Here is a 72,089-nt window from a genome sequence, read left to right as displayed (position 1 = left end):
CTTGCGTAAGGGGAAAACGCTTGCTTGTCTCTGGATTTTCTACCAACTTCGCTGCTGGTTCCTGGGGCTGCCATACATAACTGAAAGGAGGAGCCCCCTGACCCCTGCTTAGGACACAGGACTGTGTCCTGTTAGGCCCAAGACCCATGAGGCTGGCCCCATTACTCCCCCAGAGGACCAGTTGAAGGAAGCCCTAGACTTTTCTTCACCCAATAACACAGTCACAAAGGAGAACTGGCACAGAGAGCCAGGAGGTCCAGCCTTTTGAGAACTGCACCACTTTGGAGGTGAGGATGATTGCTCCGACTGCCACTTGTAGATAGAGCTCATGCCCAGGAGTAAAATCAGCCCAGGCATGTCCAAATCAGCCCGGGGCGGGAGGGGTAAATATGGTATTGTAAAATCTGGTGACCTCTCACCTATTTCGCCTTTCCTAGAGCACATGGGCCTCAGTTGCTATTTCGATTGAATTTCCTCTGAGTGGCCCAGGACCTGGGGATGGCAAAAAGAAGCTGTGAAATCCAATTGGGGAGAGGGTGTGTGTGGTTTCCACACCCCCTCCTCGTTGTTCCACTCGCCTGGGGATTCCATGGGAGGATTTATGGTGAAGAGGGTTGGGACCTTTCCCAGACTCCCATGTTTTCCTTGTGTGCGAGGAAGCACCTTGCCTCTTCCCAGAGATAATGAAGGATGTGGGGAGTGCCGTTACCGTCCCCCCAAAGAAGGCAGAAAGGGCCCAGGACACCATCCCTGGGACCCGCTGTGTACAAGGAGGCTGGTGGTAGTACCCCCTCACGTTGTCTGCTCTACCTGCTCACTGTGCCCATGCTTGGGGGATCAGAAGACAGACACAGAAGACCACCTCTCCTGTCCAGAATGGGCATACACAAAGAAAGGCTGCCGGCTCACACAGCAGCTCTCAGTGTGGGGAGCTGGAGAGGGCAGCTAGGGGTGAGCTCTCCGATCTGCTCTCCAAAGGAAGAAGTCCCTGACGTGCTTGGGTGGGACGGGGCACCCCACTCAAAAATGGAAAATGAAGCAGGAATTCACTTGTGAACAACCAAACCCAGGAAAATATGAAGTTTGGCTCTCCAAGCAAAGTAGGGAAGGCGCTACTATGAAATTCACCATTTCTGCCAGAATCATCGCATTATACTTTGCGGTGCCTTTTATTTAAAAAGTAATTCCACCGGTATCTCAGCCTGTGGTTGTCCCAGGACTATGGGACTACCACCAAATGTTCAGTGTAATATGATCTTACTCTTCCAATCATCTTCCAGGTCCTCATGCCACGTTGGTGGGGACTCCAAAATCATCACCTTCCCTGCTTTCTCTTGCATATTGAAGCTTTATTCTGGGTAGAGGTTTTGCTCTACATCTAGGAGTAGTTTGCTCTCTAGTTGACTTGTGTATGGAAACATTTCAGAAGGCTGATTGTATAGTCACAATGCTTTTTCACCCTGCTGTTTCACTCTGATGCCCTCTAGGGGTGGTCCTGACCAATACAGTTTAATGCCAAATCTATTAAAAGATGCACAAATTCCTGATAAATGTTTTAGTGGATTTTCATGATGATAGCATATGTTTTATTTATATATCATTCTCACTCTTATGACAATGATTCATGCCAAAGCAATATAGCTATTACACAGTGACTGTTGAAACTCCCTTGATATGTTTGGGTGATCACTAAGGGGCCACCAGTGATTACACAATGTCATATATGGTATGTTCTTTCTGGTGATGCATATTTGTAAATTACTGCTTAGTATTTACTAGTGTCTAAAGAAAAAGTACTGATTGGACAATCATGTATTGATTGTTATCATTGTGTGCCATAGATTGGTGATTACTATTCCACACCACCTCCCTAGAGTAGGACTTATACTGCTCCGCCTTGCTACCCTATGACAGTCAAGTGCTACAACAGGGTGCCGCGCTGCAACGCGCCGCACGAGCCGAACACTCGGCTTGGGCCGCGGCGCGCGGCGGTGGGACTTGCCGCACCCCCACCCTCTCCTGTGTTACTCGAGGCCCCAAATTAGGCATGGACCTCGCTTCTATTCTGGCGCGGCACGCCCCCATTGATTATTAGCATTTCCCCCATTACCTTCTATTGTGTTCCTTTTCTCTTTCTGTCGCCCTCGTTTTTTCTCCCTTTTTTATGTTTTTTTCTTTTTCCCATCATTCCCCTCTCTTCCCAGCATACCTTGGTTCCCTACTCACTATGGTGCCTTGTCTATTGCCTTCTGTGTATTGGTCCCTATCCAATATGTTGTCCTTTTACTTTATGCCGGTCGTTTCCTGTTCTGTGGGTATTTAAGGGCTGTGATTCTTTTTCTTCTTGCACTGCAACACTTCCTTTTGGATGGTGGTCTTCGCTCCTTCTCCTTTGCATTAGATACTGATTCTGCTTTTTGTTCCAGTTTTTTTCCTGTTCATGTTTGGCCTCATGTTCTGAAATCATTGATCTTTTTGCTCTTATTTCAGGCGGTCCTTTTTGATTTTTTCCCCCCTTTTTAGTTTTTTTTTCCCTCTTGCACTCCTTCTGACGGACACGGACTGCCCTTGGCATTCCCATCGCCTGCAGCACCATGGCTACCAGAAAGAGCCACCCCTATCTGGGCCAAGGCAGAACCTACAAGAACAAGAACCTCGTCACACGCTCAGCGGACTCCAGGCACAAGCAACGAGTAAGTCGTGACACAGGGAGGTTGGTTCCCACTGAGAACAAATTAAGAACCATTAGTTGTGCTGACAACACAACTAACACAACTAACAACCCAATTTCCAACAGAAAGTCAATGATCCTGGTTCTGAGGACTATGAGAGGACTGAGATTAGCAAGGGTCATTGAGTGTTAATTGCTGACCAGTTAGCAGGGAGTCACTTTCTGGGAATTGACAGGAAGAGCCGGCAAAACAAGGGGCAGGTTATGCACTACCTAGGGGCTGAAGGACTGACGACGAGAACATTTCCCAGAACAATGAGAAAGTTTGGATTTAGGCCCTCATTATGACATTGGTGGTAAATCCTGCTTACCGCCATGCTGGCAGCTGCAAACTTACTGCCGTTGTGGCGGATATCCGTTCACCATATTATGACACTCACACACCAATCCAACAGAAATCAAACACATACACAAATCCTCCAGACCAAAGGTCAGTGCAAAAGTGGCGGTCCCAAAATCCATACGTTATGCCAACAAATCAATACCCACGACATTAGACCCATGAATCTCCACAGCGGACATTCAACGGCGGTAAACTATTGGCAGTACATACCGCTGCACTCAGAATGAAACCCACATACAAAACACCACCACGTTGGCCAATACTAAAAACACATATCTGACACACATACATACCCCACACCCACACACCTACAGCACTATAAAACACACACACACACAGTACCCACAACCCCTTACAAACAACAATTGCTGTCAGGAGACTGAGGAGAAGAGTACAGACACAACTAGACATACACACCACTTACACCCTTATACCCCTCACACACTCCACATCACACACCATACCACATTACCCAACACACCCTCACCAACACACATCACACAACACCCATGGCGCCACTTTTCACTGAGGAGGAGTTAACGTCATGGTGGAGGAAATTGTCAGGACAGAGCCACAGCTCTTTGGAGCACAGGTACAGCAAATATCCATTGCAAGGAAGATGGAGCTATGGCGGAAAATTGTGGACAGGGTCAACGCCTTGGGACAGCACCCAAGAACAAGGGACGTCATCAGGAATAGGGGGAACAACCTACAGTGGAAGGTACATTCCATACAGCAGCGAACCATCTCACCATACAGAGGATTGGTGGTGGACCCCCACCTCCTCAACCACAGCTCACAGCATGGGAGGAGCAGGTACTTGCAATACTGTATTCTGAGGGACTCGCTGGAGTAGCCGGAGGACTGGACACTGGTAAGTCAACATTTACTAATCATCACCCCCCCATACCTGCATGCCATCACACCCCCTCACCCTCACTCCCATCACTCCACTACATCCCACAACCTGCATCTACACGTATGACTAACCACAGTGCCAAGCCCTACATGCAATACCAATGCATGGACTCCCCTCTGAGACCTGCATGGACAGCCATCACTAAAGCAAGCACAGCATATGGAAACTAACAATCCCACAATACATCACCATACACAAACAAAAACTGGCAGGCTAACACCAATCATAGAGGGGAAGCTAGGGAAGTACAAATGTCATACACTTGAAGCATAATACATCACTTACATCCCCACAGATACCCCAGCCAATGTCAGTGGAGCGGAGGTGCCACCACTATCCAGTCCCCCAACAGAAGAGGCCCCTAGTGATGACAGTAACTCTGGACTTCAGGATCTTGAGGACCTACCTGGCCCATCAGGGACCACTGGACAGTCAGTCACCCAAGCCCACTCACAGACCTCCACAGAGACTCCCCCGTCAGGAAGCAACACCACAGCACCCACCCAGCATACACACACCTCCGTCCCCAGGACACATCAACCAGCAGTGTGCCCTCCTGTACAGGGACCCAGGCCACACCTCACCCCCAGGACAATCAGGGACATGGGGTCAGTAGCAGTGGGCACACCATTCAGGGGACAGAGGCACAGGCCAACAGGGACACTGGGAGGACTGCTGTGTGCCGGGGGAGGACAGGACCTGAGAACCAACTCTCCAGGAGGCACTCTCCAAGATCCTGGGAGCGTACCAACATTCCCAGGATATGATGGGCCAGATCCTTGAGAACGTGCAGGAGCACAGGTGGCTGCAGGAGGGACAGTATCAGGGGAGCGGGGCGAACTTGCAGGCCATTAACAACACCCTGATCTCCATAGCAGGGCTACTTGCAGACATGATACACCAAAATACACTGTTCCAAAGAGAAAGACGGAAAATGAAGTCCTAATTCTAGGAGCAAGAATCCTCACACAACCCAAGCTTCATCATCGGAAATGCTCCCCGTCAGACTGGCGCTGCAATGTCTGACAGGCACCCCCTGCAGGGGGGCTCTTTGCCAGAGATCTTTACTCGATGATGCCAAGACCCCAAAAAGTGAGTTTGGAAGGAAAAAAGGGAGAAGATGATAGAAAAAAGAGTTCAAATTGGCTCAGGACCCAAACCTAGGGGTAATCATTTATTCAACCAAAGAGGGTGAAGTTCAAGATTAAAACTGATGAGGAGAGTGAAATGAATGTAATGGTCAAAACACTCTCAACCACATATATGATGGAGTAAGGATGGTGGGGAATTACCAGACCATCCCTGAAACTAGGGTCAACATTTTTCGCGTCTTTAATGGTCCAGGTGGATCCAGCGATGTTTCTTCAGGACCAGGTGGAATTAAACTTCTCCTTCTCTACAAATGTAAAAATGCATATGGACTGAGACTGTCAATTGTCAGTGCTACTGTCACTTACACTAATGTGTGGTTTGTACGTCCCATTCCTAATTCTCGCCCTGCAATCAGAAGGACAGGTGACAAGACAATAATGTAGTTAAAACAAATTGGCCACAGAGAACATCGTAATCGGTGAAAAACACGCTGTGATGGTGCAGGTGGTAGCACACGTGTGCATGCAAAATTGTTGAATAGCTTACCCCCTCATTAAAGGAACGAGGGACAGTGGGGCCCAATGACCGGGCATGAACTATCTAGTCATTAATTGAACACAAAAATGGCTGTTAGTAGAGGTAAACAAAGTCAAATGCCCCCAGACAGTCTCACAGTAAAAGTACCAACCTTTTGCTCCCTGCAATGTTACCCCTAATTTGTTGGGTGCTTTAATTCTGGGTGAGCTCTCTCAAAAAGCACCCCCTTTTTTGAAGAAGACCCTTTTCTTTCTTTTTTCTTGGTGTACATTTCGTCATATGTAGCCCCTTTCAATCGCTTTTCGATCGCAAGTGATTTTGAGGCTTAGTCCTCTTTTTGTTTTGACTTTTTTCCGTACGACCGCAACATACCGCGGAAGTTGTGTCAGTGTTGCTTAGCAACACTCGCGTCACGTCGATGCACCCGCTTCCGGCAAGCAGGTTTTTCTTCCCCGCTTGCTGCGCTCTCACCATTCCTTCGGGAGCGCCGCTCGGTGTAGATGGCCGGGAGCGGATCAAGTGAGTTTCCCCCAGCAATGCTGACATATACTTTTCTGTCATCTGGCCGGTATCGGCATTTACGGGCGCTGGATTGCAGCTCCCTTTTCCCTTTCGGTAATTTATCCAACGTGATAACAGGCGGTACCTGTGACCTTTTGCCCTCGCTATGTTAGTGTGTAGTACTTTGGACAGTATAACTTTGTTGACGGTATTGTTGTCACTCTCTCTTTAGACTTCACAATTGTGTGATTATGTTATCAACATTAGACAATACTGCATACCAGAGAGGCCTATTTTAAATTCTTATCTCTCATTATGATTGGCCTGGCGACTCTGCATTTACTGGTTAGAATAGTGTTTTTTGGATTCAAGCTTTACATTGTTGCAAGAGGCTAATTTTCCAAAATGTGGGCACTTTTACTGTGAGACTGTCTGGGGGCATTTGACCGTGTTTACCTCTACTAACAGCCATTTTTGTGTTCAATTAATGACTAGATAGTTCATGCCCGGTCATTAGGCCCCCCCTGTCCCATGAAGCACGTTCCTTTAATGAGGGGGTAAGCTATTCAACAATTTTGCATGTACAGGTGTGCTACCACCTGCACCATCACAGCATGTTTTTCACCCATTACGATGTTCTCACGATGTTTGTTTTAACTACATTATTTTCTTGTCACCTGTCCTTTTGATTGCAGGGCGATAATTAGGAATAGGACGTCCAAACCACACATTAGTGTAATTGACAGTAGCACTGACAATTGACAGTCTCAGTCCATATGCATTTTTACATTTGTAGAGAAGGAGAAGTTTAATTCCACCTGGTCCTGAAGAAGCGTCGCTGGATCCACCTGGACCATTAAAGACGCAAAACATGTTGACCCTAGTTTCAGGGACGGTCTGGTAATTCCAGACCATCCTTACTCCATCATATGTGGTTGAGAGTGTTTTGACCATAACATTCATTATCCTCATCAGTTTTAATCTTGGCCTTCACCCTCTTTGGTTGAATAAATGATTACCCCTAGGTTTGGGTCCTGAGCCAATTTTAACTCTTTTTTATATCATCTTCTCCCTTTTTTCCTTCCAAACTCACTTTTTGGGGTCTTGGCATCATCGACTAAAGATCTCTGGCAAAGAGCCCCCCTGCAGGGGGTGCCCGTCAGACATTGCAGCGCCAGTCTGACAAGGAGCATTTCCGATGATGAAGCATGATACCCAGTTGGGTGTGTGAGGATTCTTGCTCCTAGAATTAGGACTTCCTTTTCCGTCTTTTTCTTTGGAACAGTGTATTTTGGTGTATCGTGTATTCAATCAGGGAGGTTATACACTGGACCATTATTCCTCCCTATCCCTCTTTTTGTTGATGTACTTGCAGACATGGCCAACATCATGAGGAAGGCGACAGCACACCAGCGGGCCCCTACCTCTAGCCAGTCAACTAAACAGCCCTCCGCTTCCACTGCCACTAGTGGCCAGGTGGCCCTGCCACAGGACCCATAGGCCACCAGCACCCCTCCCCCTGCAGAAGGTGAACCACCCCAGAAACGTTCCCTGCTACCCAGACATAAGCCAGAGACACTTGCCAAGACCACTGCCAGGAAATGAGACTCTCCTGATTGTCCCCCTTGTGGTCCACTCAGTCACCTCGTCCATCTTGAACTGCCATTGCACCCCTTCCTATGTCCCCCTTGGACACTGCAAATGTGCTACAAACAGACTGGAACAATACCCAGTATTTTCCTCCATCATCACCCCATTCCATTGCACTTTCCCTTCGATATCTTAGTGCTATAATAAACACCCTTGGACAACAAACTTTGACTACTAGTATTTCATGTATTGCAAATTTGTATTCACTACACCCATTGCAAATGAACTGTACATAGTGAGAGCATAAAATGAATAGCCTGTTGCTGGCTTTTGTGAACACATCAGGACATTGTTGTCATATCACCAACATCTGTAAAATGGCAATCCATAGGTGACAGTAAGCAGAGGAAACAAGGGGGTAATGCCAGCATGCCAATGCCACACAGAATACAACAATAGTCATATAAATGTGAAGTTTCACTGTCTCACCTGTGTGTCATTGGAAGTACTGACGGATCACTAATGTTCTGTTTTCCACATCCTCATCCTCTGCCTCCTCGTCCTCACTATCCGCAGGGTCCACTGCTGCCACAGGGGCATCTCCAGTCTCCTCCTCCTGCAGAAAAGGTACATGGCATCTGAGGGCCAGGTTGTGCAACATGCAGCATGCCACTACTATCTGGTAGACCTTCTCGGGTGAGTAGCACAGGGATCCACCTGTCAGATGGAGGCACCTGAGCCTGGCCTTCAGGAGACCGAAGGTTCTCTCAATTATCCTTCTGGTTCGCTCATGTGCCTCATCATAAAGTTCTTCAGCCCTTGTCCCGGCATTCCTCACAGGGGTCAGTAGCCACAATAGGTTTGAGTAACCAGAGTCACCTGCAAATATTGAGGGACAACATTTAGTCACACACTACCCTATTTGGCCAACAGCATAGGCACACACCAACATACACTGAGTGGGGACCAAGGCTCACCTATAAACCACACCCTGTGCCTCTGTAATTGGACCATCACATTTGGGATGCTGCTATTCCTCAGGACAAAGGCTTCATGCACTGACCCAGGATACTTTGCTTTGACGTGGGAGACGTACTGGTCCGCCAGGCACACCACCTGCATATTCATCGGGTGTAAACTCTTATGATTCCTGGACACCTGTTGATTCTGCCATGGGGACAAACTCAATATGTGTACTGTCAATTGCCCCAATTATATTGGGGATATGTCCCTTTGCATAAAATCCGGCCTTCACAATGGCCAAATCTTCCACCTGGGGGAAAGCAATGTAGCTGCACATGTGTTTTATCAGGGCGGGCAAGACTCTTGCCAGCACTATGGAGAACATTGGCTGTGACATTCCTGCTGCCAAGCCCACTGTCACTTGGAAAGAACCAGTTGCCAGGAAATGGAGCACTGATAGAACTTGCACAAGAGGGGGGATCCCTGTGGGATGATGGATATCTGATACCAGGTCAGGCTCCAACTGGGCACACAGGTCTGTGATTGTGGCCCTGTCCAGTCTATAGGTGAGTATTATGTGCCTGTCCTCCAGTGTAGCTAAGTCCACCAAGGGTCTCTACACGGGGGTATGTCTCCACCTCCTATTCATCCACAGCAGTAGGTATCTAAGGGACACAAGAGTGAATAGGCTTTCACAACTTGAACAACTATACCACAGCAATAGTCCACATCATGCAATTATGTTTTGGGACAGTGGAATTTAAAAGTATGTGCCTATTTATCCTGTGACGCAGCAATTATCGATAGGCCTGTTCCCCCCCCTGAAATGGTGACAGCCTGTCCTGTGTGGAGGGACAAGTGGAAGTGCGGTAACTCCACTGACGTTGTAAGCCCTGGCGGTAGTGAACCGCTATGCAATTCCTCATTAGATAATATTTGGCCCTATGGGGTACAGTGGCCAATGGGGATGTACGCCGGCGGTGACGAAATACAACGCCATGGACGTCACCGCTATTTTCTATCTGAATCCTCACTTGTTTACTGACCTTCCACAGAAGAAGACCTACACTGCATGTGCTGCTGTGACCTGTGTCTGGAACCTATCATGGCATGTGTGATCGGTGAGAGGGCCCCAGCCTTCACTTCTGAGGAGTTGGCGTGACTGGTGGATTGGGTCCTACCCCAGTACAGACTGCTGTATGGGCCTCCAGACCAACAGGTGAGTACACTGTGGGCATGATTCATGTGGCACGAATGCATGGAGATGTGTGTGAAGGCATCATGGAAGGGTGGGTGGGGGGTGGGAGGATTTTCTGGTATACATGTTGTGAGCTGGCCTATGTGTGTTGCAATGGTGATGGGATCGGGTATGGTGGGCCATGTGTCTGACAGGCTGGACTGTTAGTTTAATGGAGTTCTCCTGTCTATATTACCTCTGCAGTTCAGCGCCCATCAATGGCATGCCATCACCAAGGAGGTGCAGACTGTGAGGGTCTATGGCAGGTGGAGCACCCACTGTCACAATCGGTGGGAGGACATGAGATGCTGGCCATGGAAGACCGCAGAGGCTGTGCTGGAGATTGCCCCCCAAACGAGGATGGGGTGGCCGTTGGACCCTGCCCCTCCTGATGGCCTGTATACTGGCGGTGGCCTACCCTGAGGTGGATGGGCGCTTCAGGGCATCACAGCAGTCACAAGGGGGTGAGTACAGTGGGTATCATTACAACTTATGGTTGGTGGGGTGGTATCTGGGTGGTGGTTGTGTGGTAGTGGATGCAGGCAAGGCCAGACATAGCAGCATACGCTCTATGAAGGATAATGGTTGTATGGCAAATACAGGTAACCTAGCTTGTTAATATTGTAATATTGTATTGTATTGTATCGTATTTATATAGCGCTTACTGCCCCTGACAAGGCGTCGAAGTGCTTTTCGGTGAGTAGCACGGTACTCTGGAACCCAACAAGAATTAGTGATGGATTAGTATCGGGAAATAATGAGTACAGTTTTAGTATTATTATGAGTTAATTTGAGCCACGGATATGAGAGTTTGTTAGTTAGATTGACTGGAGTGATGGAGGGGTAAAGGAGGAAAGAAATCCAGAAGTGTTAATTGGGAGTATTTCCTTAATATACTCAACCCAAAGGCTTGGGATGAGTAAAGGGGGATGGAGGAGGGAAGAGTATGTGGAAGGGTTAGGGAGAGCATAGTAGCAGGGTGAGATAAATGCGGGAGAATTTAGTAGGGTTGTGTGGGAGGTCACGGTAGTAGAGTGAGGTTTGGGGAGTTAGATGTGGAAGCGGAGGGAAGAGCTTAGGCAGAGTTATTTAGGAGATGAAATCAGTAGAAAGGATTTGGGATGAGTCAGAGTGAGAATGGAGGATAGTTTGATAGAGACATGACATATGATGATGGGTAGATAAGTGTGATAAGATGAGAGCAGGAATTCATAGATATCTAGTATAACAACCCACCCAGGAGCCATGCAATGACCCACGAACATGCCAAGCACAGAAACAACATACACACATACATACATATATATATATATATATATATATATATATATATATACATACACACACACACACACATGAATACACACACATATGCACATACAATACATAATTAGAACCATGGGTAAAATATACTTAGTCAAACTGGTTTAAAGAGTGTGTGTGTATTTTATTGTTATGACATAGTTGTGATACATATTTTCTATAGAAACTATACATAACTAGAAATATACACATAATCTGGAAAAAATATTTATCAACATAGGCGTATGCAATTCATAGTTGTTTGAATATGGTGGTTATGAAGGAAAGAGCCAACTCTTGAGTAGTTTTCTGAAGACAAGAAAGTTATCTGTGGCACTTATAGTTGGGGCCAATGAATTCCATAGTTTGGCTGCTTGAACGGAGAAGGATGTACCACCTATAGTCTTTTTCTTGTATGCTGGTGTTCTAAGGCGGGGTGCCAATCTTGAGTGGAGGTTTCTTTGTTGGATGTATTTGGTTATTTTGTTTCTGATAAAAAGCGGTCCTGTTCCATCTATAGCTTTGTGGGTGATACAAAGCAGCTTGAAAGTGCATCTTCTGGCAACGGGTAACCAGTGTAGTGCTCTCAAGGCAGGGTAGATGTGGGCTTGCGGCTTTACATGTAATAGTAGCCTGACTGCGGAATTCTGGATACGTTGTAGTTTTTTCATCACAGATAGAGATGATCCATGGTAGAGGCCATTGGCATAATCCAGTGTGGATAGTACAAGCGAGATAGTAGCTTGAACCTCGCGTGGAAATCCGAGGTGGGGGAAGATGCATTGTAAAGTCTTCAAGGTGATAAAGCTTGTTTGTGCTAATTTGTCCACTTGGGCATTCATAGTTAACTTGGAATCCTTGGTGATTCCTAGGTTTTTAACTTCCTTGGATAATTGAGGAGGTGGTCCGAGATCGTCAGGCCAGACGCACAGAGGGTCATAACTTTTCCAGTCACAACATATGAGTATTTATGTTTTGGAGGTATTTAGTTTGAGATGGCTCCAGGTCATCCACTGATCAACGGCTCTGAGGCAATTGAAGATTTGTGAGTTTTCAATGTTTTTGGGACATTCTAATTTAAGTAGTATTTGTGTGTCATCTGCATAGTTGTAGAATGTGAGATGGAAATCATTGATCAGTTCTGGTAAAGATATCATGTAGATGTCGAAAAGCAAAGGTGAGATGATTGACCCTTGTGGGACCCCTGCTTTTGTGAGGTAGGGTTCGGATGAGAAGGGGGGTGAGTGGATGATATTCGATCTTTTTTGAAGATAGGAAGTAATCCAGTCGAGAGCAATCCCTTGTATGCCGGGTTCGTAGAGTCTTTGAATTAGGGTGTCATGATCAACCGTATCAAAGGCAGCTGAGATGTCCAAGAGAAGTAGTGCAGCAACTCCATTTCGGTCGACTGTGTTTTTAAGATCATCCCAGATTGCTATGAGTGCCGATTCAGTGCTTCTTCCTGGGCGGAACCCAGTTTGGAAGTCTGAAAGTATAGAATTGTCTTCAATAAATTGTGACATCTGGGCGAAAGCTGCTCTTTCTATCAATTTGCCCAGGAAAGGTCCATTTGTGATTGGTCTGTAGTTGTTGGGGTCTTGCAGGTCTAGGTTTGTTTTCTTTAATAAAGGTCGTATGTATGCCTTTTTCAGGTCTACAGGAAAAGTTCCTGAAGTTAAAGAGTTGTTGATGATTCTTCTTACAGGTGTGGCAGCAGAAGTAGATAGAAGAATGTTCTTGAAGATTTGTGGTGGGCAAGGGTCAGAAGGGCAACCAGAAGGTCTGCTTGCTTTGACCAAATCCATAAATTCATCCTGGGATATGTGTTTGAAGGACTGTAGAGGTTGGGTTGGTTTATTCTTAGAGGGTATTTTAGGAGAGGGGTTGGTGCTGATGGTTTTCTTCTGTTTTAAATAGGAGTCCAATGTGTCTGCCTTGGTTGTGTAGTGAGTTGCCAATTTGTTTGTGAAATCTTGAGTAGTGGAATGACTTCCTTCCATGCATGTAGGTTTTCAAAATTCATTGAGAATTGTATACAATTCGTTGGTTGTAGATTGAGCATTTTGAATTCTGTCTGAGTAGTACCTTTTTTGAGCTTTTTTGATTGATGATTTGCATTTCCTGTTAAGTTTGTGTAGCTGCAGTTTGTCTTGACCGTTGTTTGTTTTGAGCCAGGTCCGCTGCAACTTTCAGATTTGTTGCTTTATTTTTTTAAGTTCTGTGTTTCTCCAAGGTGTTGGTTTTCTTTTGTTGTGTTGAGTTTTTCTGAGTGGTATTAGGATATCAAAAGCTTCCTGTAGCCACTAATAAAGTTTTGGCACAGAATTAATTGTATCTAGATCTGTGTTGGCTGTTAGTTGTGTTTCTAAGTCATCCAAATTGAGTTTGCTCCATGGTCGATAGGTGCATTTTTGTAAGTAGTTGTGGGGTGTGTTGATTTGTGGAGTTGTATGTCGTAAAATTATCAAATGGTGGTCTGACCAAGTGATTGGTGTGATGCTATGAATAGTAACTAGTTCAGGCTTAGCAAAAATGACATCTAGGATGTGACCAGTGATGTGTGTGGGATTGTGTACAATCTGATGTAGTTTCAATGCGACTAGGCCAGTGGTGATAGCTTTTGGATGGGGCATATTGGGTTTGTCAAACCAAATGTTTAGATCCCCAAGAATGCATAGGTTGGAGTATAGTGTAATAAGGTTTGAGACTGTGTCTAGAAAAGCATCTGGGAATATGGAGTTGTTAGGTGGAGGTCTGTAAAGGAGGAGAAAGTTACTGGAGGAAGTTGGAGTAGGATGGCATCTGGTAAGGAGGGCTTCACAACCTTGTATGGAGATGTTGTCTGTTTTACTGAGGTTCAATGCTTGTTTGAATATAATAGCTAGTCCACCTCCTCTCTTGCGTATATGGTTTTGTGTGATTGTATGATAGCCTGGAGGAACGGCTTTGTGCAACACTGGGGCCATGTCATCTCCCAACAAGGATTCCGTTATGAATAGTAAGTCAGGTTGTGTGTCTATGAGCAGGTCGTAGATGTGGTGCTTGGTTTTTTAGAGTGATCGAGCATTTATGAGCTGGCAGTTTATAAACGGTGTGTTAGTGGTAGTGTTGTTTTGTTTAGGAGAAGGGTAAGTAGTATAATGTGAGCTTGAAGCAGGAGTGTTGCTAGTTGTGATAACTGTTTGAGGCTCACAATAGTCTTGCTTTTCAATATAGTGTTCCTCTTCCAGCAGGTTAAGGATGCATTTTGTTGGGTCTGTGTGTGTGGGTGGTGGACTTGGTGGCTGAGGGAGCCATGAGGAGTGTACTGTTTTTTGTAGGGTATTTTTATTATGTAATAGAGAAGGGGATGCGAGGTTGCTAGGAGTGGCATGTTTTTTATTTTGTTTGCGTTTGTTTTGTGTGGATGGAGTATGGGTTGGGGTGGTGGAGGAGCATGTGGATCATGATATAAGGCTCTAAATTGTGCAATGGAGGAGAGGCGAATGAATGAAAGTTGCTGGGTTGGAGTGCTTGTGGTAGGTGTTTGTGAAGAGTGAGAAAGTAGGGGTGGAGATATGATGGAATTTGTATTCTTTGTGTAGTACTGAGGGTGGGAGTAGGTATGACGATAAGTGTAATGTAAGTTTGTGTTGCTTTGATGTGCTGATGTTTGTGTTGGTATTGTTTTTGTGGAATAGTGAGAGGGGATATAGGTGAAGTTGTTTTTGGTGAGGGATTTGATTGTGAGTTTGTGCTGGTGAGTGGAATTTGAGTGTTAGATGGGGTGTTGATGTGTTTTGGAGATGAATGTACGAGGTCTGTAAGAGGTGATGGATGTGTTCCAGGGGAGTTAGTGTTAGTTGCGATGATTGGAAGAGGTAATATGTGTGATAGAGTGAAATGTGGGGATTGTATGGTTGTGTGTAATTGGTGAAGAGAGGGGAAGAGTGTTTGTAGATGGTGTGTTTAAAGGCAGGGTTTGGGCATTGTTATGTTGACAGGTGGTCTGTGTGGAGCAAACAGCGGATAGTGTTGTTGGTTAGTAAGAGCAGAGAGTGTGTATTTGAAAGGCTGAGACTGAGAGAAATGTATACTGTAGTTTTGGGTGATGGCAGTTTGTGTTAGTGGGAGTGGACAGAGAAGTGTTTGCCGTGAAAATGCAGGTGTTTGACTGTTGTAGTTGTGAGGGATATCTGTATATGTGTTGTATAAAGGATATTGTGTTGGGTGATGGAACAATGCAATCTGTCTGTGGTCAGTTTGTGATGCATGAGTTGGATGTCTTTGTAGATAACGTGTTTGCATGTTGAGGGATGTGTAGGCGCTGAAACCATTCCTGGTCAATTGAGAATTTGGCAGCATTTCTGGCCCTTGGCCCTAGTCCCTACCTGTCCTGAACAGGCACAAACAGGCAACTGCCCTTGTCCTCTCCGCCCAAACAGGCAACTGCCCTTGTCCTCTCCCCCCAAACAGGCAGCTGCCCTTGTCCTCTCTGCCCAAACAGGCAGCTGCCCTTGTCCTCTCCGCTTAAACAGGCAACTGCCCTTGTCCTCTCCGCCCAAACAGGCAACTGCCCTTGTCCTCTCCGCCCTTCGCCTCGATGCCCGGGCTGAGACGCCCTGAGTCCTAGCCTTTTATAGCCCTACGGGCCAATAAGAAGCTGGTCCTATCCCTAGCCAATCCAATTTCAAGCCCTGATGCAAAAAACTAATGGGAGACCCAGCCCTAATCACCAATCATAGCCCTATTTCTGACCACCAATCACAGCCCCAGCCCTAAAACCAGCAACCAATCAGATTCTCAGCCCTGTCCACCAATCACAGCCCTAGAACCAACAGCCAATCAGAACATCAGCCCTAGAACCAACAGCCAATCAGATTCCCAGCCCTATCCACCAATCATAACCCCAGCACTGGAGCCAGCAACCAATGGGAAGACCATCTCCCAACAAGCTATCACAACAACATATGCAACAACCAATGGGAACTAATATAAGGAGCAAGTTAACTGAAGTCCAGTCCCTGTGGTCAGGGGGAAAGGCAACTGCTGCTCTATTCAGAATCTCCTTGGATACAGACAGGCTGAATCCACACTTTCAAGCTAGCAGAGTCTACTTTCCAGGTAAGGGAGAGATTGTTAAAGAAACAAAACACTGGAATACTGCTGAGCGTGCACTCTGAAGTCGGGCTTTTTAAAGGCAAAAATACAGGGGGGCAGACAGTTTTTAAGCACAATTTAAATCACAGAAACAGATTAAAACAGTCTCCTAAAAACACACTCTGCAAGATGTATGTGGCCATTTTACTTAGAAGTGAAAAAGGGGGGGGTGCCACAAGCTAGCAAGGCAATTCACACAGTCACAGCAAAAACAAATACAAACAAAATCACCTTAAAAGAGGCCAGGCTGCCTGAAACACAGAGAGTCCACAGTAAAACAGACACAGGTAGCTGAAATAAACACTTTTGAACAAATAATACTATTTACCCAGAAAAATCTCAGGGCTCCTTACCTAGGCCTTTTTGCAATCCTTGAACACTGGGCTGTATCAGGACACAGGGGAGATGCACAGAGGCTCAGAAAATGGAGGTGGCTGTCTTGGGCTTCCCTCCACAAACTTAAGGGGCCAGAGCAGGTGTGGGGGCGGGTCTCAGGTGCAGCTGGGACTCAGGGAGCCAATCAGCTAAGTCCAGTCCCTGTGGTCAGGGGGAAAGGCAACTACTGCTCTATTCAGAATCTCCTTGGATACAGACAGGCTGAATCCACACTTTCAAGCTTAGCAGAGTCTACTTTCCAGGTAAGGGAGAGATTGTTAAAGAAACAAAACACTGGAATACTGCTGGGCTCACACTCTGAAGTCGGGCTTTTTAAAGGCAAAAATACAGGGGGGCAGACAGTTTTTAAGCACAATTTAAATCACAGAAACAGATTAAAACAGTCTCCTAAAAACACACTCTGAAAGATGTATGTAGCCCTATTACTTAGAAGAGAAAAAGGGGGGGGGCACAAACTAGCAAGGCAATTCACACAGTCACTGCAAAAACAAATTAAAAACAAACACCACTTTAAAAGAGGCCAGGCTGCCTGAAACACAGAGAGTCCACGGTGAAACAGACACAGGTAGCTGAAATAAACACTTTTGAACAAATATTACTATTTACCCTGAAAAATCTCAGGGCTCCTTATCTAGGTCTTTTTGAAATCATTGAACACTGGGCTGTATCAGGACACAGGGGAGATGCACAGAGGCTCACAAAATGGAGGTGGCTCTCTTGGGCTTCCCTCCACAAACTTAAGGGGCCAGAGCAGGTGTGGGGGGCTGGTCTCAGGTGCAGCAGGGACTCAGGGAGCCAATCAGCTAAGTCCAGTCGCTGTGGTCAGGGGGAAAGGCAACTGCTGCTCTATTCAGAATCTCCTTGGAGACAGACAGGCTGAATCCACACTTTCAAGCTAGCAGAGTCTACTTTCCAGGTAAGGGAGAGGTTGTTTAAGAAACAAAACACTGGAATACTGCTGGGCGCGCAGTCTGAAATCGGGCTTTTTAAAGACAAAAATACAGGGGGGCAAACAGTTTTTAAGCACAATTTAAATCACAGAAACAGATTAAAACAGTCTCCTAAAAACACACTCTGCAAGCTGTATGTAGCCTTTTTACTTAGAAGAGAAAAAGGGGGGGGGTGCCACAAACTAGCAAGGCAATTCAGACTGTCACGGCAAAAACAAATTAAAAACAGACACCACTTTAAAAGAGGCCAGGCTGCCTGAAACACAGAGAGTCCACAGTAAAACAGACACAGGTAGCTGAAATAAACACTTTTGAAAAAATAATACTATTTACCCAGAAAAATCTCAGGGCTCCTTACGTAGGTCTTTTTGCAATCCTTGAACACTGGGCTGTATCAGGACACAGGGGAGATGCACAGAGGCTCACAAAATGGAGGTGGCTGTCTTGGGCTTCCCTCCACAAACTTAAGGGGCCAGAGCGGGTGCGGGGGCGGGTCTCAGGTGCAGTAGGGACTCAGGGAGCCAATCAGCTAAGTCCAGTCCCTGTGGTCAGGGGGAAAGGCAGCTGCTGCTCTATTCAGAATCTCCTCGGATACAGACAGGCTGAATCCACACTGTCAAGCTAGCAGAGTATACTTTCCAGGTAAGGGAGAGATTGTTTAAGAAACAAAACACTTGAATACTGCTGGGCGCGCACTCTGAAATCGGGCTTTTTAAAGGCAAACATACAGGGGGGCAGACAGTTTTTAAGCACAATTTAAATCACAGAAACAGATTAAAACAGTCTCCTAAAAACACACTCTGCAAGATGTGTGTAGCCTTTTTACTTAGAAGAGAAAAAGGGGGGGGGTGCCACAAGCTAGCAAGGCAATTCACACAGTCACAGCAAAAACAAATAAAAAAAAGTCACCTTAAAAGAGGCCAGGCTGCCTGAAACACAGAGAGTCCACAGTAAAACAGACACAGGTAGCTGAAATAAACACTTTTGAACAAATAATACTATTTACCCAGAAAAATCTCAGGGCTCCTTACCTAGGCCTTTTTGCAATCCTTGAACACTGGGCTGTATCAGGACACAGGGGAGATGCACAGAGACTCACAAAATGGAGGTGGCTGTCTTGGGCTTCCCTCCACAAACTTAAGGGGCCAGAGCAGGTGTGGGGGCGGGTCTCAGGTGCAGCTGGGACTCAGGGAGCCAATCAGCTAAGTCCAGTCCCTGTGGTCAGGGGGAAAGGCAACTACTGCTCTATTCAGAATCTCCTTGGATACAGACAGGCTGAATCCACACTTTCAAGCTTAGCAGAGTCTACTTTCCAGGTAAGGGAGAGATTGTTAAAGAAACAAAACACTGGAATACTGCTGAGCTCACACTCTGAAGTCGGGCTTTTTAAAGGCAAAAATACAGGGGGGCAGACAGTTTTTAAGCACAATTTAAATCACAGAAACAGATTAAAACAGTCTCCTAAAAACACACTCTGAAAGATGTATGTAGCCCTATTACTTAGAAGAGAAAAAGGGGGGGGGCACAAACTAGCAAGGCAATTCACACAGTCACTGCAAAAACAAATTAAAAACAAACACCACTTTAAAAGAGGCCAGGCTGCCTGAAACACAGAGAGTCCACGGTGAAACAGACACAGGTAGCTGAAATAAACACTTTTGAACAAATATTACTATTTACCCTGAAAAATCTCAGGGCTCCTTATCTAGGTCTTTTTGAAATCATTGAACACTGGGCTGTATCAGGACACAGGGGATATGCACAGAGGCTCACAAAATGGAGGTGGCTCTCTTGGGCTTCCCTCCACGAACTTAAGGGGCCAGAGCAGGTGTGGGGGGCTGGTCTCAGGTGCAGCAGGGACTCAGGGAGCCAATCAGCTAAGTCCAGTCCCTGTGGTCAGGGGGAAAGGCAACTGTTGCTCTATTCAGAATCTCCTTGGAGACAGACAGGCTGAATCCACACTTTCAAGCTAGCAGAGTCTACTTTCCAGGTAAGGGAGAGGTTGTTTAAAAAACAAAACACTGGAATACTGCTGGGCGCGCAGTCTGAAATCGGGCTTTTTAAAGACAAAAATACAGGGGGGCAAACAGTTTTTAAGCACAATTTAAATCACAGAAACAGATTAAAACAGTCTCCTAAAAACACACTCTGCAAGCTGTATGTAGCCTTTTTACTTAGAAGAGAAAAAGGGGGGGGTGCCACAAACTAGCAAGGCAATTCAGACTGTCACGGCAAAAACAAAATAAAAACAGACACCACTTTAAAAGAGGCCAGGCTGCCTGAAACACAGAGAGTCCACAGTAAAACAGACACAGGTAGCTGAAATAAACACTTTTGAAAAAATAATACTATTTACCCAGAAAAATCTCAGGGCTCCTTACGTAGGTCTTTTAGCAATCCTTGAACACTGGGCTGTATCAGGACACAGGGGAGATGCACAGAGGCTCACAAAATGGAGGTGGCTGTCTTGGGCTTCCCTCCACAAACTTAAGGGGCCAGAGCGGGTGCGGGGGGCGGGTCTCAGGTGCAGCAGGGACTCAGGGAGCCAATCAGCTAAGTCTAGTCCCTGTGGTCAGGGGGAAAGGCAGCTGCTGCTCTATTCAGAATCTCCTCGGATACAGACAGGCTGAATCCACACTGTCAAGCTAGCAGAGTCTACTTTCCAGGTAAGGGAGAGATTGTTTAAGAAACAAAACACTGGAATACTGCTAGGCGTGCACTCTGAAATCGGGCTTTTTAAAGGCAAACATACAGGGGGGCAGACAGTTTTTAAGCACAATTTAAATCACAGAAACAGATTAAAACAGTCTCCTAAAAACACACTCTGCAAGATGTGTGTAGCCTTTTTACTTAGAAGAGAAAAAGGGGGGTGGGGAGTGCCACAAAATAGCAAGGCAATTCACACAGTCACAGCAAAACACATTTAGAAAAAAACACCACTTTAAAAGAGGCCAGGCTGCCTGAAACACAGAGAGTCCACAGTAAAACAGACACAGGTAGCTGAAATAAACACTTTTGAACAAATAATACTATTTACCCAGAAAAATCTCAGGGCTCCTTACCTAGGTCTTTTTGTAATCCTTGAACACTGGGCTGTATCAGGACACAGGGGAGATGCACAGAGGCTCACAAAATGGAGGTGGCTGTCTTGGGCTTCCCTCCACAAACTCAAGGGGCCAGAGCAGGTGCGGGGGGCGGGTCTCAGGTGCAGCAGGGACTCAGGGAGCCAATCAGCTAAGTCCAGTCCCTGTGGTCATGGGGAAAGGCAACTGCTGCTCTATTCAGAATCTCCTTGGATACAGACAGGCTGAATCCACACTGTCAAGCTAGCAGAGTCTATTTTCCAGGTGAGGGAGAGATTGTATAAGAAACAAAACACTGGAATACTGCTGGGCGCGCACTCTGAAATCGGGCTTTTTAAAGGCAAACATACACGGGGGCAGACAGTTTTTTAGCACAATTTAAATCACAGAAACAGATTAAAACAGTCTCCTAAAAACACACTCTGCAAGATGTGCGTAGCCCTATTAATTAGAAGAGAAAAAGGGGGGGGGCACAAACTAGCAAGGCAATTCACACAGTCACGGCAAAAACAAATTTAAAAAAAACATCACCTTCAAAGAGGCCAGGTTGCCTGAAACACAGAGAGTCCACAGTAAAACAGACACAGGTAGCTGAAATAAACACTTTTGAACAAATAATACTATTTACCAAGAAAAATCTCAGGGCTCCTTACCTAGGCCTTTTAGCAATTCTTGAACACTGGGCTGTATCAGGACACAGGGGAGATGCACACAAAATGGAGGTGGCTGTCTTGGGCTTCCCTCCACAAACTTAAGGGGACAGAGCAGGTGTGGGGGCGGGTCTCAGGTGTAGCAGGGACTCAGGAAGCCAATCAGCTAATTCCAGTCCCTGTGGTCAGGGGAAAGGAAACTACTGCTCTATTCATAATCTCCTTGGATACAGACAGGCTGAATCCACACTTTCAGGCTAGCAGAGTCTACTTTCCAGGTAAGGGAGAGATTGTTTAAGAAACAAAACACTGGAATACTGCTGGGCGGACACTTTGAAATCGGGCTTTTTAAAGGCAAAAATACAGGGGGGGGGCAGACAGTTTTTAAGCACAATTTAAATCACAGAAACAGATTAAAGCAGTCTCCTATAAACACACTCTGCAAGATGTAGGTAGCCTTATTACTTAGATTAGAAAAAGGGGGGTGGGGCGCCACAAACTAGAAAGGCAATTCACACAGTCACAGCAAAAACGAATTAAAAACAAACACCACTTTAAAAGAGGCCAGGCTGCCTGAAACACAGAGAGTCCACAGTAAAACAGACACAGGTAGCTGAAAGAAACACTTTTGAACAAATAATACTATTTACCCAGAAAAATCTCAGGGCTCCTTACCTAGGTCTTTTTGCAATCCTTGAACACTGGGCTGTATCAGGACACAGGGGAGATGCACAGAGGCTCACAAAATGGAGGTGGCTGTCTTGGGCTTCCCTCCACAAACTTAAGCGGCCAGAGCAGGTGTGGGGGCGGGTCTCAGGTGCAGCAGGGACTCAGGGAGCTAATCAGCTAAGTCCAGTCCCTGTTGTCAGGGGGAAAGGTAACTGCTGCTCTATTCAGAATCTCCTTGGATACAGACAGGCTGAATCCACACTTTCGAGCTAGCAGAGTCTACTTTCCAGGTAAGGGAGAGATTGTTTAAGAAACAAAACACTGGAATACTGCTGGGAGCGCACTCTGAAATAAGGCTTTTTAAAGGCAAAAATACAGGGGGACAGACAGTTTTTAATCACAATTTAAATCACAGAAACAGATTAAAACAGTCTCCTAAAAACACACTCTGCAAGATGTGTGTAGCCTTTTTACTTAGAAGAGAAAAAGGGGGGTTGGGGTGCCACAAAATAGCAAGGCAATTCACACAGTCACGGCAAAAACGAATTTAGAAAAAAACACCACTTTAAAAGAGGCCAGGCTGCCTGAAACACAGAGAGTCCACAGTAAAACAGACACAGGTAGCTGAAATAAACACTTTTGAACAAATAATACTATTTACCCAGAACAATCTCAGGGCTCCATACCTAGGTATTTTTGCAATCCTTGAACACTGGGCTGTATCAGGACACAGGGGAGATGCACATAGGCTCACAAAATGGAGGTGGCTGTCTTGGGCTTCCCTCCACAAACTTAAGGGGCCAGAGCAGGTGTGGGGGGGCGGGTCACAGGTGCAGCAGGGACTCAGGGAGCCAATCAGCTAAGTCCAGTGCCTGTGGTCAGGGGGAAAGGCAACTGCAGCTCTATTCAGAATCTCCTTGGATACAGACAGGCTGAATCCACACTGTCAAGCTAGCAGAGTATACTTTCCAGGTAAGGGAGAGATTGTTTAAGAAACAAAACACTGGGATACTGCTGGGCGCACACTCTGAAATCGGGCTTTTTAAAGGCAAAAATACAGGGGGGGCAGACTGTTTTTAAGCACAATTTAAATCACAGAAACAGATTAAAAGTCTCCTGAAATCACACTCTGCAAGATGTATGTAGCCTTTTTACTTAGAAGAGAAATAGGGGGGGGTGCCACAAACTAGCAAGGCAATTCACACAGTCACAGCAAAACAAATTAAAAAAAGACATCCCTTTAAAAGAGGCCAGGCTGCCTGAAACACAGAGAGTCCACAGTAAAACAGACACAGGTAGCTGAAATAAACACTTTTGAAAAAATAATACTTTTTACCCAGAAAAATCTAAGGGCTCCTTACCTAGGTCTTTTTGCAATCCTTGAACACTGGGCTGTATCAGGACACAGGGGAGATGCACACAAAATGGAGGCGGCTGTCTTGGGCTTCCGTCCACAAACTTAAGGGGCCAGAGCAGGTGTGGGGGGCGGGTCTCAGGTGCAGCAGGGACTCAGGGAGCCAATCAGCTAAGTCCAGTCCCTGTGGTCAAGGGGAAAGGCAACTGCTGCTCTATTCAGAATCTCCTTGGATACAGACAGGCTGAATCCACACTTTAGCAGAGTCTACGTTCCTGGTAAGGGAGAGATTGTTAAAGAAACAAAACACTGGAATACTGTTGGGCGCACATTCTGAAATAGGGCTTTTTAAAGGCAAAAATACAGGGGGGCAGACAGTATTTAAGCACAATTTAAATCACAGAAACAGATTAAAACAGTCTCCTAAAAACACACTCTGCAAGATGTGTTTAGCCTTTTTACTTAGAAGAGAAAAAAGGGGGTGGGGGTGCCACAAACTAAGAAATTCACACAGTCACGGCAAAAACAAATTTAAAAAAACACCGTCTTAAAAGAGGCTAGGCTGCCTGAAAGACAGAGAGTCCACTGTAAAACAGACACAGGTAGCTGAAATAAACACTTTTGAACAAATAATACTATTTACCCAGAAAAATCTCAGGGCTCCTTACCTAGGTCTTTTTGCAATTCTTGAACACTGGGCTGTATCAGGACACAGGGAAGATGCACAGAGGCTCACAAAATGGAGGTGGCTGTCTTGGGCTTCCCTCCACAAACTTAAGGGGCCAGAGCAGGTGTGGGGGCAGGTCTCAGGTGCAGCAGGGACTCAGGGAGCCAAAAAGCGAAGTCCAGTCCCTGTGGTCATGGGGAAAGGCTACTGCTGCTCTATTTAGAATCTCCTTGATTACAGACAGGCTGAATCCACACTTTCAAGCTAGCAGAGTCTAATTTCCAGGTAAGGGAGAGATTGTTTTAGAAACAAAACATTGGAATACTGCTGGGCGAGCACTCTGAAATCGGGCTTTTTAAAGGCAAAAATACCGGGGGGCAGACAGTTTTTAAGCACAATTTAAATCACAGAAACAGATTAAAACAGTCTCCTAAAAACACACTCTGCAAGATGTATGTAGCCTTTTTACTTAGATTCGAAAAAGGTGGGGGGGCACAAACTAGCAAGGCAATTCACACAGTCACGGCAAAAACAATAAAAAAAAAACACCACTTTAAAAGAGGCCAGACTGCCTGAAACACAGAGAGTCCACAGTAAAACAGACACAGGTAGCTGAAATAAACACTTTTGAACAAATAATACTATTTACCCAGAAAAATCTCAGGGCTCCTTACCTAGGTCTTTTTGCAATCCTTGAACACTGGGCTGGATCAGGACACAGGGGAGATGCACACAAACTAGAGGTGGCTGTCTTGGGCTTCCCTCCACAAACTTAAGGGGCCAGAGCAGGTGTGGGGGGTGGGTCTCAGGTGCAGCAGGGACTCAGTAGCCAATCAGCTAAGTCCAGTCCCTGTGGTCAGGGGGAAAGGCATCACTGCTCTATTCAGAATCTCCTTGGATACAGACAGGCTGAATACACACTTTCAAGCTAGCAGAGTCCACTTTCCAGGTAAGGGAGAGATTGTTTAAGAAACAAAACACTGGAATACTGCTGGACGTGCACTCTGAAATCTGGCTTTTTAAAGGCAAAAATACAGGGGGCAGACAGTTTTTAAGCACAATTTAAATCACAGAAACAGATTAAAACAGTCTCCTAAAAACACACTCTGCAAGATGTATGTAGCCTTTTTACTTCGAAGAGAAAAAGGGGGGGGGGTGCCACAAACTAGCAAGGCAATTCACACAAACACGGCAAAAACAAATTTAAAAAAAACACCACTTTAAAAGAGGCCAGGCTGCCTGAAACACAGAGAGTCCACAGTAAAACAGACACAGGTAGCTGAAATAAACACTTTTGAACAAGTAATTACTATTCACTTCTAGGCATGGCTGCGTGGGTCCCAGGTGTACTGCAATTGGTGGTGTGTGCTCCTTCTCATACCTTGGTGACTAGCCATTTCACTGGTAGTGCAATGCATAGTGCGTAGGCCTGTTCCCTGTGTGTGAGGGTGCTGTGTACGCCAACAGTGGCGTTGGTGCAGTCATTGACCCAGTGTATCATTTGTCTCTCTTCCACCTTTCTTGTTTTGTCATCCTGTCTTCATGTGCATTAGCATCATCTGTCGGAGGAACAGAGGCACTAGAGACAGAGGGAGCTGCATCCCACAGGACCCTGGAGGCAGAGTACACCGACACTGAGGGAACCAGTGGGACAGAGGGCGAGCAGAGCACCACGGAGGAGACTGGAAGGCACAACACAGACTCTGATAACTCCACTGATGGGTGCTTCCTGGTGGTGGCGGACACCTCTGTGACTGCCCCACCAGCAGGTACAGCCTCGACTCCACGTACCAGTAGCCCCTCATGGAGTTGCCTGTGCCCGCTCACCCAAGAGGGTAGGCATCTCCTTCGCCCTAGGCACCTCTGGCCCTGCCCCAGTGAGCCCTGCTGCCCTGATTTGGGAGAATATTGACCTCCTAAAATCCATCTCTGTCAGGCAGTCGACCATTTCTGGAGGGCATTTATGGTGGATTGGTGGCCCAACAGAGATCAATTCAGACTCTGGCCTCCTCTCTGATGGCAGCCATTGTCCCTGTTTCTAACGTCCCCCCTCCAACACCCACTTCCCAGTCCCATTCTCCTCAACCCCAACCCATCCCAAGCACACAGACAGATGAGCATGCACACAAGGCAACACCCAAGAGTGGCACTGGCAAACACAAGCACCACACTTCATCCCACACGCACTCACACAAACACCATACCGTTGCAGACACAACAGCATTCAGAGCCTCCACTGTCTCCCCTCCTCCTCCTCCTCCACCTCCCTCCCAGTTACGTCCACACTCACACCTGCAAGCAGTACATCAACATCACCACACCAATCAGAACCCACACCTCAATGGCAGACACCTCCACAAATTCCATGCACGCGTCCCCTGTGTCTGCCCCACCCTTCTAAAGGACACAAACGCAATAACTCAGACACCCAACAGCCATCCACTTCACATCAGCATACACCCAAATCCAGCAGACATACACCTCCAACAAACACTCCCTCATCCTCCACTCCCATTACTCCTCCCTCCTCCCACCCCAATGTCCCTAAAAAGCTTTTACGTTCACAAATTGACCTCTTCTCTACCCCTCCGCCCCATCCTGGATGTATGGGCAGGGACACAGCCCAGCACCTCAGCCAAACAGTCAACAGGGACAGTGGTAGGACATAGTGGTAAGAATACAATACCTACAACACTGAAGGGGAAGGAGCTATCACCACGAGGGGTGAAAGGGAAGATTGCTGAACCAGCTGTGGGGAAGGAGCCTACACCAGCTGTGAAGAACGGGAAGGTATATTGGCTGTCTATGGGAGATATCATCGCCCTGGTCATAATTCGGTGGTACTTTCCGCCAGCCTGTTGGCGATATTACCGCCACTTTATCACCCACCGCCAGGGTCGTAATGAAGGCCTTAGTCATTTTTGCACTTCCTGAGGACTACAATGAAATTCTGAAATGTGCCCATGGAGGTCACACCCAGGCAGGTAAGAAAACGAGGTTCATCCTGCTGGAAGCATTTTGCAAATATGGTTCAGTATGACTTTGTAATGAAGATATTGATCTTTGTGAATCTCTCCCTGTCTATGGCTTCCAGCCTTAGACAATAGAAGGATTTCAACTTCCAAAACATTTACTGAAGGTAAAAGTTTGACATGAAAAATCTATCAGGCCCACAACGCAACCTCACCCAATATATAAAACAAGTCAGTCTTGTATCAAGCTTTTAGTGCAAAAACTAATAGCTTCCAGAACCCTTTGCAGTCCACAACCTTGGACCTTGCTCCTTAGAAGAAAGAAAGAATAAGGTCCTTATTTAGAGTTTGAAAGATGGGACAATATTTCAGAAACATGGTCTGATTGCCAAGTTACAAGTGCATGTAAGCTTATGTAAGCTTATGACCCTTGTAATACAGGAAACATGGTCTCCTCCATGTTTTGATGCAGTATCCTGTCGACCAAACTCTAAACAATCTCTTGGTCAGATGGTAATAGGTTTGACCTGGATGACCTGCTTGATGCTATCAATCTCTGTAACGTCAGCATCAGCCTGAAATGGCACTTAGGTCTCGGTCAACATCTAATAGTGAATTTCTGATTGACGCTTTAATTTCCCTTGTGCTTTTTGCCCTAAACATATTTTAAACATTATAGATCCAGTTTGCCTTAACCTATTCTGATGACCTTGGTATCTTTTTGTGTATTACATTTTTCTCAATTTTTATAATTTGGTATGGTATTATATTTTTTGTGTTCCTTACTTTATAATTATTGATGCTGCTTGAAGCAGGAGTTGAGCAGGGATTCTCCCAGTAACTGTTTTGACAAACCATGCGTGGTCTAATTAACTTAATAATAAACATAACATAATTTTTAACAGTGACATCTGTAAATTAGTTTTTGTTTCACTTTTAACAAATATTTTTCAAGGTAGAATCTCTTTACACTAAACCCCATCAATCTTTGATTGTACCCTTCTCATCCAAGTCTGAACACGTTTGTTGTACTGTGAATATAGTCTTTGCAGCCACATTAGCTGTAGGTTAGATGTGGGATGGAATTGTGATCTATATAGATCCATCCATTAACTGTGACGTATGGGCCCTATAAACCCACAAAACACCTTCAGATTATCATAGGATAGTAAACTTCTCTTTATTTAAGGAGAGACCACAAGTTGTGGCAGCTTGGTGAGGCTGTTTGCAATGACCTGGGGAATCTTGGGGTCTCACTCATTGTCCATGCATGTGTACATGCTGTGGCAATAAGGTTCATTTGAATCCTTTAATGTACTATGTGTGTGTGTGTGGTGTATTTGTACAACTGTGTGCAGTGGAATGCCCTTTTTCCCACTGATGAATAACTGCAGTCTCCCTGTTTTGTACTCTAGGTCAGTGGTTCCCAACCTTTTGATTTCTGTGGACCCCCACTTTAACATTAATGGAACCCAGGGACCCCCACTGAATCATCATGGGAATCCGGGGACCCCCGCCTGAGTCATTAATGGAAGCTGGGGACCTAATTTGTCAATATTTGTTAATATTTTTGAATTTTCTAGGCTCTTGCGGACCCCCTGAGAAGGGTTCGCGGACCCCCAGGGGTCCCCGGACCACAGGTTGGGAACCACTGCTCTAGGTTCTTCAATAAGTACCCAAAATGATTACTCACATAATCCCCAGAATCTAACAACACCAGCTGAAGGCACAAATATCGCCACACACTCTGCATTGCATGGGTCCATCCTCAGGTAAGGGAGCCTGGTCATGCCCTGCAGTACAAATTGCAACAACCTTGTTCCTTACTAGTGGGGATAATGAACTACATCATTCCCTCTCTCCCTCATCCCACTCCATCAGACCAAAGATTAAGAAAGGATTTGCTGATTTAGCCATATGTGATTTATTTAGAGGTGATGTCTAAAATTGTCCACAAAATATAGGTCCTTTAACATTCTCTACCAACAGATACAAAATAACACAAAAAAACAGCTCACACACATTTTACATTTCTTTTATACTGAATCAGACCTTTATTTCACAACTAAATCAAGTATAATAAAAACTTGTACATCAGACAAAATTATTTGGGTGGTGTAACCTTGCATTATATTGAGCATGGTTTTCCAATGTTACTAATGAAAGTTAATTGGGGCTTCATATTTACCCTGATCAGCAAATAAATGCAGATGTTGTTCAGTAAACAATATTTGACAGGTGAGGGAATCCTTAAGAAGCCTGACTCACAAAGATTTTGCTTCCAGGAGTAAGCTTCTTCTTTGTTGCTTGGGGTCCAACATAGGTGTGTTCTTATATTCTTGCAAGAAAACTATGATATACTATGATATACAATGTTTGCACCATCCAAAGAAGTCATATTTAACCCATGGCCTTATGACCTGCAAACCACAATATGCCCTACCCAATCTATTTTATATGGCCTTTGTTGGTAGTGTGTAGTTTTTTTTATCACGCTAAGCCAAGGTGACAGTGTCCCATGAACACATTCCAGTCTGATGCAGGATTATGATCCAGAGAGTCAGGTAGTTTATGTTTAACTGCCACTCGAACACAACTGTTCACATTTTCTGGCCTAGCCCTAGGACAGACGTGACCCAGTGTGAAGGGTTGAGATGTGAGAATATACAAAATGAATATTCCATTGTGTGTTTAAGTTTGCATAAATAGGTCAAAAAACGAATTTAGTCTGCTAGCCTGGTCGCATTGATAACATGGCTTTTAAAAGTTGCACTGTGCACTGCATGCATGCGTTTGTTCATACAATGCTTTACTTTTCTTCATAATATATAAAACATGGTCTCTGTTCTGTGACAATGCGTTCTTTTTGCCGTGAAGACTAGCTCCCCACTAGCTCCAAAGGAATTCTGCATGCTGCCGGAGGAACATGCATATAATGTTTTAATGTTGTAGCAGAACTGTGTTTTCTTCACATTTTCAGGCAGCTATTGTTTAGTACGGTGACGTCCCTTCCCCTTGTGTGTAGGCTAAAGGTTCTACTTTATTCATTTTGGGAGGATTATAGTGTGAGCTTAATATTTCATAAAGAAACGCCTGAATGATGATTGGCTTTTATTAATGCAACATTAATCCACTGTGACACTTCATACAGTGATTGGATCCTGATTCTCTGCTGCTTAAACTCTATAAGAACTGCTGTTGTTAAATGTAAGCCAAATCTTTTTAATTTACTCACAGAGCAAGACTCCATGTTAGATATGAGTTTGATTTTATACTTATAAAACGTTTGAAGGTGGTTATCCTTATGCGTTCCTTCCATTGACTTGAATTGCCTGTCTAACCATTTGTCTTATTGTCTTCTGTATTGATTCTTAATTTTAAATGAACCTTCAAAATTTGCACCTTGAATTTTGTCTTGAATGGGTTTTCGTGGGTGGATATTCTTAGAGACTTTTCACTCTGTTTAGACCATCCCTCAAATGGAACGTGCACATTGCCTGATCAGTACAATCGACCCTTTGTAATGAGAGGAGATTTTGGTAGCAGGGAATGCTTATATTGAATTGGATGCTTTTATTAAATTGAATAGGTTTCACAAATCAGTGCAAATCTAGTATAAATGTTTAAGTTGAAATGTACACTTCCAAAATGTGTTAGTGATAGGGAGCCTTATTGTTCCCTTAATTCCTAGCTTTGGAAGCATTTGGATTATGCCGCTGCACTGGTCCAGCTCAGGTGAGTTTTCATTTCATAAGTACAAATAGGGCTTTGTGAAGTTAACTATCTCTGTACATGTTTTTTGTTGTTGTATGAATTGTTATGTGGTATGAGATGTGTGATTTGGAAGGACTCATTTGCTTGTGCCAGTCGCACAGAGGGGGAGCTTTACAAACAGTTTGCGCTGGTTTAGCATCACAAACGTGATGCTAACCAGCACAAAATATTTTTTTTCCTATTTTACTTTCGAGCGCAAAACTTATTTTTTACGGAAAAGTACCATAAAAGTAATGCAACGCTGTATGGGAGTGTTACATAGGTGGTTCATGGATGTTAAAGGCAACCACCCATGCCTTTTGACCCAAAACTATCTACAAACAATAATAGACAAGATTTCGTTCCAAAAGTTGAGGCCATTTGAAACTAGGTGTTAAAAGGAGAAATGCTTTTATTTCTCCTTTCTTTTTTATGATTTTGCATGCATGCTGCACTGTGCAGCACGTAAGCAATGTAGAAAAAGTTTTAAAGTGTGTAGATTTAAGCACACACCCTTGCACCATGTTTAAAAGTTGTGTGCAAAGAGCATGGCTGCTGAAATCCAAGCCTGCGTTAGAGAGAGGGAAGGAGAGTGCCATATCTTTGTAGATACATACCGGCCTCCTGCTCCTGCTCCCTGTCACAGGCCACAGCACAACATTTTTCATTGCTGCACTGCGCTGGGTGACAGTTTTGTAAATCTGCCCCAGAGTGTTATATCAAGTGGCGATTTGCACCAGAGATCACTTTCTGGTGGTGTTATATCAATGGTTTTCTTTGTTAAATGGGACTTGTGCAACAAACACATTGAAATTGAAGGTTGCATTACATTGTGATGCTATGTGCAAAATATATTTGAATTAATTAATTTTCAGTAAATATCTGTTTGATTAAAATATTGTTATTTATTGTCATTTTGGGGGTAACAGTTTAAAAAACTCCAAGCTCTTGTGATACATATTCAAGTTGTCTGCTGATGGAATGTGATGCCATACCTCACATCAACATTATAGGTAAGAGTTGTATAAGTCCTTAGAGGTCCAATTGTGATTGAACTAATTAGGGTGTGTCATAAATTTTTTTGTGCTCAGGAAATGGAAGCATCGAACCTTAGGTAGTTTACTACTGTTCGGAAATTTATCTTAGTGTGATTGGAGAAGTGCTTTCAGGTTTTCCTTATTTTTGAGGTGAGTTTGATTTTCTAACTCATATCCTGGAGAAAGACAATTATTATTGTGTTTTTAGTTTTAGTTTGCATGCCTAGTCTTTTTTTGAAAGTGTATTGTGATTATTTTTTTTTATTTTTTTTTGAGTTGGTAAGAGAGATCATGGGTTTCACTTTGAAAAAGTCTGAAATCCCTGACGAGAGAGAAGAAAAGGTTCTGCATGAAAGTTCCCCTGCCCATGGAATGTTACTCAGTGCAGGACATCACATTTGTTTAAGGCTCAAAGCTTGGAATAACGTTATTAAAAAGATAAAGATATGGACTTTGAAATGGCACTATAAACATGAGAAAGATTGAGTTTTTGAAGTGTGCTATATAAGAAGTGAAGCCTGGCCTAGACCAGCCCTGTCAAGGCATTTAATGAATGAGATCATGTACAACATAAAAAAGAGCAATAGAAAATGATGAAAGATAAAATTGGAAAACCAGTAAGCAATTGTTTTGATGCAAGATGCTGTATACAAAAGCAATCCTGGAGAGAAGACATGACAGACAGTGTCTGTGTATTTCCTGCTATTGTTAAAGAAACAGACAAAAAGAAAACACATATCAAAAGCAAAAGTAAGAAAGAAATAGAAAGTGATTCTGCAGAGGAGGATGGAGTTTTAGATGACTTGCTAGACACCACCTCTGTATGACAAAGAAAAAAGACATCAATAGCAGGAGAGAGGAGCTGGAGAATATAGATTCCATATGAATAAAGTAAGACCTAGTTTTGACACACTAACACTGAGAGAACCAAAAACCAAGGAAATTGATATTTATAGATCAAAAGTTGAATTTTGAAAAGTTATTCATCATACTTATAATTTAGAATGAATAACATCATATAATGAGGAAGAATTGAGATATCTGAGTAAGGAATCTTCAAGTCATGCATGTGATGCATATGAGAAGCTTGAGGAACTGGCAGATTAACCTAATCTGCATTAACAAAGAAATGTACTATTATGAAATTACAGAATGGATGACTGATGATTGTAAGAAATCGGGTTATTCTTTGAGACAGTTAAAATCCTTCTCAAGCAACAATCACAATTCTTGTCAGAGTGAAACACAAAACTCACAAAATTAACCTGTGCTTAACCCCCTTGTAGCTTGGCACAAAAGCAGGAAGGCTTAATTTAGAGGCACTTTGTAAAGTATTTAGGCAGCACACAAACAGTGAAAACACCAATCAAGGAAAACTCTAAACCAATTTAGGATCAATAGAGAAATGTTCAATAAATAAAATAAGACAAAAATGACAAAAATCCAATCTGTAAATCTATGGATATACAATTTTAATGTTATATAGTGCCTAACAGCGCAATGTGCTACTCCCAGTCATCTGGTCCTCATAGACCCGGGTAAAGTCACAAGTTCAGGCCAACTGCAATAATGTGTGGGACAGATAAAAGGGCCAGATTAGTCAGACTGTAAAAGTTACCTTCTCAAACTCTGGCACGAACATCCAGTCATCATAGGAGAAGGCTGCAATAAGCTCAAAACGTCAGGGTTGCACCATTCCTATGTTGAGTAATGCACTCTAATGTCTAGTCAAGGGTCCAGGACCTGGGGAGGCAGCACTTGGGAATCAGGGATTCACTTTAACAGAGGACTTCTGAGTTCAGGCAGGTCCAGCTGCAGGTCCAGCCAGGACAAGTTTCATCAGGTCAGCTGGAGAGCTGCAGGGATCCCTCTGGAGCTTATTATGCCCCTGTATCTCAGAACAGGAGGTCAGCCAACTGACCCTCAGAGTTACTCAGGTAGCTTTGGATAAAGGGGGCACATTAAGTCTCTTTGCAGAGAGTGGATGGGCCTCATGCAGCAGGATGGAATTATGGGGAACAAGGCAAGCCGCAAGCAGCAGGACAGTCCTCTGAAAAACAAGGCAGGCTTAAAGCAGCAAGGCAGTCCTCTAGGAAACAAGGCAAGCCTCAAACAGCAGGGCATCCCTCTGAAAAACAAGGCATGCCTCAAGTTGCAGGGCAGTCCCCTGGGTGACAATGTAGCCTTTCCATTGAAATGTTCGTAGGTTCAGGAGTGTACTGAACAGTTGGGCTAAGGGTCAAATATTTTTACCTCATGCCAGCCTTTGAAGTGAGGATATAAAGTGACTATCGCCCACCTGGTTCTGCATTTTTTCCTTCATTTTCCTGCACAGACTCCAAGTGGTATAGAGTGACAATAGGCTGGTTTCAAATCCCTTTGCTATATGATTCCTTCGAAGGTAATAAAGTTGCATTTAGAATGATAGAACTTCAGAATGTGGTTGGCTAAGTCCTTCTACACCAGCAGGACTGGTTAGCTCACAGTGCCTCAACTACACCATTAACCTTAGCGGGGTGCAAGGTGACTGTGGCAACCTAAACATGACACTCAGACTCCCAAGGATCATGGAAAAATATTTCACCCTTTCGTTGTATTACTCGTGCATGTCTAGGTGGAATCAAAGGAGATATATGATATAATACTTTTATTCAAACAATTGTAGCCTTGAATAGAGAGAATGAGCTGTGATAATTAGGCAGATGAAACAAAGCAAAGTAACCAGCATTACTAACATGGTAAACAGAATGAACAAAGTGATTTCTAGAATTTCCTAAATAAACCTAAGCCAATACTGAGAGCATAGTGGGTGTACCCTATGCCTTTGCCTCATCTAAGAGGTAGGCTTAGCCCCCATACCTGTAGAACTGCATCAGGTGTCATCCTGTTGTTTGTATGTCAATCCCTTCAGTAAGCTGGTAGATGAGCACCAGCAGAGCTACATGTCAAGTGCAGCATTCGTTCCAGTATGGTCACGGCTGGAGTGCCCCTTCTGGGTCAGTGCCTTATTTATATCATCAAAGCAGCACTGTGTTAGAGGCACTGCTCTGATGCAATGATATGTCTAAATATTAGAAGCTCTCTCCGAACCGGCAACACACGCACTAGGATATTGTGTACTGTATTCTTAGCCTTGACCAGAATTAACTAATTATATGCAAAGAAAAGGCTATCTAGAACAAACAACTCTTACAATATATTACTAGAATGATATCATGTGAGAAAAGTGAGTAAAATGTCACTGCTAAAAAGCATTGCTTCTTAAACGTGAAAATTATAAAACATAACAGGAAGCTAAAAACAGGATGCCAGTTTTTGTCCAAGAGGACTTCACTACACCATTGTGAGTGTGGGAGAGGCATCCCTTTGAAAGGTAAGTGGGGCAGGGAACAGATTTGTGCCTACCACCCTGGCAGGATGGCCCTCTCCCAGTTATACCCAGGTCCTATTGTTCACTGTCTGGGCCCAATATGCATTGGTGATTGAGGAGCAATTAACATGCACATGTGGTTGAAAACTCCTAGAAGACCTCAGAATATCTAGGGCAGAAAAATGCTAACTTTCTAAAAGTGTCATTTTCAAAATTGTAATCTCAAATCCAATTTTATGATTAAAGAGGTTTTTAAATCACAATTCATTTGATTCAAACATGATTTGTCTACATGGCCTCCAATCAAAGCATAGCACTTAGTAAATGTAATAAGGTGAGGTTGGCCTCACAATAGTGAAAAACAAATTCTGTGTGTTTTTCAGTACCAAGACATATAAATCTTTAAACCACATGCCCTATCTTTTAAACACAATGCAGGTGGTCCTCTCTGCTGTTTATGGTCTACCATAGAGCTGACATATGTATGGAAATGGACCTTTAGGCCTGGCAAAAGGGGCATATGGGAGGGTGTATTTCCAATTCATAGTAATAGATTAGCGGGCTGCAATCAAGGCAAGTGCACCCAGTAAATCACCCGTAGCCGAATTGGTGATAGGTGACTAGATTATTGAATCTAAGTGTTTTGAATCTATTTTGATGTGTATCTTTCAGAAGTGGTGGATCATCACAACAAGTAGTGTTTTCACTGTGTGCAAGTCAGTTTCAATACAATGTAAGTCATGGATAGTGTTCTACTTCTATTGTGGTCTGCATGAAACATCCTCTATTGACAACCTTAAAGGTGTCCCATTTAATTGTAGGAGAAAATGCAGTATTATCATTGCCTTTAAGAAAGCTTTGAAATGTTCCTACATGGAGTGACAAAACATAGGTCATCCAAAGTTATTGGAAACATGCATCATGTCAGTATAGCCGGCCGGATCCTTCCCCGGGATAGTACCAATAATTGAGTATTGTAGTCAGAGAGTATGGGATAACATGACCTTGTAGTAAAGTAGTAATGAAGTTCCGGTATGTTTATAAACTTATCTAGGCAGAAATGTGTATTGTGCACAGGCAAGTAAAAGGAATACTCCGGGCAAATAGGATAGCAAGTTTGCCAGGCATCTCCCAATTTCCAGTGTTGAAGCCAATTCTACAACTCTTTATTACTTTGTATTATTGGTGTCTGGGGTAAAGGGGACAAAGACAGGTATAAATGAGTATCTGAAACACAGTAAAGCCTGCCCCTGATGAGCCCTGGGACTTCTATATAATCGGACACATATGTTGATATCCAAGTCCAGAGTACTCCTTGATCAACATTCGGAATATACAGACATCCATTTACCATTTGTTTGACATCTAATGTTTGAAGCTCCAGGACAGGGCAACAATCTTCAGTCAATACGTGAGTGCTCTACCTGATATGGGGTTCCCACCTTAAAGAAAATAAAAGCGTCTTTAGCATAAGAAGAGTGAGTAATGGCATAAAGTTTTCCATGCTACTTACTCTTCAGGTGTGGAATCTGTGGGTGTGTCATGTGTGTTTCGTACAGGAGAGCAATGTGTATGTTCCATCATATTAAAGCTGAGTGTATATTATATCATTTCTAGACATTGCCATTCCTACATAATAAATGGTATGCTTCTTTCACTTAGAACATCTGTTTGTGTGTAATGAGGGCTCAATGCGCCACTGTGTGAGTGTCACTATGTCGGGAGTCTGCAGAACGGATTGCTGCACACAAATACTATAACATTGCATATAGGTAGTACCTGTGTGTAAGCTTAAAGCACCCCGCAGAGAGTACCCCCAACTAAAACAAACAGAAATCTTAGTTAGCTCCTCTGCCATATCTTGCAGGCATTAGGAACTGTGTAGTGGGGTAAGGAGATAGCCAGGTGCATGGATGTCTGGCCTGCGTAAAATAGAAGCAGTGAGTGCAATTGGATACTTTCTAGTTATAGGTAGTGTAAAAAGAAACCAGTGTTGGTAGGTTATTGTGTAAAATATATGTACGCATTAGTAACCCTACTTTATAGGAAACAATTACATACCTAAAGCCCCCAAGCAGGATTGTTCCATTGGAGCACCTCCATCAAAGGGGCCCTAGATAACCCAACTACTCTGAATCAGCAATTTGTGGAGTAACAAGCAGAACTATATCTGTGTCTAAGTCATTGTCATCAGGTGCTGTAATCTCACTAGCATTTACAGGGTCCATATTGAACAACGGAGGTGCACAAATGAGAACACTTAGGGCCTCATTTACAATGTTTTGGCACAGGGCAGCAACACAAGCCTTCTTGATGTGCTGTTTTGCATAAAAAAAAAGAACAGGAATGCACCATATCTACAAGATCCCCTGAGCTGGTATACAACTTGCTGCCATGCACCAATGCAGGCCCCCTTGCAGCATGGTGCAAAGATGAATGCTTTGCACAGATTATTGTTTTTGTGCAGGAAGGGGCATCTTCCTGCACAAATACAATCATAAGAGGTGTTTTTATATTTTTATGTGTGTTGCAAAATGCAGCACACATAGAAAGAGGATCAAATGGGGAGAAATAAAGATATTTCTCCCTGTTGTGCCACACTTACGCCACCCCTGGGATGGCGTAGGTTTTTGACACATTCCCAGGTTTACTTGTAAATCTGCAAATGCATCAACATCTATGAGGGTTGCATGAAAATGCCCACTGCAACACCCATGGAATGCCTCTTTGATGCAGAGTAAGGCAACACAGCAACTTGCAATAAGTTGTCTTACTCCATATCTAAAAGGCCATGAAAAGCCATGCAAAGTGGCTTTGCGTGGCCTTGTAGATATGGGTCTACAGCCTGCACCTCTTGTGCATCACAAAAAGTGACTCATCGGCTGTGCAAGCCACTTGTAAATAAACCCCTTACTGAGATGGTTGCCACTGCTGCATCACATCATTCCTTGTGGCTCAAAGAAAGTGGTGGTCCTTTTGACCAGTCTCTGCCCAACGAGGGCACACCATTCCAGGCACGCTGTATTTAAGACTTTGATGCTACTTCAATTGTTTACTATTGGATAAGGCCTGAGCTACCAGTAGAGTATGCATCTGACCTGTCCCAAGACACAGTTGAGTTGGTAAAGAAATAGGTAAGTTGTACAGCCACTGCTCTCATCTCAGCAGGGATCAGCAATGCATATTTTAAACTCAGATCTTGCAATTCGCTCTTCACTTGTATGAGTGAAGAGTGTTTACATTGAACAGCAATTGGGTGATATAGGAAAAATGTGCATTATATAGTATGATTGAGTTCCATTGTGGGGCTGATTTTAGGATAGAATCTCTGTCACGAAAGTTCATAATACATGCCACAATGGAGATGGTGGTGCCAGGAGGCCACTGTTTTGACAGAACTTGATGCACTCATCCTCATCAAAAGTGCAGAGAGTGAGTAACAAAAGTCACATATTCGATGTATAGAGTCAGATATTTGCCCTCTGGGATGTCTATGGGGCACACATTCTAACAGCGGGAATGCCTTTTGGCATCTTCCAGTTTTGGCATCTTCTTGCATCTAACTCAGAAGGGTAAGAGCTTCAGGCAGAGTTCAGTTACAACCGGTATATTGTTAATGCCCCTTGCTGACTGCTTACTATCATTTTCTCAAAGCAACAAGAGGCCATATCAATTTTGACTTTGAAAGCAAAAGGGCTGAAATTATCACGTCTAGTTTATCTGAGTGGTACTTACAGCATTGGAGTCTTCTGAAAAAGATCTTGGATCCTGCATAGATGCCTACATAGTCAGGAGTCATTACTTTGTCATGAAAAAAGCGTGACTTGCCCAATCAGTACTTTGAACTAATCAGTGCTATGCAGTCTAAGGGTGATTGATGACTGCAAAGAGTGGTGTTATATGCTTCTTTCATTTCCAAGCAGCTCTTCGAGAGTGCTGATGGTTAGGATCATAGGTACTAGTCCGTAACTCCTACAGGATCACAGATGAAGTTTCAAGCAGCACTGTAATAATGGCCTGCACTAGCAACAACGGCTGTGCTTCTGATGCCGTCTAGATGGCTGGGATGGCCTCATTAAGGTAGATTTCTGATTATGGGTACTCTTATTTATTCTGGGGGTATGTGCAGGCATGTCAAGACCAATTTTTGCAGGGGCACAACATAGTAGGTTGCAAGGTATCAGATAAATACCATAATAAACCAGAATGAGCTATGGTGGAGCAAGCATGGGCCATAATATAATGGGCTTTTCTGGGGCTCTCACAGAGTCTAGTATCAGTGGAGGTCAGTAGGAAGGCACAGCATAGCTAGGTATTATCTACATTCTCCTCGAAATATTTAATGTTTTGTGGTGTGGGTGTTCAAAAATAATGGCTAATAGTAGCATATGGTCAGTCCCTGCAGCAGCGACCACAAGATCCAGTAGTATAATATGAGGGCCATGCAACAATTGTGGCCCCAAGGTGGTAACAGAGCACAGTACAGCACTTATAGGGCCTTTCCGGGAAAGAAAGAGGCTTCTACTTAGGCATGATCAAGTAATGGTTTGGGAAATGACAGCCCAACCTAAGAATTCAGCAATGGCCATTTCAGTGGCGATCAGGGGGAGTGTACTCAATGGGTGTTAGGGGGCCAGCACCGGCACCACACATTGTTCTCATACCACAGTTAGTGGCAGGAATCTGCTATGCCACACCACAAGATTCTGATCTTAAGTGAGCTTAGTGCATTACTACGAAGCTCATAGGCCATCTGGTCAGAGTGCCAAAATCACAAAAGCACAGAAACATGGAGGGTTAGTCCTATAGTCAACCCCATCAGCACATTGCAGTCGTTGTCTCATCCAGTGGGCCTGCCTATTTGTGCTTCCAGGTGTTGAAGGCAGTGCATGGCCTGGTCAAGAGCCCATGTTAGTGGTGGAACCCACCTAGTCAAAGTCCATTTAATCAATGGGCACTGTTCCTGGAGCATCACCATCAGTCACCACAGAGATGCCACCATGGACTCCCCAGAGCTCTGCCAAGGGAGCACAGTTTAAGATTTTTTACAATGTCGGACAAAGCAGGACATAGCAGGATGGCATGGAGTTCGGTCAAGTAGTGACCACCATGCCGAGCTCAGGATCCCCTCTGTTGGTTAGAAACATAACACTAATTAGGTGTCTTTAAGTGTCAGGAAATGTCCCTTTTTGAATAGTCTCAATTGAAAATGACCATCAGTTTGTAAATTGTGACATGAATCCTGTTAGTATGTTGGGTCTTGATCTCTTGTGTAAAATGAACTATGTAATTTATTGCACACCAGATGGTGTAGAAATTCAAACATAGGACAAAGATAACAATAGTCAAGAGAGAATGTATTCCCAGTTCTTGCAAGAGAGCACCGATCTATGGATTTAAAGCACACAGGAAAAGTAGATGTTTGAGATTTTATATGAAAATTTTAATTTTAAAAATAAGCCGATAAAGAAAGCAGAGCCAGTGCAGATTAAGGTGAAACCAAATGGGATGTCTCCTCATGCTCCCTAGTACAAGGTTATTCATGAAGCAGAGGAAGGGATGACTCATCTTATTGAGATGATTGAACAAGATATTTGAAAAAAAAGTACCAGAAAGTCCTTGCAACTCCTTCATTGTGGGCCTATAAAAACTAATGGAAAATTGAGAATAATATATGAAAGGTGTAAAAGTATTGACATAATGGTCCCTTATTGTCCTACAGTACCAAATCATTCTGTTCCAAATCCCTGTGGATGCAAAGTGGTTTACTGTTATAGATTTGTCAAGCTTTTTTCTTCCTTCTTCTTTAACATCATAACTAGTATGTCTTTGTATTCCAATTTTGAAACAAAAAAAAAAGTTTGGTGTAGAATAACATAAGATTGTAGTGATTGCCCATTATTTTCTCCCAAATTCCAAAGAAGGATTTAGATTTTACAACTGCCCTGTGATTCATTGTTAGTTCACTAGACAATCTCATGATCACAAAAAAAAGGTTGTAAGCTTAACAGTGCCCGGCCATCTTGCAGAAATTGATTATACAATATCTCATACATAAATACAATATTGAAAAATTAAGGTGTTTATTTGAGACACAAGATCGAAAAAGGAACAAGGAAAATGTCAAAAAGACACATCTCTGCGATTCTGAGAATGAACCCTCCAGGGAACCCAAGAAGAAGTGAATATATGTTTGAGAATGATTGGCTATTGCTGTCAGTGGATTACAAACATTTAGCTGACAGCAAAACCTTTTGGGAGGCTTGATGTGATGTAGGTGAACAGGTACCATGGAACCTGAAATAAGGAATGTATAAATAAATGTATTCCTAGGGCTCACAAAAAAACTCTGCGTTACACCCATTTTTGAAATGCCTAATTATGAAAAATATTTTTGTACATACTTTCTCATGATAAAGAAGGGTGCTCAATTTTGATACTCACTCAGCAACATGGAGAAGCAAATTAGCTGACTACATTTCTGCTACATTTTGTAGCTGTCACACATGCTGTCACACGTCTGAGATTCCTGAGAATATTTGCACCACCTGTCATGATATTCAACCAATTGAAGGGATTCCGATGGGTTATATACACTTCAGGGCTTATTTGCAAGTGCTTTGCTCTGCCAGTGCATCACTTTTTACCTGGTAAAAAGTGATGCACCTGCGGCACATGGGGCTTCTAAATGCGCCCCTTATTGTGTTATTTCCTCATTCAGTTGAGATTTTGCTGACATACTGGGATTTAGCATTTAACAAGCAGCTGTCTGCAAAGTATGAGCAAGGCATTCTGACAGCTGAGAACATTTCAATTGAATGTTGCAGTACCCTAAATCCCGTCACTGTTTTCACAATGACTGATGAGGAAAAAAACAGTATTGGAGATAATAGATATGATAATGGCTGCATTGAAGTGACAGGGTTGTGTCCCACATCAAGACCAGGTATTCAAGGTGTACCATTCAATAAGTCTGATAAATGTTTTTTGGTAGCGAGACCATCAATTAACTTTGATTGACTTGTTCAGTAAAATCAAATGAAAAATTAAATTCTGAAAAGGAAGGTGTAAAAAAGTCTTATGTACAGCAATACAAACCGTGGAAGAATTGAAAGGTCTGCAAAACAATTTCCCCGAGGATGAATTAAAAAATGGGTTTAGACAGACTATACAAAAGAAGATAATCAGTTGTGGAGATCACCTTATTAACAGTTTGTTTTGCCAAATTGTATTTTGAATTATATGGCAAGATACATGCATAGGTGTACTCATGTTGAACACAACAGTATTAAAAGGATTTTTAAACAGTTATGGTTTAATCCTCATTTCAGAGCTGTAGCTGACACCAATGCCAATGTTGTGTTACTTGTCAACAGGTACATGTTTATAGAGATACACTTGTGCTTTAAATCACATTGATCAATCAAAAAACCCTTTCACTAGTTTACAGATTAATTACATAAAGATGTTGCGGTGCAATAGTTTATGATACATTTTAGCCATTGTTTGCTGTTTGTCTAAGTGAATAGACGCCTAACCAGCCAATAGTTGTGATAGCCTAACTATAGATAAACATTTGCTGAGGGAGTTGATTCCTAGAATCAATATGCCACTATCGCTTAGGCACAATAGGGGAAGTCACTTTAAAAGTGAATAAATGGCAATGTTATGTATGGCCTTAGGTGTATTGGAAAGACTGCAAGCTTCAGATGTTGATAGCTGAGCAATAGTACTCCTAAATCAAAATTGCCCAATGTGTATAACTCTTTATCATAGAAATAGCAAGATGCTCTACCGTTGGTACTGATGAGTTTAAAAAGTGAGTGCACTCTAACCCTGTGAATTGGTCATCCGCAGAGTAATGCAGATTCCTGGTATTCCTTCAGCTGCACTTTGGAACATATCTGATGATCATATTCTGGAATATTGCAAAGGTCTGGTCTGGCTGATATATTTGGCTCCATGTCTCACCAGGTGAAGCTGAAAACACCATCAACAAGTGAATAATCTTACCCCAACCCAGAACCTGGTGAATCGGTTGTGGTGAAGACGCATATATGAAAAAGATACATGGAGCAGAGGCGGAGTGGACCCTACCAAATTATTCTAGTGGTGACTATTGATGTGAAGTATGTAGGCTTGTCTGTTTAGATCCACAAATATCATGCAAAAACTGTGAAGACTACATATGAACAAGTGGTAACACCCCCAACTGACTCACAGTGTCAAACTGAAGTGTGCTATGTGGATCCATAGAGGATGTTAAGAAATTAAACAGTGGAAGCAGAAGAACAAGCACAAAAAAGCACACATACAAATACAAGCTCAATTAAATCAGAAAGGAAAAGGTGGAAGATGAAGATGCAGCAGTTGACATGAGTGTGTCTGAAGACGCAAGCTTGATCCACAATGGATGGCCTGGGAGCATGAGAGGGAAGAAAAGAGAATTAAAACAAGGAAAGAGTCTAAAAACAATTGAAGAATAAGAACAAACCAAAACAGATGTGAGTGAGAGAGACTAAACAACCAGTATTCAGAAGTTTTTTTAAAAGTAAGGGTACCAAACAAGGATTGTGAAGCACTTAAATGGGCATATTTGTCTAAAATGTAACCAGTGCAAACATACATTGTTTTGAAGAACTATCACTTTGCTTTTGAACAGCTTCCATTAACATGTTATGAAACGAAACTTAAGAAATCACAGTTGAATCATTTTGATGGACTACTCATAAGAAACTTAAAATTTTAGGGAACTTTTCCCTGCCTACATTATTTAGTGTTAGTTAGAATATGATACTTTACCTTCAAAGATTTAATTTTGAATCACATTTATCCAGTTGAAGACATTAGAGCCTTCCTATACTTTCACCTTGAACTGAACTCATTATTGGTGACAGATTAACATCTGAAGATTTTGATATTTTGATTCATGTCACCATATCTAGTAGTTTAGATTGTTTATTCTTGATAACGTTTTTTGAAGCATAGCATTGCAAACATTAAACAGAGCTGTTGTTTAGCAATAAGAATTTTTTTGCAATTTTCATATTAATATTAGAACTGGGTATAATTTTAATTACGCTGGAGTAATCAGAGTAATTTTGGTAATTCTGCATTACTCATTGACGTAGTATAATTCTACCTACTTGCATAATTAGGAGTAATTTGGGGGAGGTTAGCACAGATTCAACAAATTTAAGGGCATATTCATACTCTGTTTGCACCAAATTAGCGTCATTTTTTTAATTCTAATTTGGTGCAAAACTAACTCCATATTTATACTTTGGTGTTAGACCCGTCTAGCACTAAATTTATGGAGTTAAAATCATTTTTTGGAAGTGGAAACCTACCTTGCCTTAATGAGATGCAAGGTAGGCGTTCCCGTGCAAAAAATTACTCCATGGCCTTAATGCCATATTTATACTCCTGTGCAAAAATGGTGCACAGGAGGGAGGAGGGGTCAAAAAATGGTGCAAAGCTTGCTTTGCCACAATTTTTAACACCTGGGTCAGGGCAGGTGTTAGGGGACCTGTGGGCCTATTTCTATAGTGGAATACCATGCAATAAGCCCACAGGTGCCCTCCCCAGGCCCAGGGACACCCACACCAGAGGGACAGCGGAAAATGTGGGACCACATCCCTGGTAAGTATTTTATTTTATTTTTAAAAGTGCCATAGGGGGCCCTCAAATGCACTGGGTGCATTTGCCATGCCCCGGGGGTGCGGGGACCCTGGTCCCCTGTGCTGACCATTGGGGTGGTGGGCATAACTCCTGTCTTTTCTAAAACATCATGTGGTATGGATGGTTTTGCATCAGAAAACGACTCTAGGCAGGTTAGAGTAATTTTTTTACTCTAGCTTGCCTAACATAATTTTTTGGTGCAAAAACCCATTCTTCCATACTGCCAGCCCAACCCGACTAAAGTCATATTTTTTGCCGCTAGCCTACCCTTTGCACCGGCTTGCACCATTCCATAAATATGGTGCCCAGCTGGTGCACAGAAATGGTGCAAGCCGGTGCTAAACTTTTTTGGTGCAAAACTGAGTTGGTGCAGTTTTGCACCAAAAAGTATAGATCAGGGCCTTAGTGAGTACAATTGATTGTTCTTCCTGCTAATTTGTGTTGCTTTGCATTTAGTGCTATTTTGGGTACAAGGGTGCACTTTTCACCAAGAAACTAGTGCATAATGGAGAGAATAATTTGGGGGAAACTCCTGCCCTGAGTGCACATTTAGTGAGCTTGAGTTGCTGCCCGCGCTGCTACCCATGTTCTGTTGCATTAGCTTTATTTCTTAGTGTAAAATGCATCCTTACAACATTTTTAAATGCAAAGAGATATGCTTGCTCTAAGTATTAGTGCTAAATGCTTACTCTTCTCATTTACTTCCATGTAGTCTTGCAGAATGTATAGGAAAATTCCACATGATTGCCCTACACAGAATAATGCATATTATGTCCACTCCTGATATTAATTTGAAAGGTATTAGCCTTCATACCTCAGTTCAATTGGTTTCTCCTAAATCTGAAGCCAAATTGTTTAGTGATAATAAAACTTCGGATAAAAAGTTACATCACAGAGAAGTTCCTAAAGGTTATTTTAGTGAAAATATCTATGCTAATTTGTTTACTGAGTACTTTAGCATTATGAATGTGAATAACTGTTATGTATGTACAAATCCTGCCATCGTCTGTTTGGGAGAAGGTGACATACAATCAACTGCCACTAACTTATGGCTTGCCTTGTATTGACTCTTTTTCTATTCTTCTTGGTCAAGGTTTCCTGGAAAGGAATGATATAACATTGATCTTTCATTAAATGATCTGCTTAGAATTGGCAATTTAGGAAATGTTAGTAGACAGATTAGATCAATGAAACATGCTAACATAAATACTAACAATTAAAAGAGTGTGGGTAGATTTGATGATAATGATGTGAAACTTTAATGAGCCAAGAATAAAAATTTGTAGATGTTTTAAAAAAGTGAAAGAGATTGAGCTACAGGATGAAACTCAGAAGAGATTTATAAATTCAAATATACATCATAGACTGAGAATTGAACAGGAGAATAAATAAGTTCTGTGGAGGAGGCATGAGAAATCTGCAAATTCTGAAATGTTAAAAATGATTAGAGAGAGTGAATATTGTTATAATTTTATGGTAGACGCCAAATTTTTTAACGGCAAAGATCTATTCAGAGGGAATTTATTATGCTTGTGGAGAGAAAGCTTATTTTAAACTGCCACACGATTGGGTAGGCAAGTTACTTGGCTTTCATTTGTGTGAGTATTACGTGAGCAAAATGAGTGAAACTGCTCCCTGAAGAGTGACACGTTGATTTGGGTAAGTACTCGTAGATATTTGTGGTATGATGTTTTGTTGTACTGGTGTTGTTTTTCTTATTGATGTGAACATTATAAAGTTTTTGATTTTTATAGACCTGATACATTCAAATAATGCAGATGTATTCATGACAATTAAAGAAAAAAATGTTTGCTATTCATAAGATGATGACGCAAAAGAGAGTAGCGCCGGATATTTTACTTACAAAAGAAGGCTGGATGTGCCATGTCTTAAAGGTCCAGAAGTGTTAATCGTATGTGCCAGATAATAGTAAGTTAAGCTATTTAATCATTTTGAGTGAGGTAATCAGGGTTCAGTGAGAATGGAAAGGAAGTTACAAAAGTTGGTGAATGATTTGGTGATGTGAGTGCAGAAATGAAACTTTAACTCCTACTATAAAAGTGTTGCGTACAATTGGTCATATGCATTTAAGTTTTTAAATGTAATATGCTTTAGGAGTCAGATTAATAAGATTGCCAGGAAGAGAACATGACAGCAAAGAAAAGAAAGAAAAATGAGTTTCATTTGGAAGACTTAGAGTTGTAAAGTCGCAAAGAGTTGAAAAACTTGGAAGAAATTACAAGGAGGAAACTTGATTATGGAAAATGTTTTGTAGTGTAATGTGGTTTGTGTTGACTTTAAATCACCAGAGGGATGTACTGAGCATGTGAAAACAAATGAATTCAATTGTGTGTTTAAGTTAGAATATGTAGGCCAGAAAAAAATGATTTACCAGGCCTTACGGCCTCATTTTGAGGCTGGCAGCCCTCACTCTCTAAAAAAGAAATCTAGCAACCTTTCTCCCTTTTGCAATCCCTCCTGTATTTTATTGTCCCTTCTGGTTAATTTGGTATGTTTTGTCACCACTTACGCCCATTAATTCTCAGCTATACATGACAGGCAGAGCTTGGGCATTTGGATTCTCATCCACACCATTGACACCCATTTGCTCCCTAACACTAATTTCAATCTTAGGAATTTATGATGCATTTTTTTCCAATTTTTTTTAGGGATTATTCCCAGTAGACCCTACATAGGACCTATTTCGATTCAGTTCTAGTTACTGCTTCAAGTGTCAAAATATCTGTCACACTGTATTGATGAAGTAATGGGGACTCCCACTCTAAGGTCCTAGTTCACAAAGGTGAATTTAGACTCTTGTGTAAGTTCACCATTTTTTGCTATTCACAAAGGTATTTTACTATTAGCATGTTTATGCCTGCAGAGTCTCCACACATACAAAAGACAGGACTCTACAATTAATTTTTTTTATATATGGAGACTCTGCTGTCCTAACTATATGTGTCACTTTACCTTTGTGAATCAGACCAACCCTAAGTGAAGAAAGGTTGCCTTGACTGTGCGGCACCGAGGACAGGAAGCATTTCTGTCAGGATATATCTTGTTTAGGATTACCAGGGACATGTATTTGTGATGGTGAAAATTAAATTGAAACATTTTTAATTGTGTGTTGATATAAACCTCCCTTATCTATGTGTAAACAGCATCCGACAGTTTGTTAGTGAACTAATCCCTGATGTCTGCTTCCCATGAAGCTTTGCAACTTAGTGTTCTAGTGGGATTGTCCTGCCTTAGTGCTTTGTAATTGTCGGTGATGGTGTGTTGGACGTGCCTAACTGAAGAATGGTTTGAGGTTTCCATGTGGGAGCCAGTGCAGGGTAGGACCCTGTCCAAATCTCTCTTGTCGTTGACACTAATATAAACTTGGCTTGGTCCCACACCAAAAGTTACCCCTTTCTTGTCTTCGAGTCATTGTCATCACCTCAGGTATTCATTTAGGGAGTGGTATGGCCCATTTAGTGAGTTTTCTGGCAAAGGGTGGTCTCTGAAGTATGCGTTTTGTAATTTGCTTCCAGGTGACCCTTTCACATTATGTACAGATGTTCTGTCCGGATGTGTCTTTCTTCCATGAGCAGTGTCAATATTGAAGAATCTATCACCATGTACTTTAGTAATTGCTTTTCCCAGTTATCTTCCTTTATCACCCAGCAGGTTGCATTCTGGATATAGGACACATAATAGTAGGTTTCCAAGTCTGGGAGCCCCAGTCTTTCTACCACAATTTCAGTTACAGCTACCTGTCGCAAAACTGAAAAATTGTAATGAGGTCCAGAACCCAATCGATGTTAGTGGGCACTTTATTGTTCTTCCCATGTTGAATTCATATTGTTGTTTCTACCAATTGAGCCACCATGATCTCTAAATAATAGAGCGTATCTGTTTTCCATCATAGTCCAGTAGTTCCAAGAGGGGTTTGGATGCCAGTTCTGCCATGGGAATAGAGAGACTCTTTCAGAAATTCACTTTCAATTATGAGATCTCCCAAAAGCTTTGCAGGTGCTCCAGTAGTACTGGGGCAGATGTTTGAAGAATTCTTGGATTAAAGAAGGGGTCATCAGCATATAGAGAGATCAGGTGGGAGGCATCCCCTATGGGAAGTCCCTATTCCACCAATTCTGACCAAAGCTGTATCACCAACGGCTCTATAGCCACGACAAATAACAAAGGGTGGAAAGGGCACACTTTGCCAGGTTCCCTTCTGGGCTGTCTCACTATTCAACACAATTTTGCCCATCCACACTCTAGCAATGGGCTCTGAATATAGTAGAATCACCTATTTGTGGACCTCTCACTTGTACACTCATATGAGGGTATCAAAGGCCTTTTCCAGATCTATAGCTACTGGGGCCATGTCCTCCTCTCTTGTATTGCAGAAAGTATGTGCATCAAGCTTCTGATATTCATGGCCAAGGAGAAAGCCAATTTGGTCAACGTCTACTACGCCTCAAATCACCCAACAAATTCTGATCACCAAAGCCTTGCAAAGTATTTTTGTGTCTGAGTAAATCATGGTAATGGTGTGATATGTGAAATGGTCCATTGAGTCCCCTCCAGGTTTTAGTATCATACATATGACTCCCTCCTGCATAGAAGTATTCAGTTATGTAGGGTCTACCGGAGGGTTTCCAATAGTTTTATATTGAGGTGAGGGTTAAACATTAGGTGCAATTCCTCGGGCAACCTATTGCTCCCAGGTGTTTTGGTTTTAGTAATGCGCACAGTGCCATTTGCAGTTCCAAAGAGAATTCACCCTCTAGTTCATCGCTCTGGAAATCAATAAGCTATGAGATGTTAATGGTATCAAGATAACACAGCACATGATCCTGTGGTACCTGATACCCCAACTATAAATGTATATGCTCCAAGAGAGTTCTCTTAATGGCTGTCTGTGTCAGGACATGTGTACTGTTAGATGTCCATGGCACTAGCATCAGAGAATATTATTGTTCATTAGTCAATAACCACACCAACAGTTTGTTCTATTTATCCCCTTATCTGTGGAGGTGCTGATTATAATCCTGGAGTTTGTATTTATCTGGTCTCTCCCAAGTGTCCTCTAACTCTTTTTCAATGGTTAAGAGGGATACATCATAGTTGGGCTGGTGGGTCATCTATGTTGGTTTTCTGAGCCTTAAATTCTTTCTTCACGTGTCCCAAAATCCTTGCATGCACTGTTAACTTCGTATTGCAATATTTAGAGAGCTTTGATAATGCACACCTTTTCTGACCAGCAACATGCACACCTATCAGGAACTTAGACACCCACAGAATCCTAACAACTAATAATTCACCTCTGTGGGAATTATAAGGATGTACCACTGCTCCAGAAAATCTTTTTACAGAAATACCTCTAAATAAAAACTTTGCCACTCAGCTGATAAAAGTGGCTAAAATGTGAAAGAACCATTTGGATTTTCTTTTTTTTTTTTTTTTACGGGTAGCAGGTTTGGTTTGCTCACTTGTTTGGCCTTCTGGAAAACAAAAAACATATTACACTGACTGTCCATGTAATCATTTATATGCTGACGATCTTCCCTTCCAAATGTTTAGCCTTTATTTTTTTACATTTGAGGCAGATCATCCCTTAATGATAGCTATCCAGGTAATCCTAATTGTTGGATGTTGAAGAGGTGTTAAAATGTGTGAATTCCTCTAAACAAACTGAAAATGTTGGGGCTGACTATAGTTCAGAATGTGGTAATTGCTCTGTCATGGCAACTGAGTAAAATACTGAAATCTTCTGACAGGGCAGCCATACTCCAGATTTAGAGATGACCTCCGCTTCAAAGTAGACACCTCTTACATTGGCAAGAACCACTGTCACAGCAGTTGCTGTTAGTGCATTGAAAGTGTGCTGTGTGTCCCCATCAGCCTTATGATGCACACAGCAAACTTTCAATATCTTATTTTTTATTTTGAAAAACAAAATCCCAGAGCAATAACTGCCTTGTTATGGGACTACAATTGGTTTTTTTAACCTAGATTTTCACCTAACTATAACCTTACTTGAGTCTTTTTTCAGTGAATTTCTATGTTTTTAAACATAATGCAAGATATCATTACCAAACATATATATATATATATATATATATATATATATATATATATATATATATATACACACACACACACATCACTTTAAACTTTGATATTTTTAGTATATTTGTAGGGATTTCATTAATATAAAGTAACAAATTATTACTACCCCTATATATACAGTCTTTTTAATCTTTGCTTTTTCAGTGAATGTCAGTGTTTTTAAACATAAAGCAACATATTACTAACATACCTAACTGTGCATCATCAAAAGGAGGCTTTAGTATGTGGAGGAAAAGAGCTATCCATGACAGACTGTGGAGAGAAAGCAGCACCCTGTTGTAGTGGCATAACCACCTAATTGGTCTTGGGTGTCTTGAGGGAATGGACTCTCCATGAAGAGCAGTGTAGAAGCGCAGGCTATGAGTATAAGGGGTTTAATGACCCAATGGGTTTGGGTGCCTGGAGTGAGTGAGCTCTATGCACAGTCTGCACATTGAGTGCCAGCTGCATAGTAGTGGATTGCTACTTATTGGGACTTCATCACTTAAAGGAGTGGTCTCTAGGTACAGTCTGAGCACTGAGTCCTATATGTGTGTATTAGAGGCGTGGCTACCCAATGGGGCCTCTTGAGGGAGTGGATTCTAATCACAGTCTGCACTTTGAGCAATGACTGTGCAGAGTAGGGGCTTGACCATATAACGAAGCTTACATCTCTTGAGTGAGCAGACTCTATGCACAGTATGCACACTGAGCACTGACTACACATAGTAGGGGCTTTTCCACCAAATAGCATTTGTGTATCTAGAAGGAGTGGGGTCTATGCACAGTTTGCACACTGAGTGCATACTGTGTGTAGTCAAGGATTGCCCACCTAATGAGGATTAGGTCTCTGATGGGCATGGGCTCTACCCAAAGTCACTGAACTAAGTTCAGACAATGCACAGCTTGGGCTTACCTACCTAATACAGCTGCCTTCTGTCTGGGGGTAATGGGCTCTTTGCACAGTCTGTCAATTGAGAACAGACTGTGCATAGTAAGCGCTTCCCCATTTAATGGGGTTTAGATCTCTGGCTATTGTGAGCTCTTCTGACAGTCTCAATACTGAGAGCTGACTATGTGTAGTAAAGACATGCCCTCCTAATGTGGCTGGCAAGTCTGAAGGGAGTGAGCATTACACAAAGTCTGCACACTGAGTGCACATTGTGTGTAGTAGGTGCCTTCCCACCTAATGAGCCTTGCCACTAGTGAGGAAGTGGGCTCTCCACATAATCTGTGCACTGAGTGGTGACTATGTGTAATAGGGTCTTGCCTTTTTAAAAGAGCTTGCATGTCTGGGGGAGTAGACTCTACTCACAGTCTAACACTAATTTCTGACTGTACATAGTAGGGTTTACCCACCTAATAGGGATTAGGTCTCTGGATGATGTGAGCTCTACACACAGCCTGGGCCTGGGCACAGACTGTTGGACCTGTCACTTTCCTAGTGAAGGCCTTTATGAGCTAGCTCTGCCCTTGCTAACCATGGAGCATATAACATTTGCTGTGCATCCCTCAAAGGCACTGGGCACCTCTTTAATCAATAAATGCCCATTGACAGAGGCCAGCATATCAGAAACACCTGCTGTTAACTTCTGTGGCCCAAAAGATTTAGAGACTGACATTTTGTGAGATTAGCAAATCTTGCAAGACAAGGTGGCCATGTTGAGTGTGGCTCCTATTTAAGCCAATGTCCATCTTCCAGAACCCTCTTCACCAGCTCAAAGACTCAAGTTGCTGCAAAGACAACACAGAGCAACTCAAAACCTTTTTAAGGCTCACAGAGTTGCAACTTACCTTGAGAGAATATGATCCAAAACCCTGCAGAAGAAAGAAAGACATTGGAATTGTGAACTAGCAAAAGCCTGGTGCATTACAATTTAAATATTTACTATTAAATAAATACTTGTGTTCTCCATTTGTGAGAAAGCTAGCCGAATTTCTAAGAATGTGAAAGTACCATGTTTTAAAATAGGATCACATCATAACCAAAAATTAGCCCCGGTATGTACTTACCTGCTATACAAAGAACTCAGCAAACACAAGTACATTATTTTCGTTCAAGGGTTTTAGATCACAAGCCAGAAAACACAAGCAAGAAGGAGCCCCAAAGGTGGAAAAAAGGGCACAGTCAGCTAATGAGATGCTTTTGGGTGGAACAAAGAAAGGGAGAAGTGTGAAGAGAATGGGTTAACAAATAGTAAGAATGTTCCATATATCTGTATAAATAAATATATATCTGTTGCTATATATATATATATATATATATATATATATATATATATATATATATATATCTTATGTGTATATGTTGATGAATCTTCACAAAATTTCCCAAAACAATTCAACTCTCACATGAGTTGCTGTCTGGAAAGTTTCAGGGTGCTCCGTAGAGGGAGTGTTGAGAAAAAGGGGGGTCCCAAAACACTTTTTCCACATTAATTTTCCTATTGAGATTTTGAACAGCAATAGCGCCAGAACCACTGGACAGTATTATACCAAATTTGGCAGTGAAGGAGGTTCTTGGTCCAGAAAACTACCTTTTTCTTATTTTGTATAAATCCATTCAGCAGTTTTTGAGTAATTAAAGAAGATCAAAATTTCGCAAACCCTCATGTAGAGATCTGATTTGCTGCCAACACTTTAACAAGGAAGTGTTGGCATCCTTCTTGGGAGTCAACTTCAGCCGAGTGCCACAAAAAACATGAAAAAAAAATAAAAGGGGCCAGATGAGGGACATCCTGAGTCCTTAACTCTGGTGACCCCCTCCCAGAGCTAAAAAGCATTTTTGAGTGAATTTTCACTGTGAGTCACGATGGATTTGCAGACCCAGTTCAAAAAATAAATAAATAAAGGGTGCGCTCTTGCACTCGATAATGCTGGAAATCCCTCAGGTGGGTCAAGTCCCTGGGCATTACCATTTTAATGTGAGGGGCAACAGCTGCTACCCCATCCCCAGGGATGGCCACCTCCCTGCGGCTTTAATCAAAGAAATGTGGGGGCACCCAGCTCCATCACAGTACTTGGGAATGCCACCTCCCCACTGCACTTTTTTAAAACTAATGCAGGGGTTGCCTGGCAACCCTGCAGCCCCGGGGACTGCCAGCACCCTGGGGCTAATGAATACTATACCGGAGGGCTGCCTGCCTCCCCCTGCAAACCACGGGGCCGCCACCTCCTCAGGGCTTCACACATATGACACGCAGGGAAGTTGCGAAAGTGCCCCCAACCCTGGGGACACCACCTCACTGGGGCCTTAAATGAAAATAAAGACGGGGCCACCCGCTGCAGTCCCCAGGACCACCACTTCCATGGGGCTAATTTAAAAAGACATAGAGGGTCTGTTGAGAAATCCCCGGGAACCACCACCTCCACAGGACCACTGATGTCCCTGGGGTCTGCCACCAACTAGGGTCAGCTCCTGCTGTGTCCCAGGATGCCAACCCCAGGACATAGCTCTTTGCTGTAATTTTGTGGGAGCTGACAGCTCCAACCAAGTCACAGCAAGCACTCTGCTCGGATGAAGACGTCAATTAGCTCTCACTTCAAGTGAGCGGAGGTTTCCTCTGTTTCCCTGCTCACGGAGATGCAGGCAGGGAAGCAGAGGAAATGTTGCACTCACAGAGAGGGAGCTGCTTTTAGCAATGTGACAGCAATGCCGGCTTCCAACAGAGGTGAGGAGACAGATGAAACTGCAGAGTTATTCAGGCTCCCCCACAGTCTCCAACATTCTAACTGAGGGCCCGGGGGAGATGCAGGTCACATGGCTGAGCTCCAGGAGATGGGGTCCCCAGGAGAGAGAATGACCCTAAGGAGGGGGAGGAGGCAGCCCTCGCCTCCAAAAAATTAAAATAATTGGGCCAGACCCCAGGGGACGGGATCCCCAGGGCCAAGATCAGCATGGGGCAGGGGAACACTCAGCCCTCCTGTCCCAAAAAAAATTGTTTCGGCTGGTCTCTGAGGGATGGGGTCCCTGCGGCCAAATTGGCCTCGGGAGGGGGGCTGCTTGTCCTCCCTAAAAAAGGTAAATGTTTAGGCTGAACCGCAAGGTAGAGGATCCAGGGGGGCAAGATCAGCCTTGGGTAAGCCACACAGCCCCCTCCCCTAAAAAAATGACATATTTAGTCCAGGCCCTAGGGGATGAGTCAGGGTTTGGTCGACATAGGGGTCGCAGGGTTTGGTTGTTATAGGGGTTGGCCGCAGTAGCTGCAAGCCCCTACCATGCACAGTTATCTGATCAATAATTTTACTGCAGTTGTTACAGTGAAATAATCATTGATGTTATCAACAATGCCATGAGTGTTGTAATCTGTTGGGTAACTAGCAGTGCATGGTGAGGTCAAGAGTTATAGTTACCTTAAGGAGTAAGTTATAACTACTTGAAATAACTCAAACTATAACTGCTGATTTTCTCTGGTTTTGTGCCAGTAAATTCATAACATAATTATAATGTCCCTGTAACCTTAGTTTTTTTAAAGAAAATTTCTAATGTCTTTTTTAATTCTATTTTCTAACTATAACTGTAACTCTTAGTTTTTTCAGTGATCTTCTATATTTTTTTAACTTCAAGTAATTTTCAATACCATACATTAATACAACTAATGTCGAAGGGCGTGCACGCTGTCAGTTGCGCGCAGAGCATGCAGCCAACCCCCAAAAACCACCCAACACTGTGCTGTATGTCCACCTCTGGCAAGCATTCAACCCTGTGCTGCATAGTTATCAGTTATGTGCAGAGGTAGTTGGCTGCAAGACCTTGGCTCCAGCCAGGCCCTGCGGCCAACCCCTATAGTCACCCAACCCCACGTAGTGCACAGATTTCAGCTGTACGCAACAGGGTGTTCGACAAATGGACTGGCCCTGCAACCAACTCCTATTGTAACCAAACCCATACCTGACAGTAGGTAGCAGTTTCCATAGAAAAAATAGTTTTTTTACTTGGCTATCCTTTGGACAAATTCTTCCTGAAAAAACTTCCCAAAAAGTGTAAAATTGAATTTTGTTGTGCATATTAAGTTTTGGGCTGATCCGTGCAATGGTGGCTGAGAAAAAGAGAGTGTTTTCATGATAGTTCCCATAGACTCTTTAGACATGCGTGAAACCCGAACCACTGACAAAATTACACCAAATTTAGCAGAAAGATAGCTTGGGGTCTGCAGATCACCCTTTTTCTTATTTGGTATAATCTGTTCAGTAGTTTTGAGATATTAAAGAAAATCCAAATGTGTATATCTAGGGTCGTGATGACTTCGCTAATGGTCTTAATATTGTGCTGAGATTTTGTTGGCTTTCAACAATTCAAGTATTGACAGCCATTTTGAGACTCAGTTTCAACCGAGTCCCAAAAAAATGATGAAAAAGCCAAATTTAAATAAAAAATCAAGCATGATCTCCTGTGCTTTTTTCATTTTGTCTTGGGGGGGCCAGGTCCCGGGCACTCCCAAAATAAAAAAGGGGGGCACAAGGGGCCCCGTCCTAAGGCTAAATAAAGACCCAGGAACCACCACCTCCCAGGGGGAAAATATTATACAATTGGTGGCCATGCTGAACCCCCAGGCCCTGGGGATCACAACCTCCCAGGGTAAGAAATAGAAAGTGAATGGGGGGCTTAGTGGACCCCCCATGCCCCAGGATCACCACCTCCCTGGGGCTACAATATTATAATGTGTGGGGGGACAATGCAGACCCCACCACACCCCAGAGACCAATCCACCCCAGGGAGTACAAGTGTTTCCTGCAGAAAATAACAGCTGAAATAACAAAATATTGAAATTGAGGTAAAAAAACAGCAATTTTTCTCCACGTTTTACTCTGTAACTTTTTGCTGCGATGTCAGATTTTTTAAAGCAATATACCATTACATCAGCTGGACTCTTCTGGTTGCGGGGATTTATAGGGCTTGTAGGTTCATCAAGAACCCAAGGTACCCAGTGCCAATAAATGAGCTGCACCTTGCAATGGATTTTTATTCTATACCGGGCATGCAGCAAATCGTTTGCTGAAATGTAAAAAGTGAAAAACAGGTATCAAGAAAACCTTTGTATTTCCAAAATGGCCACAAGATAAGGTGTTGAAAAGCAGTGGTTATTTGTACATCTCTGAATTCCGGGGTGCCTATACTAGCATGTGAATTACAGGGCATTTCTAAAATAGATGTCTTTTTTACACACTGTCTTACATTTGGAAAGAAAAAATGTAGAGAAAGACAAGGGGCAATAACACTTGTTTTGCTATTCTATGTTCCCCCAAGTATCCCAATAAAAATGGTACCTCACTTTTGTGGGTAGGCCTAGCGCCTGTGACAGGAAATGTCCCAAAACACAACGTGGACACATCACATTTTCCCAAAGAAAACAGAAGCGTTTTTTGCAAAGTGCCTATCTGTGGAATTTGGCCTCTAGCTCAGCCGGCACCTGGGGAAACCTAGCAAACCAGTGCATTTTTGAAAACTAGACACCTAGGGGAATCCAAGATGTGGTGACTTGTGGTGCTCTGACTATGTTCTGTTACCCAGAATCCTTTGCAAACCTCAAAATCTGGCCAAAAAAACACTTTTTTCTCTCATTTCGGTGACAGAAAGTTCTGGAATCTGAGAGGAGCCACAAATTTCCTTCCACCCAGCGTTCCCCCCCAGTCTCCCGATAAAAATGGTACCTCACTTGTGTGGGTAGGCCTAGCGCCCACGAAAGGAAATGGCCCAAAACACACCGTGGACACATCAAATTTTTTCACAGAAAACAGAGGTCTTTTTAACAAAGTGCCTACCTGTGGATTTTGGCCTCTAGCTCAGCCGGCACCTGGGGAAACCTAGCAAACCTGCGCAGTTTTGAAAACTAGACACCTAGGGGAATCCACTTTTTCCTCTCATTTCGGTGACAGAAAGTTCTGGAATCTGAGAAGAGCCCCATATTTCCTTCCACCCAGCGTTCCCCCAAGTCTCCCGATAAAAATGGTACCTCACTTGTGGGGGTGGGTCAGGTGCCTGCAACAGAAACAGGCCAAAAACTTGTAGAGATTGAGGGGATAGCACAGCGAGTTGATAAGCACATATTTTTCTTTTATACATCTTTTAGGCTGACTCTGCTTTAGGGTCCCATGCAAGTGAGGTATCATTTTACTTGGGAGACTGAGGGGAACGCTGGGTGGTAGGAAATGTGTGCGCAGAGGTGATCCTACAAAGAAAAGTGAGGAAAATATGATTTTTTATGCAAATTTTGAAGTTTACCGAGGAGCCTGGGTAAGAAAATGATGGGGGATCCAGGCAAGCCACACCTCCTTGGACTCCTTTGGGTGTCTATTTTTAAAACATGTCTGGGTTTGATAGGTTTCCCTAGATGAAGGCCACACCCAGGACCAAAACCATAGGTGCCTCCCCCGCCCCCAACACAGGTAGTTTTGCAATAGATCATTTTGGTGTGTCCACATACTTATGTGGTGTTCCAAACACTAAAATTGTGAAAATAAATGCACTTAGGTTATGTTAAATAGACACCTCACCCACCAACTAAGTTGGTGGCATGCTTCATCATCGGGGTCCCAACCGAGGCACCTAGCGTTTCACAGGTGTGCTGCGACGCCTGATTACAGCGGAGCAGGTTTTGTCATTTTTACCACACATACTGGTTGGATTTGGCACGAGTGTGAGTGATGGTTCAGTGGATCAAATTTTATTAACAAGAGATTTCACAAAAATGAAAAGCACTGTTAATAACTGAAAGGCCAAAAGACTGAACCAATGACTCACAGCTCGTGAGCTGTAAAGCCACGGAAAGGCACCAACCGCTTTACAGTCCATTCACACACCTTTCAAACATGACACGCACAAGACCATTCACACCGCCAGCCACGGGCCCAGCACATTACAACACTCGCATCGACAGACAGTGCCACTCAAGGGCCCATCACTTACATACGCCCACATGCCTGATACAGCAATCTCGCCAGCTGATGGGAGTGTGTGGACTGGTGTTTGGCTGGCAGTGTGTTGCAGTAGCCAACATCAAGTCAATATGTACACTATGTACACCCTCAGCCAAGCGGCACTATACACACAATGGCATCACTTTTTTTTTTTAAACAAAGAAACCAATAACTAATTAGAAATAATTGCAAAACTACAAACACAAAAGTTCTAACTAAGTACATGACAGCAATGCCAACCATGAAACTGAACACATGAAAATTCAAAACAGGCAGTTTACACTTATGGTTGTTCCCAGTAATTCTTCTGGGTGTGGTAATTCTCAAAACAACCACCCCACACAGCCCAGGCTCTGAAGGACAATCTGGGCAGTACATTTGAGTCTCCCTGCGGATACCTCTTCGAAAACACATTTTACATTTCTTAGCTGGAAAGTCTTATTTGGGTGTGGGAGGAATGTGCTCATCAAAGTTGCAATCTTTCAATCTAGCCACATCCTCCATCACTGCTTCTCTAGGAACTCTGGCCTGCTCCACCACAATAAGGCTCTCTATCACTGACTACTGAAATTTCACAAATGTCATCTTTGACTCTGGAGACCTATCCTTAAACACAATAAAAGCATTAAAAGTTGCTAAGAGGAAGAGGTGAACTGCTAACTTCTTATACCAAACCTAAGACTTACGAATAGCAGTATAAGGTTCCAACCTTTGATCAACTCCATCTACACCTCCCATGTGCTCATTATAATCTAAAATGCACACAGGTTTGCGCATTTCAGCAACCTGGCCCCAAACAGTCACGGGGGAAGTACTCTCATCATGGATGGTACTTAGCATGTAGACATCCCTCCTGTCTGAAAATTTCAAAGCTATCAGCTCATCATTCCGCAAGGCACTGCACTGTCCCCTCTCAAGTTTTTTACAGACAAGCTCCCTTGGATAGCCTTTCCGGTTACAACAAATTGTGCCACAGGCAACAGTGTCCACTCTAAACAATTCCTTAAACAACTGCACTCCAGTGTAAAAGTTATCTACATACAAAAGGTGACTTTTGTGGAACAGTCGTCTACCAAGTTCCCGCACAATTTTCTCAGTAACTCCAAAAGTGGGAGGACAACCAGGGGTGTCAATACTGGAATCCCTACCAGTGTAGACACGGAAATTATACACATATCCTGTACTACTTTCAGACAGCATATACAATTTAATTCCATATCATGCCCTCTTGCTAGGAATGTACTGTCTAAAAACCAAATGACCCTTGAAGAGGACCAAAGACTCGTCCACAGCTATTTCTTTGCCTGGAACATAGACCTCTGAAAACAGATCTACAAAATGATCAAGGACAGGCCTAATCTTAAAAAGATGGTCAGAATCAGGGTGATCTCGTGGCAAGGCTTATGCATTGTCAATAAAATGCAGCATCCTAAAAAGAAGCAAATACCGATTATGACTCATGGTTGCAGGAAATATAGCTATTGCCATCAAGGGACTAGTAGACCAATAATAAGCCAGTGACGGCTTCCTTATCAACCCCATCAAAAGATTCAAACCCAAAAACCTTTTCATCTCCTCCAAATTTGTGGGAGTCCACTGGGTAGCTCTAGCGTGTGGCCTAAGTCTAGCAGCGTTGTCCCTCAAATACTGCTACGCATACAAATTAGTCTGCTCAACAATCTCTTCCAAAAACACATCATCCACAAATAACTCACAGAAATTGACAGGCGAAAAGTTCTCTGTATTGACTCTACACTCCGGGAGACAAGTAAAGGCAGGCAACTCTGGCTGCTCCATGTTTGGGGCAACCCAGAGTTCAGGTCTTCTAAGGGGAAACCTTTCAGCCCCAGGTTGCTGCACTAATGGCACATCAGTGTCCTCCTCTAAAACAGGCCCTTCATCTGCACAGAGTGTGGCTTCCTCATTAGAAGATTCCTCTCCAAGAGAAACTTCACTGCCAGAATCTCTCACTTCCTCCTCTGCCTCAGATGCAGAGTCCGTCTCATAATCATGATCAGACAATGACTCAAAAAGCATACAAACCACGTTCTGAGTGGTCATCCTGCAGCTGGACAAATGCACCACCAACAACCAGCACTGTGTAAGATCAGTAATAAAGTGTAGCTTTATTAGTAAGAGTCATAAACTCAAAAACTATACCGCTCACTTGCCTGAAAAAGCTTGAATCACCAGCAACTACTCTGCACAGACACAGCAATCACCAATGATATCCCACTAAAAAGAAAGAAAGAAAAGCAAATTAGAAATAAGACAACACAAATATCATTGTGCACAAATCCAAGGACAATTTCACACAAACCTGCATTTAGTACACCACCTACAAACATGTAATTCATGCATGGCAACAATACTCCTTTGGAGTAAATTGTTTTTACTTACCTAAAACAGGCAACTATGCAAACCGCAGGTCAACCACCACCAAAACCGCATGGAGCCACAGCAAAGAAAGCAAAAGCTTTGAACTAGAACAAAAGGAGGAAAAAAATTATCACAAATGCAAATACTTTGTCAGTTGACAAACATCCCACCATCAAGCATTTGGAAATTGGTGCCTACGTGGATTCTGCCATAGAGGCAGATGGGCCTACTAAAAAATAGGCCTATCTGCCCCAAGGAGGGCAGAAAATACCTTTAGTAGTGTGTCCCTACGGGGAGCGACCCTTGCCCAAGGGGCTACCCCCCAAACAAAAACAAAAAAACACACACACACTATCCCTGGTGCCTACGTGGCTTCTGCCCCCTTGGGGACAATGGGCATAAAAAAATAGGACCATCTGCCTCCAAAAGGGGGCGACCCTTGCCCAAGTGGCCACCCCCCATCCACTAACACACACTATCCCTGCTGTCTAAGTGGCTTCTGCCAAAAAATAGGCCCATCTGCCCCCAAGGGGGGCAGAAATGGCCCACAGTTCAATGCCCCCCTTGGGGGGGCGCTCCTTGCCCAAGGGGACGCCCCAACAAAAATAAACATATAAAAAAATCCCTGGCGTTCTAAAATAATAATAGGCTGATCTGCCCCCAAGGGGGTCAGAAATGGCCAAAACAAACATGCCCCTCACATGGGAGTGACCCTTGCCCAAGGGCCGCTCCCAACACAAAACACAGCAGATATAAAGAAGAAACAAAAAATCCCTGGCGTCTAGTGGTTTCTGCCCCCCAAGGGGGCAGATCAGCCTAAAAATATTAGGCCGATCTGCCCCCAAGGGGGGCAGAAAAGGCTACAACAACCATGCCCCCCAAATGGGAGCGACCCTTGCCCAAGGGGCCCTCCCCAGCACAAAACACAACATAAATAATGAAAAAAAGAAAATCCCTGGCGCTCAAAAAATTAGGCCGATCTGTCCCCAAGGGGGGCAGAAATGGCCACACAAACATGCCACCCAAATGGGAGCGACCCTTGCCCAAGAGGCCACTCCCCAACACGAAAACATTGCACAATAAACAGAAAAAAAAAATCCCTGGCATCTAGTGGGCATTCCTGCTGCCCGATCGCAATGCGATCGGGCAGCAGGAATGCTCAAAGAGACACCGGAGGAAAGGAAAACCCTTTCCTTTCCCCCGGTGCCTCTTATTTTACAACCCCCCACCCGCCGGAGGAGAAACTCACCTGTTTCTCCGGCCGCGCACTGGAAGCAAATGGCTTCCAGTGCGACCGCCACTGTGTAATGATGTCAGCACGCGAGCACAGGAGCACTGTGCCACAGGACATAACCACTAGAAGGGGTTAAAAAGCTTCCTCATAACATATGAATACTACAATCAATTCTACCTCTTTTACCATGGTGTAAAAAGCTTTAAAAGTGCAAAGAAATAAAATTATTTGTTTGGTTGATTATCTATGTAAGTCAATTATGATTAATCAATGTAGGTTTTGAATGATGTATTATGCAAATGTCCGTTTTGTGCACATCAAATTTTCCACTATGAACATGCTCAATAATATTATTTCTTTATGTATAAAATCAAGCAACTTCATGTAGTGGCACCTTTTCCAACAAAGAGCTTCTATTAGGACTGTTTGTATCTAAAAAAAATGTTTTCACAATGTCTTTGCTTTCAGGATCGCAGTAAGCAAGACATTGAATTTTGGGAAAACTTTTTTAAACTGTTTGCGATGACACTAATCCTAAAATAAGTCATGTAATGGTGTGAGATTTGGCCTTTAACCTAAATGAGCCTAAAATTATCACATTCTTTATAACTGCTAGCCTCTCTATGATCTAGTATTCGAAGATTAAATTGATGCAGCTTTTTTTAATAAAGATTGCTCTGCCGAAATGTCAACTACTGTTGCGTTATCAGCAACAAATTAGATATCAATTTAGCATTTGGCACATGTAGTATTAAAGCATAATAGTCATGAATCCACAGATGCATGACCTCTCTTAGAATTGTATGTGTTTTTGGCAACTTTCATTTCACAACATGTCTAACAGAAGACATAACATTATTTATTCTTCCTGTTTAACACATTTTCCTTGGGAATTCGAACTGACATTTAACATACAATTTGGTCTGTTTCAAAATTTCCCTAAACTGTATTTTCAACATTTTTAAGTTTGAACTGCTGTAACTTGATCAAAAATTGTTTTTTTTCTCTGTTTGGGATGTCAATAAACTGTTCCATAAACTGAAGAACTGAATCATCTGAGCTATATCCAAGTTCTGGTGCATTCTTTATCAGTAATGGCATTCCGCCCAGGAAGAAGCACTCAATCGGCACTCATAGCAATCTTGGATGATCTTAAAAACACAGTCGACCGCAATGGAGTTGCTGCACTACTTCTTTTGGACCTCTCAGCTGCCTTTGATACGGTTGACCATGACACCCTAATTCAAAGACTCTACGAAGCCGGCATACAAGGGAATGCTCCCGACTGCATTACTTCCTATCTTCAAAAAAGATCTAATATCATCCACTCGCCCCCCTTCTCGTCTGAACCCTACCTCATAAAAGCAGGGGTACCCGCTAGGATCAATCATCTCACCTTTGCTTTTCAACATCTACATGATATCTTTACCAGAACTGATCAATGATTTCCATCGCACATGCTACAACTATGCAGCTGACACACAAATACTACTTAAATTAGAATGCCCCAGAAATATTGAAAACTCAGAAATCTTCAGTTGCCTCAGAGCCGTTGATCAGTGGATGACCTGGAGCCATCTCAAACTAAATACCTCCAAAACAGAAATACTCATATTTGGTGACTCGAAAAGTTATGACCCTTTGTGTGTCTGGCCTGACGATCTCGGACCACCTCCTCAATTATCCAAGGAGGTTAAAAACCTTGGAATCACAATGGATTGCATGTTAAATATGAATTCCCAAGTGGACAAATTAGCACAAACAAGCTTCATCACCTTGAAGACTCTACGACGCATCTTCCCCCACCTCAGATTTCCACACAAGGTGCAGGCTACTATCTCGCTTGTACTATCCAAACAAGATTATGCCAGTGGCTTCTACCATGGATCATATCTATCTATTATGAAAAAACTACAACGTATCCAGAATTCCGAAGCCAGGCTACTATTACATGCAAAGCCGCAAGCCCACATCTCCCCTGCCTTGAGAGCACTACATTGGTCAACCGTTGCCAGGAGATGCACTTTCAAGCTGCTCTGTATCACCCACAAAGCTATACATAGAACAGGAACGCTTTTTATCAGAAACAAAATAAACAAATACATCCAAAAAAGAAACCTCCGTTCAAGATTGGCGCCCCGCCTTAGAACACCACCATACAAGAAAAAGACTATTGGTGGTACATCCTTCTCCGTTCAAGCAGCCAAACTATGGATTCATTACCCCCAACTATAAGAGCCACAGATAACTTTCTTGTTTTCAGAAAACTACTCAAGAGTTGTCTCTTTCCTTTATAACCACCATATTCAAACAACTATGGACTGCATATGCCTAGGTTGATAAATATTTTTTTCTGATTATGTGTATATTTCTAGTTATATATAGTTCTTTAGAAAATATGTATTGCTACTATGTCATAACAATAAAATACACACACACTCTTTAAACCTGTTTGACTAAGTATATTTATCCATGGTTCTAATTATGTATTGTATGTACATATATGTGTGCATATGTGTGTGTATTCATGTGCGTTTGTGTGTATGTGTGTATGTATATATATATATATATCTGTATGTATGTATGTATGTGTATATGTTGTGTCTGTGCTTGGCATGTTCGTAGGTCATTGCATGGCTCCTGGGTGTGTTGTTATACTAGATTTCTATGAATCCCTGCTCTCATCTTATCACACTTATCTACCCATCATCATATGTCATGTCTCTATCAAACTATCCTCCATTCCCACTCTGCCTCATCCCAAATCCTTTCTACTACTTTCATCTCCTAAATAACTCTGCCTAAGCTCTTCCCTCCGCTTCCACATCCAACTCACCAAACCTCACTCTACTACCATGACCTCCCACACAACCCTACTAAATTCTCCCTCATTTATCTCACCCTGCTACTATGCTCTCCCTAACCCTTTCACAGACTCTTTCCTCTTCCATCCCCCTTTACTCATCCCATCCGTTTGGGTTGAGTAAATGAGGGATATACTCCCAATTAACACTTCTGGATTTCTTTCCTCCTAACTAACAAACACTCATATCCGCGGCTCAAATTAAATCTTATTAATACTAAAACTGTACTCATATTTCCCGATACTAATCCATCACTAATTTTTGTTGGGTTCCAGAGTAGCGTGCAACTCACCGAGAAGCGCTTTGACGCCTCGTCAGGGGTAGTAAGCGCTATATAAATAATATTACAATACAATGCAATTATAGCATATGAATATGAGGTCCATTTCTCGTTTGGCACTTTCACCGAAAGAAATCAACCACCTCTTCTAGGTAGGTTTTATTTTTATTTGTTAGGAATCTAAGCATAGCTTGGAACTTGTGATCAAAAAATCTAAAAAACATTGATAGATCCAAAGAACATACATCTCCTGGTGTTTTCACAGATGCATCTATCAAATTATTGCTAGCCTCTACCAGGAAAATAGACAAGTCATTCCACAGATATTCAGCCTATCTTAAAGTGGGAAACCAAATCGGCGGTCCCAAATTCCTCAAAATACATTTAAGTTCTACATGTCAAATGAACTAGTATTTATTGGTACATCTTTGACATGCCATATTAATTAGGTTATATTCCAGGCTTTTAACATTGCATTCAACTTTTTGCAAAAAACCTTTAGGTGTTATGTTATTAAACCCTCTTCCAGTTAACATCAAGTGGGCATCAGCAAAAGAGGTAACAGATAATTCACTTTCAATAATAAAGTAAAAGCATGAGGTCTGTTTTGCTTAAAACAAGGATCTTCTGAATATAGGCTTGTAGAAAGATGTTCAAAAGCAGAAATTGGTATGGGACGATCATTATATCACGTTCCTTTTCCTGTTGGAAATAAAACCAAATAGCATCTAGCCATTTACGTTTTTTACCAAACACTAACGGGATTTCCTGTAGCCTCTCTCATTTGATAAAGTTCTAAGGCATCACCCACTAAATATTTACAATGCAATGGGTGTATACTATAGTGTTCATATATATCTTATAAGTGTTCTTGATTACTTTTCAAAAACTGCCCATTATTAGATTCCTCTGAAAGTAGTAAGTCATTGGAGACAATGAGGTTCTTTAATTCAAATGTCATGTAGTGTATGTTATTTATAATAAGTATGAAATAGCATTTTGCATTTTGGACATGCTTATCAATTTTTGCCAGTTTTGTTGTATTTCTCTTTTGCTGGAACTCAACTAACACAACTAAAGGTTCTTCTAACTTGCGCTGCACTCCCACAGTGTCAAATCTAATGGGAGGAAACAAATTCTTCTTTTAGTGTACCTACTAATTCTTGTGATTGAAATTGTCCAGCTTTTTATTGCATTCTAATAATAGTTAGAAAAGGATGTGAAGTTTGAATTAAGATACCATTGTATTGTATACATTCAAGTTTGTTAATTCAGCAGCTGTAGGGTATATTTCCAAATTTTTCAACATTGCATGTTAAGGCATAAAGGAATGGTCCTTTTTCCTAAGGCAATAATATAATATAATTTGATCAGAACAAACATTATATCCACATTAAGATACATATGAAGTTTTCTCTATCTTCTTTTTCCATTTTCTCCAGTAAATCAATATATTTTATTTGTTTTCTGTAATGTGTGCATCTGCAGCAAATGTAGACATTATTAAGAATTTCTGCAATGGTTTCATGGAATACCAAAATATCCAAATTTAGGTGGTCATTACAACCCTGGCGGTCGGTGTTAAAGCGGCGGTAAAACCGCCAACAGGCCGGTGGTAAAACAAATTGAATTACAACCGTGGCGGAAACCGCCAACATAGACAGGCACTTTAACACTCTGACCGCCACGGCGGTACAAACACCACGGCGGTAACCGCCAACAGACAGGCGGAGGACAATGTACTGCCCACAGAATTACAACAGTCCAATCTGCCACCTTTTCCAGGGCGGATTCACCGCGAACAAAAACACGGCGGAAACAGGACTTGGAAGGGAAAACACTCACCTCTACATACCCCACGAGGAACCAGGACGCCATGGAGCCCGAGCTCCAGATTCTTCCAGCCTTTATATTCCTGCTCCTCTACCAGGAGCACGAACGCCGGCGCCGAAGACCACGGTGAGTACTGCACCTACGACACAGGGGAGGGGGAGGGAAAAGAGAGTGACACAGACGCAACACGCAACATCCCCCCCACCCTCACCCACGACAACAAACACACTAATACATCATGACACATTACAGTTACACCCCCCAAACCCACCTGAAAGAATGCAAGGACAAAAGGAAATGAGTCGAATGATTGTAATATATTCAAATACAGTAATCAAAAATATAGCAATATATAAAGATATGTACACTATAAACAAATATATACACCGAGAATACAAGTCCAAGGTATTCCACCATCATAGTCTGTGGACCACTGGGCCTAAAAGGCATGGGCAAGGCCCACACTCAATACCCGAACAAGACGGAGAGAACACTGCTGGGGCATCAGATAGAAAAAAAACAGGCACCTCAGGGGTAAGTGAAGGGGGGGCACCTCAGCCAGATAAGTGCACAATGCCAGATCCATGAGGGGGCCCACTGTTCAATCCTGGGGAGTGCAAAGCCACAGTCTCTGAAGTCTTTACAGTAGGTGGGTTGCCCAATGTTCAATCCTGGGGAGTGCAAAGCCACAGTCTCTCAAGTCTTTACAGTGGGTGGGTTGCCCACTGTTCAATCCTGGGGAGTGCAAAGCCACAGTCTTTCCAGACTTGCCAGTATTACTGTGCCCCTTCCCCACCTTGGATGGTGGCGCAGCTATCTCCACACTCCCAACTGTACCCCCGGGGGGCGGCTTTGGTGGCTGATTTCTTTCCCCTCTCCCGCCGGGCACTTGCCAACTTTTAATGCTTTACAGGTGGGGGACTGTCCGGGCTCTGGCTCCTTGCCACACTGGCTGCCCTGCTGCCTGGCGTACTCCAGAAGCCATTTACTACTGGCACCACTGGTCCCGCTGATGTTGTGGCTGAGTGTCTGGGTTGGGACCTGGAGAGTCAGGCCCTAGGAGATTGAAGGGGTGGGGGAGGTGAGGGAAAGAGGTCAAGGTTGGACAGGAAATGTTTCTTAGGAACACTGGGACGGGTAGCTGGAGGGGGTTTGGGAGTGGAGGAAGAGGTAGTGGTTGTAGGAGGTGTACGTTTACTGACTTTGGGTGAAGGTGCATGGGCTGGAGCCAGTCGTGAGGTGGATGGCTGTTGGGTGAGTGTGTGGCTGCATTTGTGTACCTTGGGAGGTGGCCTCACAGACACACTGGGAGAGGACACAGGGGACGTGTGAATGGTAGTGGGGGTGGTGACTGCACATGAGCGGGGTGTGCTGGTGGGTGTGTTGTGATGGAGGTAGTGGCTGAGGATGTAGGTCATGCAGATGTGAGTGGAGACGAGACAGGGAGGGAGGAGGGAGACGAGGAGGAGGGTTACACAGTGGAGGCAGTGGATGTTGGTGTGTCTGCATGTGTTTGATGCTTGCGTGAGTGCCTGTGGGATGTGTGGTGCTTATGTTTGCCAGAGCTTCCCTTGTGTGTTGAGGTGTGTGCATGCTGGTCTGATGGTGTGCTTGGGATAGGCTGAGGTACAGGGGTTTGGGTCTTGGTGGAGGAAGTTGGAGGGGGAAGGATAGAGACAGGGACAATGGCTGCCATCAGTGCTGAGGCCAGAGTCTGAAAAGCTTGCTGATGGGCTGCCTGACCAGAGTGAATGCCCTCCAGGTATGCATTGGTTTGTTGAAACTGCCTTTCTACACCCTGGATGGCATTCAAAATGGTAGACTGCCCAACAGTGAGGGACCTGAGGAGGTCAATGGCCTTCTCACTGAGGGCAGCAGGGGTGACAGGAGCAGGGGCTGAGGTGCATGGGGTGAAGGAGATGCCCACCCTCCTGGGTGAGCGGGCACCGGACACATGCTGAGGAGCTGCTGGGAGGGCGGTGCTGGTAGGGGGGTGGCAGCTGTACCTGTAGATGCGGGGGGCACAGATGGGCCCACCACCGCAAGGGAGCTCCCACCAGAGTAGGAGTCCGTATCGCTGGTGTCAGCTCCTGTCCCCGCCGTGGAGCTCCCCTCGCCCTCCGTCCCACTGGTGAATTCGGACTTCGTAGTGTCGCCCTCCAGGGCCATGTGGGATGCAGCTCCCTCCTGCTCCGGTGCCACTGCTCCTCCGCCTGATGATGCTAATGCACACAAGAACAGGGAGACCACAAAAAGGGGGGGAAGACAGAAGAAAGACATGTTGAGTGCATGCAACCCCGCTACCGTTGGCGGACACTACAGACTCAGAAGCCCCCTGCACTACGCTGCACACTTGGAGTTCCCTATTCAATCCCTGGGACATGAGTTACAAGGCTATGTCTGATTGTTGCACACATGGATGTCACAGGAGCCTGACTAGGTGTAGTTGGCACTGTACACAGGTGGGGTGGGGTGCCACAGTGCCTGCCTTAAGAAGGGTCCTTGCCTACTAAACTCGCCATGGCCTAGGGGAACCCACAGCCCACCTCCCCCACCCAGACATCTACAATGCGTGCTGAATCAGCAGAATGAGAGTGTACTCACCCCCTTGTGGCTGCTTTGATGCCCCCAAGCCCCCATCCAACTCCGGGTATGCCACCGCCAGGATCCTGAACATCAGGGGGGTCATGGTGTGACAGGCACCCCTCCCACGTTGGGAGGCCATCCCCAGCTGTGCGTCTGCCATCTTCTTGCTCCAGCGGCGAATGTCCTCCCATCTTTTCCAGCAGTGGGTGCTCCGTCTGTGGTAGACCCCAAGGGTCCGGACTTCCTTGGCGATGGCACGCCAAATGTCCTTCTTCTGGTGGGGGCTGACCTACAGGAATAGTACAGGGGAAAAAGAGAAGTTATTGCCGTCCGCACCGTCACAGTCATTGGCCCGCATCCCTACCCTTGCCATGACGCACATGCACTCACCGTTGTTTCATGCACGCCTCATTCTCACTCCCCCCATCTTTCATCCACACCACTCCACACAGGATTTGCCCATACGGCATGCTCACAGTGTACTTACCTGTTTGTCTGGAGGACCGTAGAGTAGCGTGTACTGGGGAGGACCCCATCCACGAGTTTCTCCAACTCCTCCATGCTGAAGGCAGGGGCCCTTTCCCCAGACACACGAGCCATTGGCCCTCATTCCGAGCCTGGCGGGCGGCGGAGGCCGCCCGCCAGGCTTCCCCCCTCCGAAATACCGCTCCGCGGTCGTAAGACCGCGGAGGGTATTCCGAGTTTTCCCCTGGGCTGGCGGGTGGTCTTCACAAGACCGCCCGCCAGCCCAGGGGAAAACTCCCTTCCCACGATGACGCCGGCTCGTAATAGAGCCGGCGGAGTGGGAAGGTGCGACGGGTGCAGTTGCACCCGTCGCGTATTTCAGTGTCTGCTTTGCAGACACTGAAATACTTTTAGGGGCCCTCTTACGGGGGCCCCTGCCATGCCCATGCCATAGGCATGGGCATGGCAGGGGCCCCCAGGGGCCCCGCGACTCCCCCTCCCGCCATCCGGTTCCCGGCGGGAGAACCGCCACGAACTGGATGGCGGGAGGGGGAGTCGGAATCCCCATGCCGGCGCAGCATGCTGCGCCGGCTTGGAGGATTCCTTTGGGGCAGCGGGAAACCGGCGGGAGACCGCCGGTTTCCCTTCTCTGACCGCGGCTGAGCCGCCGCGGTCAGAATGCCCCGCGGGGCACCGCCGGCCTGTCGGCGGTGCCACCGCGTCCCACGGCCCTGGCGGACTTGTTCCGCCAGGGTCGTAATGACCCCCATTGTCTCTTCCAGACTGAGGTCACAGCAGCACTTGCAGTGTAGGTCCTCTACTGTTGAAGATCAGGTATCAAGTGATTGAACAGAGAGAAAATGGCAGTCCTGTCTGTGGCGGTGCGTACCGTCACCGCCGGCATACATCGTCATTGGCTCCTCGGGCCCATAGGGTCCAATGTTAACCAATGCAGGATTGCGCTACTGTCTTCGACCGCCTACCGCGACAGTGTACAACGCCAGCGCAGTTATCTCATATCCCCTTGTCTCACTTTACAGGTCAGGCAGCCGCCATTTCATGGGCCCATATGGCATTATTTTGGACTGCGTCACACATATCTAGGCCTTCCCTAAACACTCATACAGGCATATGTCGTTTTGCTAATATTTTCAGAGTAAGCTGTGTTTACGTACCTCAGAGTTGGTTGACTCTCTTCTCGCTGTTCTCCTCCATAGGCACCGTCCGCTGGGGCATGTGAGGAGATGGCGGCATCCTCCCGTGTACAGACCGCTGGTGGACCTGTCGACAATGGAGGAGCGACATGTGATCATCACCTACAGACGTGATCGTGCCACAATCCAGGAACTGTGTGCCCAGTTGGAGCCAGACCTGATGTCAGCTATACGCCATCCCACAGGAATGCCCCCTCAAGTGCAGGTGCTGTCAGTACTCCATTTCCTAGCAAGTGGGTCATTTCAAACTACAGTGGCCATGGCATCAGGGATGTCCCAGCC

The sequence above is a fragment of the Pleurodeles waltl genome, chromosome 2_1 (genome assembly GCF_031143425.1).
Source record: "Pleurodeles waltl isolate 20211129_DDA chromosome 2_1, aPleWal1.hap1.20221129, whole genome shotgun sequence".
Taxonomy (NCBI): domain Eukaryota; kingdom Metazoa; phylum Chordata; class Amphibia; order Caudata; family Salamandridae; genus Pleurodeles; species Pleurodeles waltl.
This window is presented reverse-complemented; position numbering follows the sequence as displayed.